The sequence below is a fragment of the Hyperoodon ampullatus genome, assembly GCF_949752795.1.
Source record: "Hyperoodon ampullatus genome assembly, chromosome: X".
Taxonomy (NCBI): Eukaryota; Metazoa; Chordata; class Mammalia; order Artiodactyla; family Ziphiidae; genus Hyperoodon; species Hyperoodon ampullatus.
The window spans coordinates 59,104,071-59,174,677 of NC_136913.1; the positions used below are offsets into that span (position 1 = coordinate 59,104,071).

The 70,607-nt window shown below is 47.5% G+C and overlaps 5 protein-coding genes across 5 annotated transcripts; all 5 read left to right on the forward strand.

Moving 5' to 3' along the window:
- Positions 1 to 690: 690 nt before the first annotated feature.
- On the forward strand, positions 691 to 1,563 carry LOC307069667 (OTU domain-containing protein 6A-like; the record flags this gene model as incomplete). The annotated part of the gene is made up of 1 exon (XM_079728020.1): positions 691 to 1,563. The coding sequence occupies one exon, from the start codon at positions 691 to 693 to the stop codon at positions 1,561 to 1,563; it is 873 nt and encodes a 290-aa protein (XP_079584146.1).
- Positions 1,564 to 17,453: 15,890 nt separating this feature from the next.
- Positions 17,454 to 18,326, forward strand: LOC307069668 (OTU domain-containing protein 6A-like; the record flags this gene model as incomplete). The annotated part of the gene is made up of 1 exon (XM_079728021.1): positions 17,454 to 18,326. The coding sequence occupies one exon, from the start codon at positions 17,454 to 17,456 to the stop codon at positions 18,324 to 18,326; it is 873 nt and encodes a 290-aa protein (XP_079584147.1).
- Positions 18,327 to 34,471: 16,145 nt separating this feature from the next.
- On the forward strand, positions 34,472 to 35,344 carry LOC307069669 (OTU domain-containing protein 6A-like; the record flags this gene model as incomplete). Its single annotated transcript, XM_079728022.1, has 1 exon — positions 34,472 to 35,344. The coding sequence occupies one exon, from the start codon at positions 34,472 to 34,474 to the stop codon at positions 35,342 to 35,344; it is 873 nt and encodes a 290-aa protein (XP_079584148.1).
- Positions 35,345 to 51,844: 16,500 nt separating this feature from the next.
- LOC307069670 (OTU domain-containing protein 6A-like) lies at positions 51,845 to 52,717 on the forward strand (the record flags this gene model as incomplete). The annotated part of the gene is made up of 1 exon (XM_079728023.1): positions 51,845 to 52,717. The coding sequence occupies one exon, from the start codon at positions 51,845 to 51,847 to the stop codon at positions 52,715 to 52,717; it is 873 nt and encodes a 290-aa protein (XP_079584149.1).
- A 16,504-nt stretch (positions 52,718 to 69,221) lies between these two features.
- Positions 69,222 to 70,094, forward strand: LOC307069671 (OTU domain-containing protein 6A-like; the record flags this gene model as incomplete). The annotated part of the gene is made up of 1 exon (XM_079728024.1): positions 69,222 to 70,094. The coding sequence occupies one exon, from the start codon at positions 69,222 to 69,224 to the stop codon at positions 70,092 to 70,094; it is 873 nt and encodes a 290-aa protein (XP_079584150.1).
- Positions 70,095 to 70,607: the final 513 nt, after the last annotated feature.

Below are 70,607 nucleotides of genomic sequence, written 5' to 3' on the forward strand. Positions count from 1 at the left end.
GTCTGCTCAGCTGTAGTGAACTTTAAGGTTGTTGCTTTCTCACACTGAGATGGGACAGGGTGGATTTGAGGCCTAAACTGAAAGGATTCTGTGTTCCCAGGAACATAAGGAAATATCTTGTTCTGATACACAAAATTAAGGGTTCATCAGTCAAGGCAACTAAAGAACTGGAGAGAGCCACATTGCCTTCTGAACACTGGGAGCAATGGGAAGTCCGGTGTCAGAGCACATTCATCTGGTGTAACAGTATTTGTCATGTGATTCTCAAGCACGACCAGTGTCTGCACTGTGTTCAGGCTAGGAAGTGAAGTACGCAGTTCAGAGCCCACGAAAATCTCCACAAGCTCAGTTGCTGCACATAATGCACAAAGGCGGGATTTTACATCCGGGACAGGAACCCGGCTAAAACCGGAAGCACCCCTTGCTACGGGGTCTAATGGGGGCATATGTAGTGTCTCCCAACAGCCAATCCTAGTGCCAGGAGTGTTTAGGAGGCGTAGCCGTGGAGAGACAGTGGCCAATGGCAGAGAGGGCCGTTAATAGAGTGAGGGCAACCGCGGGTGAGGGGAAGAGAGTACAGCCGCCACGGGAGGCTGAGGAGCTCTAGCCAGTTGGGTGGTTAGACTGTTGACGCGAACTGTAGCGGTACTTCAGCCACCAAACTTCGATTCTCGCCTGCCCTTAAACATCATGGGAGATTCACAGAGTGAGCATCAGCGGATGTTACGACGCCACAAGCGCGAGAAGGCAGAGCTGCAGGCCCACATTCAGGGCATGAAGAGCTCGGTCCCCAAGAGCGACGAGAAGAGAAGAAAGCAGTTGCTCCTCGATGTGGCCCGCCTCGAGGCCGAGATGGAGCAGAAGCACCAGCAGGAGCTGCAGAAGTTCCAGGAGAGTTTCCCTGATAACAGCAACCTCGATTCAGTCACTGAAGATCTGGGCAAGCTGGATCTCGAGGACAAGCCTCCTCACCTCTCGAGGGCACGGAGAAGGCGCGAAAGAAAGGTGGCCCTCGAGAGAGAAAGGCAGGAGAGGATGGCCAAGGCTGAGATGGAGCATCTGGCCAGCTACCGCCATGACGAGGAAATGAAGCTCGACGCCATCCTGTGGGCCAGGAATCTGGAGATGAAGGATATCCCGGCCGACGGCCACTGCATGTACCGCGCCATCCAAGACCAGCTGGTGTTCTCCGTGACCGTGGAGAGCCTGCGGAGGCGCACCGCCGAGTACATGCGGAAGCATGTCGAGGACTTCCTGCCCTTCTGCAGCGACCCCGAAACCGGCGACGCCTGCAGCCGCGACGACTTCTTGAGCTACTGCGACAACATCGTGTTCAGCGCGTCGTGTGGAGGCCAGCTCGAGCTGAGGGCCCTGTCGCACGTCCTGCAGACCCCCATCGAGGTGATCCAGGCCAACTCGCCCGCCGTCGTCTTCGGAGAGGAGTACACCAAGAAGCCGCTCACCCTGGTCTACAGGAGCTACTCCATCTGTGGGGAGCACTACAACTCGGTGAAGCCGCTCGACGCCGGCTCCGTCAGGTGCCCGGCCTCCTGTCTCTTGTAGGCCCGCTGCCGCCATCGCCGTGGCGGCTGCCGTTGGAGCCGAAGCTGCCGCCGCCGCGTCTCCTCAGCAGGCTCCGCTTTTTTCCTTCGGTTTTCTCAGGGTTTTGTTGATTCATTTTACTCAGAGTTCACCCCCTCTCTCCACCCCCGCCCCCCCTTCTTCCTCCCTCGCTCTTCTATCCTCGACCGTCCCTGGGTTGCTTCTTTCACGGGGTTAGGGGGACCGGAGGCCGGTGACGAGGAAGACATCTGCACCGTCCCACCCTGTTGGAGTGACTTTGCCAAGTTCCCACCTTTCTTGCTCCGCGGCATGTGGGGTGGGGTCTTCCCCGACCGGGGCTCGAACCCGTGTCCCCAGGATTCTTAACCACTGAGCCACCAGGGAAGCCCTAGTATTTTGTTTTGTTTTTTCATAAAACCTTGTATGGTTGCAAATTAAGTACAGTTGTTTAGATGTTTTCTGAATTCTAAATAATGTTTGTTATCTTTAGAAGTTAAATGTAAGCGTTAAATGTAGAAAGTAGATTTACCTAAACTGATAGGCTAGATAAGGCTTGCTCTAAGATGTGAAAGATCTCAATTGAATTTCCTTTATTAAATATAAGAAAGGACATGACTTTATTCAAGTAGTTGATTCATTTCATTATATCTGCAATTGATGTGAAGTAAGAAGAGACAAACTGATAGGTAGTTTAACTTACTGTGAGGGGTGACATCAACTAGCAAGTTTCCTTTATTCTCAGACATAAAAGGGTATAACTTTGTTGAAGCACTCGGTCCACTTTGTTCTATCTACAACTGGTATGAGTGTGAAAGATCTGAACTTAGTCGTTTTCCTTAATTCTTAGAGATAAAAAGTATTTAAAGAGAGATTTTAAAAAGTATTAAAGTAGTTGATTCATTTTGTTATATCTGCAACTGCTATGAAGCACAAAAAATGAGGAATATACTTTTGTTGATATTTGAGACTTGTTGATATCTTGAATTTGCCAAAAAAAAGTAAAAGTGAAATGATTTGCAGTAAACAATTAAAAAAAATTTAACCTTTAGGTCCTGTATTTCAGTGAGATTACTTAAATTCATTTTAAAATTCTTTGTACACACCAAATGTTCTAAACTATAACATACGAAGGGGAAAAGGCAAACAGTAGTTTGTTTAAAGAATAAAAGCAGTTTAAAAAAATACCTGGTTTTCTATTTTTGTATAGCTGACTGAGTTCATATAGAGTTTGTATCCCAGGATCGACTTCAGCAAAGGAATCCTGGAGGGTTAGGGAGCAGGAGTGAAGGGGGAGGACAGAGTGACAGATGAGGCTTTTGGAAGGAGGAATGGGCCTGCAGTCCTGATGGTGGTCTGGAGTGGAATATCTCCCAGGGAAGGATATAGGGAGGAACAAAATAGTTGAAGCTATCCTGAGTTGATGTTTCACTCAGTGAAAACATCATGAAATGGCTCCACTTAAGGATGTTCTCATTGCTATGCATGACAAAGTATTTGCACTTTCAGAAACTTGCCAGTCCAGGGCTAGTTGCAGGAGGGAAAGAAGTGCCACTGTTTTTTTCTTTTTTTTTTTTTTTGAAGGCAGGGTGTGTGTTGGGGGGAATCTCTTTTCAAAATACAAATATAGAAATCCTGCCAGATAGTTCACTGTGTAAATGTGTGCATCAGATACATTTTCAGATAGCCAGCTGGCTGAGAAGAGGAAGTCCCTGAGAAAACTAGGTATTTGGCCGCATTGTGAGAAGAGCGCCTTTTATAGGGATGAGAATGCTGGCTGGGGATGGAAGGATAGGCCAGGAAGGGAGGCATAATCTATAGAAGGGGGCCTGGCTGGGAAAAAGGGTGAAAACTGGGGAAGGGGTCAGTCTAGGAGGATGAATGGGCCGTGGCAGGGGAAAGGGGACGAGGCAGAAGAAGGGGAGACGGCTAGGTGAGGACACCTGTGTGGACTGGGGCACAGGGTGAAGAAGGAGGCCAGGCTAGGAAGGGGATAATGGAGTGGGGGCTGCTTAGGGAAGGAGGACTCGGCTGGTCAAGGGAAAGAGGCTTAGTTGAGTTAGGAGGCAAAGGATGAGAGAGGAATCCTTGAGTGTTAAAGGGTAAAAGCCCTGGGGAATGGCACCTGACCAGGGAAAGAGATCTGGCTGGGAAAGTAGGCTTAAACTGGGGAAGAGGGTGAGGCTGGGGAAGGGGCCTGGATGTGGGAAGGGGCCTGTCTTGGAAAAGGAGCACAGACTTGATAGGGTGGCACAAGCTGAGGATGGGAGACTGGCTGGGCTGGGGGAGATTGGGGGGAGAAAATATCCTGGCAGGGAAAGGTGGCCTGCCTGGGGAGGGGCTCTGGCAGGGGAATGGGGCCTGGAAAGGAAGCTGGTGGCGTGAGAGGTTCGAATGCTGAGACCGACATAGGATGGGCATGGGATAATCGGTGGGTTGATGGACCTGGCTGGAAGAGGGGGACTAGCAGGTGGAGACGACCTGCTAGGGCAGGGATCCTGCCTGGGAAGGAAGGCGTGTGTCCTGGCTGAGGGAGGGCACATGGTTGAGGAAAGGGACCTAGCTGGGGGCACAGGCTAGGGATGGGGAGAAGGTCTGGCTGAGGAGGGGTAATAAGCTAGGGAAGGGGTTTGGTTGAGGAAGGGGTATACCGGTTGAGGAAAGGTACCTTACTGGGAAGGAAGCCCGCCTAGGAAAATGAGCTTAGACTGGGGGAGAGGCTGTTAGGTCCCTGGGTGAAGAGAGCCTGGCTGTGGGGAGGAGTCTGGCTGGGAAAGACTTCCCAGCTGGAGGCATGTGTGTGTGAAGGGGTCCAGGCAGGGAAATGTCACATGGTTGGGGAGGGGACTTTACTGGTGTTGGAGAGCTGAGAGAGGAGGATGCTTGGCCAGGGAAGGAGGTCTTTTTTTTTTTTTCTGGGGGTGGAAGAAGAGTGTTTGTTCTGGGTCCACCCACCGAGCCAATTAGTGTGCTGGGGGTGCGAAGCGGATGTAAAGGGTGGGCTGAGACAGTCCCGGGGACGGCCTAGGCCTCCACGGCCCGCCCGTAGATAACGCGGATGTGGCGGATGATGTCGTGGATGGCTTCTGACGTGGTGCCCTGGCCCCCGATGTCTGGGGTGCGCATATTTTCATTGCCCATGGATGTCAAGACGGCCTTGCAGATGGAGGTGGCGTAGGAGTGGAGCTTGAGGTGGTCCAACATCATGCGACTTGGCACTGGCTATGAAAGGCCAGTGAAGGGGGAACTCCTTGGAAAAGTGGTCCAGCTGAAAAGGGAAAAGGCTGGGCACAAGCACCTGGCTATGAGAAGGAGGCCCTTTCTGGAGAAGGGGTCCCGTGAGGGCAAGGGGACAAAGGGTTGAAAAGGGGCTTTGCCTGGGGAAGGGTAGCCTGGCTAAGGAGGCTGTCAACAGGGTCTCAGGTCGGGGAACAGGCCCTGGCTGGTTGAGGGGCCTGCGAGCAGAAGGGTCCTGCATGGGGAATAACACAGGCTGGGGTTGAGGCCTGCCTGGGGAGGGGAGGCTGGCAGCATAGGACGGTAAAGAGGCTGGGCTGTGGCCCAGGGTGGGAAAACTTCCAGGCAAGTGGCTAGAGGCTGGAGAGAGGGACACAGGCTGGTAAGATGGCTGGTTTAGAAAGGGGGCCAATCCAAAGAAGGAGGCATAGGCTGAGGAAGAGGCTCTGGCTGGGGAAAGGGGCCTGGCCGGGCAAGGGGACATAGGCTGGGGAAGGAAAAGCAAGTTGGGTCAGGGAGCCTGGGCACGGGCTGGCGGGGGTGGGTGGGTAAGAAGCTGGGGCAGGGGCCGAGGCAGGGGCCTGGGTAGGGTTACTGCAAAAGAGGAGACTGGCTGGGAACGTGACTCCGCTGGGGTGAGGGTCTAGGTGGGTATAGGGGAAGCCTGCCTAGGAGGGGAAGGGAACCAGGCTGGGGAAGTAGCCTTGGCCACGGAAGGGGGCATAGGTAGCTGGGGAGGCAGGTCTAAACGGACAAAGAGAGCCCGGCTGAGAAGAGGGCCTGGCTGGCTTGGAAGCACAGGCAGGTTAAGGGCTTCTGATGGGGGATGGGCTTATCTGCTGGGGCAGGGTGCATAATGTGGGGAAATGGGACTACCTGGGGAAGGGGGCCTGGTTCCAAGGGGGTATAGACTGAGGAGCAGGGTTAGGGAAGTGAGGAAGAGGGAATAGGCTGGTGACAAGGACCAGGGGCCTGCTTGGTATAGGGTATGAATTGGTATAAGGTGAAAAAGGGATTCCTGGCTTTTGCATGGGGAAGGGCTAGGGAGTGGCACCTGGCTAGGGGAGGAGGCACTCGCTAGGGAAGTTATCTGCACATAAAGTTGGGAGGCGCTGGATGCAGAGGGGCCACTGTTGTGAAGGCAGGGTGCACTGGCCAAGGAAGGGGGCATGGCCGCGGAAGAGGGCATAGGTTGGTGAAGAGGGCACTGCCTGGATAATGTGGGCCTTGCTGGGAGTGGGGGGAGGGCCTGGTGCTGCCCACGGAATTCTGCCCAGCAGAAGGCAGCAAACAAACCAGCAGAGTCCCATTTTACAGGCTTCTTTCTCCCTAAATACAAGAGAAATCACTATTCTGTCTAGGGAACCCTTAAGATCTCACTGGGCCTGTCCCAACTTCCTCCACTGGGTTTGCCTTCAGCTGGAAGGATGGGGAAGAGTAAACCCAGGCCAGATTCCAACCAGGCCCAGAGCACAAGCCAAGAAGGGGCCTTCGCTGTGGGATCTGGCAGGACATGAGGGATTTGCAGTCTGTTCCATTTTGTAACAGTGACCACAGTCACTGAGGACAGTTGACTGTTCTGGGCAATTGTGTGTGCAAAAGCCATGGGGTACTGTTCCCAAAGGGGTTCAATTCCAGAAGCAACTTTCATTCATTTACTTACCATTCTTCATTTACTCCTCATGATCATGCACTTTTGCCTTAGCAGCCAAAGACAAGGACACCTATCTGGATTTGAAGCCCCGCTCATATACCCACTTCCTAGCTTTGTGACTTGGATTAAGTCATCTAATCTTTCTGGGCTTCAGTTTCCTCATCAGTAACATGGGACAGTTAATGCCCGTCTTAGAGGTATCTCTTGGGATGTTAGGTACATTAAATGAAAATATGTATAAAATGTGCAATAAATGTATCATTACCTAGGGGCCTAAGACTATAACACTATCAGCTGTGGCAGCAACCACCCCTTCATTCTGTCTACAGTAATTTTGGAGCCACTTGGCCTCTTCCCACAGGTCCTACAGTGGAAGCCAAAACTTCTTGGTCTGCAGCGTGAAAGCAAATCCCACTGGGGCTTAGCAGAGTGTCCTCTTGGGGACGGGGGGCCTGTGTGTGGGGACTCCTCAGGCCAGTCAGTATCTTCCTTCCTTCCACCCTTTTTCTACACACACACATAGACATGCGTATTTTAAAAAAACCAAACTGGTATCATTCTATTTGAACTACTTTTTTTTTTTAACTTAACAATACATTATAAGCATTTCCTTCTCTCCTTAGTCTTCAATACGATGATTTTAATGCCTGCATTCTAGCCTGTGAATGTGCCACAATTTATTTGTCCTATTCTATTGCTGGACATTTAGATTGCTTTCAATTTCTCACTGCTACAAATATGCGACTGTAATATCCTTGTAGCTGAGTCTTTGTCTATATTTCTGATTATTCCCCTTTGATAAGATTTCTAGAAGTGATCTAGGTCCAAAGGAGAGGCTTTTAATGCATACTGGTAAATTGCCCTCCAGAAAGAGTGAGCCAATGTACACTCTCAGGGTGTGAGAGTGTTATTTTCCCATATAGTTGCAAACACTGAAAATTATCATCTTTGCTCATTTGTTAGGTGAAAAATGCTGTATTAGTTGACCCTTTGTTGATTACTAGTAAGGTAGAATATTCCTCTAAGTATTTGTTAGCATGTCTATTTCATTCATGCTGGAACAAATAATTCTTAATTTATTGCCTGTTCCTGACATTTGCTTAATTTTTTATGGGTAAGTTTGTCTTCTTCTTACGGATTTGTAATAGGTCCTTCCACTTTTCATTCAGATATTTTTTAAAACTAGTTTTTCCCATACATTATTAGGCTCTCAGTGTTGTTTCTGACTTTTTGCGTGTGCTCAAGGTTAAAATTGTAATGGAGTCTATCTATCGATGTTTTTCTTTATGGTTTCTGTCTTGGTATCTTGCTTAGAAAGGGCTTCCCCATCCCGAGGTTGCATCAATATTCGTATATACTTTCAAGTTTTTTATGCTTTCTCTTTATATTTAACACTATTTAACATATCCACCTGGAGATTACTTGGGTGGAAGACAAGGACATAAACTGATTTTCTCCAATTATGGTAATTAACCAGTTAGCCGAACACCACTTACTGAATAATCCACCATTTCACCACTGATTTCAAGTGCCACCTTCCACATATATGACATTCTTATGAGAGGGTAAATCTCGTTTCAGCCAGTCCCACAGAATAACTGCATACCAGTGACCTCCATGTGAAACTGCCAGCTGTCCATTCATCCATTCACTCCATATTTACTGAAGAGAATGGTGATAAACAATAGAGGTAGAGAGATAAAGATCCAGTCCCAGCGCTCACCATCTAGTAGAGATGGCAGATCGGAAAATAGACAGAAATAAACAGAAGGCAGCATGACCAGTGCTGTGATGAAAGGAAGCACAGAGGAAGGACACTTCATCAGACCTGGGGTGGCAGGAGGCTTAGGAGGAGTTTGCAGAGAACACAGCCACAGCAAAGGCAGGAGTGAAAGAACAGGGTGTCGGGACTTCCCTGGTGGCCCAGAGGTTGGGACTTTGCCTTCCAATGCAGAGGCTGAGGGTTCGATCCCTGGTCGGGAAGCTGGGATCCCACGTGCCTTGAGGCCAACAAACCAAAACACAAAACGGAAGCAGTGTTGTAACAAATTCAATAAAGACTTTAAAAAAAAATGGTCCACATTTAAAAAAAAAAAAAAGAACATGGTGTGTCCGTGTTCAGTGGAGCTGGAGGATAGAGGTGACAGGTGAGGGAGCTGTGGGAAAGAGGCTGCAGAGGGAGGCTGGCATGGTCTCCCAGCTTTAGTAACCATCGGTTTTACTCATAATATTACAAATTAAATAAATACACATTGAATGAGATACCATTTTTCATCAGTCAGATTAGCAAAGAAGTCAAGTTTGATAATATGCTGTGTTGATGGGAGAATGCAGAAACAGGCATTCTCAAACATACTGTTTCCCTTGTACATGACTAAAGAATATATTTTAAATGATACTATGGGTTGCTTTTGAGGAGGGGAACCAAGTTGCTGGGGGAAAAGGATGGGACGGAGCTTTGCACTGTGTAATCTCTTAAACGGCTGATATTTTGAACTATATGAGTTAATAAATAAATCTAAGCCTAACTAACTCACTAAATAAAACGCACATAGCTTTTGAACTGGCAGTCTATATCCAGGGATCTATACTACAGGTATACGTATTATACGGCAGTATATTTCAAGGCTATTCATTAGAGTGTTGTTTGTGCAAGTAAAACTCTAGATACAACCTAAATATCCTCAGTGAGGACTAGCTGAGTAAATTTTGCATCATCCATATGAATTGTTTCCTCTAGGGAGAGGGAAAGAAATGGGTGGGTGGGAGGAGGAAGGTGTTGAGCTTTTTCCTTTTAAACTATGTCCTTCGATAGAGTTGGATTTTTTTATTGCAAGGCTATATGTCACCTCATTCTCTCTCCTGCCAGCCCCTGGCAACCAACATTCTACTCTCTGTCTCTCAATTTGACTACCCTATGTACCTCATATAAGTGGAATCATACAATATTTGTCCTTTTGTGACTGGCTTATTTCACATAGCATAATGTCTTCAAGCTTCATCCACGTTGTAGCAGGTGTCAGAATTTCCTTTTTAAAGCTGAATAATAGTCCGTCGTGTGTATATACCACATTTTGTTTATCCATTATATCATTGAATTTTTAAGTAGAAAGTTGTATCTATGTATCATCTAAAAACTAGAAAAAATGATTTCAAAACACTATTTCCTTTCTTCCTCTTCCTCTGGGATAATTTAAATATCATAGGAATTATCTGCTCCTTGAAAGTTGGAAATAGTCCATTCACTTGTGAAACTGCGCCTGGGCCTTTTTTTGAAGTGAGACTCTTTGCCAGTCAGGTAGAGTCCTCGGAAGAAAAGCTATGCTGTGTAAAACAACCATAATTTATCTAAAATAGATAGGGACAAAAATTAGACAACAAAGTCAGGAGGTAAAGAGTAAATGTGAAATTTTTCTTATCTCTCAGAGGGTGAATCAAAGATACCATTTCAGTTTTGAAGTTGAAAAATTGAGAATTGTAGGCTTAAGCGTGGGGCTTACCGTCATAAAAATAACCACCAGTAGAACTAAAAGCGAATTGCCTATGCTCCCATTTAGAAGATTAAAAAAAAAAGAATAAAGGAAAGAGAAAACCTAGCCCTTGGAGCAACAGACAGTAAACAAAGGAAAGAGAAATAGTGAACTGGCCTTTTGTCATGGGGTCGCGGAGGGCGAGGGAGGAGCCAGGTAGCTTGTGCCTTTTTTTCCTGGCGTCTTCATTTTTACTTTGGTTTAAATTATTTTGCATGTCGAGATACCAAGGTTGTGCTCTGCGTCTGTGGCCTGTTCCTACTTGGAAAAAGAAGACATCTTCTTATCTCATTTTGATTCTGTTTTATTTCGGTGGGTATCTCCTAGGGGGATTATGCATATGCTCATTTACTCAGCCATCAAGTCCCAACTTGACTTTGAATAGGAAAAATGTGCCCCTTAAATATGTTTACTGCTCCTGAATTAATCTTGCCAAAACACTTTGTTAACCATTGACCTAGATGATCTCTGTAGGCCCTTCCAGCTCCCTCTGTGCCTGTTTTGGTTTCTCTGTCTCTCTATCTCTCTGTCTCTGTCTCTGTCCCTCTCCTTCACACACACACACACACACACACACACACACACACACACACACACACAGAAATCTAGGACCTGTCTCTGAACATTGTGTATGACCCCACAACACTACATGGCAGAAACAATAGGGAAGCAGTCTTGGTTTGGCGTAAGAAAGAAATGTTTTGATAATCAGAGCTATTCAAAGATATGAAAAACCATCTCACAAGGTGGCGAGTTCTCTGTTATTGGAGATGTGTAAGCCCAGGCTGGATAGCCACCACCTCAGAGGTTTTCAGGCCATTCAAGCGTCTAATGGGGATTTAGAAGAAATTTGAAAACAAAAGAGGTTTCTTTTACTTAGAGGTGGGGAGTGAGGCAGAAGAGAACCACAGAAGCCCCTGGGCATGGGGAAGGCCTGGGCTGGGAGCTGGGGGAGCACTAAAGGAGATTTGCCAGGCCTCTTTTACTCAGTTGAGTCCTCTTTCTAGAACCACAGAAATGTTCATCCCTCCCCCAGGGATGGCCCTGATGAGTCTTGAGTTTGGAAACAGAAGAGTATTGTGGAGCTGCAGGAATAGCCTAAGGTGGAGACACCACAACTGCAATGTTGACTCCAGCCCTTGTTCCGAAGTGCAAAACTACCGGTTGAGCGGGCTTGCAGAGTTGCCCAAGGGACCTGTTCTAATGAATAGCCTAGAAACACTGGAATACATTCTCAAGTGTGTAAATAGTGCTTCTGACATATCTGAGGGGGCTTGAAAACAGTTTAAGTATCCTAATCAGTTCAACCAAATACACTGAGTATCTCTACTAGCAGGCACTGCTGGCTGGGCAGGGGCCCAGGAAGGCCAGGGTAGGGGCCCCAAAATAATTAAGACTGAGTTTGTGCTCTCCATGGCAGCCTCACGGCCTCGGAGATGAGAAGCACACAAATCCAAGTGACTGCCAACCCAAGGCCCACCCTTAAGTGCTGTGGTCCAGTTAAGAAGATGAGGAAGTGAAGTGGGAATGCTCTGGGCCAGCTTGGAGTAGGGAGGAAGAGGGAACGGGAAGCTCGGAAAGTTCATCTCAGATTTAGGGGGGAAGCCCTCAAGGGAAGAGCGTCCCAGGCTGTGAGGACCCCAGGAGGCAAACACCAGAGGTGGCAGTGGGCGAGACACGAGTAAAGAAGGGTTGTTCGCATCTCCAGCGTCTGTTTCCCTCCATTACCACAAAAGCCTCCAATGTCCTTTTTGGGGGTGCGAACCCCTGTCACCCTCTTGGGGTGACAGCGGTTCACCTCCAGGACCCTCCCCTTTCAGGTCTGCCAATCAAAGCACCGATTCTTCCGGGCCACAGTGATTGGCTCAAGGTGAATCTATGGCTTGGGCCCGCCCAATCAGAGTGAAGCCCATGAGCACACGCGCTCTGTTGCTCCTTTGAACCTGTGAGAAACAAAATCCGGAGCCCCTGCCGTCTTGCATCTGTGGCAGCTGGCGGGGGAGGGAGTGCAGTGACCAGGGTGGCCGAGGTGAAGCCACCAAGGTTCATCACCAAATTGAGTCACCTCCTAGGAAGAGGCTAATAATAAGGCTTTCCTGGAATTGGAGGTGAGTTCAAAGTTCTTGGAAAATCACGTCAGAATTTTGTTTGAAACAAAAGCGGAAGGAAATGGGCAGCGGCAGCGGTGTTTTCCCATGTCCACGAAGCCGCTTTATCTGGGCTTCTCAGCTACCTTGAAACCAAGTACGGGCTACTCGGGGTATTCTAGCCCCTTGGGAGAGGCTTCTCTAAGGAGTAAGTGAGAACTCGGGGGCCTGTGGCAGTCTGATGTGAATGAGTGTTTGTCCATTCCTAGGAATGCAAGCATCCCTGAGGGGTCCTGGGAGTAACCGGGTTCTGATCCCAGTCATGAGTTTCTGATCATGAGCTGCCTTCCCGTAGGGCCCAGATTCAGTGACCAGCCACATCGGAGAAGAGAGACTATTTCTGCCACTTGCTCCATCCTTTGTGGAAAAAAATCTTCCGTACTCAGGAGTTAGACTGTTACCCTAGAGGCAATAGAATCCGTTAAAAGTTTGTTTTTCAGAAGGAATGAGACATCAGAGCTATGCTTTAGACATAAGGAATCTTAGGGGAAAGAATGGATTGCAAGGAGAGAGATTGGAGGCAAGAAGCTGATTTGAGAGGCTGTCTTTTCATCCACGACAGACGTCGCTGACCTGGCCTGGGGCTGTGGCAGCAGGGAGGGAACACGGGACCAAAGTGATGGACACTGGGAGTAGAATTAACATTTGTTTTATGAGGAGGGTAAAGACAAAGACAGGATCAGGGGTGATTCCCTGGTTTGTGGCTGGAGTAACTCAGGAAAAGGTCCACTGAGATAGGCCCTTAAAAATCCCTTCAATTACCAATCAAGTAGAGTGTCCCCAGTTTCACGTATACAACCTTTGTACACTAAAGCTTTTTGTACCTCTGAGCCAAACTGAAAGGAGCATGTGAGTGAGCACAGACTATCTTAGAAAGGATACACAAGAAACTCCAAGGAGACCAACTCAGCAGCTGAGAATAGGGTGTGAATGCACTGATTATTCAAAATAGAAATAGAGTTTAAAATTTTAAGTATATAATCAAATTTTAAGAATAAAAGCAGTACGGGATTTCCCGGGTGGTCCAGTGGTCAGGGCTCCACGCTTTCACTGCCAAGGGCCCGAGTTCAATCCCTGGTCAGGGAACTAAGATCCCACAAGCCGCATGGCACAGCCAAATAAATAAATAAATAAATAAATAAAAGCAGCAGCAAGACAAGTGTGTGTCACCCATCAGTACTGTCACCAAGCTGAGAATTTTTCAGTTGATAATAATAAGACAGGAGCTTCAGCAGGACAATGCAGGGAGGGCTCTACATCCTTCCTCCTGTAGTTCTCTAGTAGGTAACTATTTGACCACAGTTCACAGCCTGTCTCTTTGTCATACACACATCCCACTGCTTTCAAGGAAAGCAAATAATCCTCAGAGACAGTAAAGTCTAAATTCCACATCTTTTGGTTAAAATGGTAAATTGTATTTATTTTACTATAATAAGAATCATATTATGTATACATATGTATACATATCCATTTATACAGTAATATACATACAGATATACATACATACATATATAAGTGAAACACTAAAAAGCTACAAGCCAAATGTCAGCAGTGAATTGTGAAGTCTGAATTGTGAGATTATGAGATTTTTACTTTCTTTTTTGTTTTTGGCTTTGTAGGGTCTTTGTTGCTGCACGAGGCTTTCTCTAATTGCCCTGAGCGGGGGCTACTCTTTGTTGCAGTGTGCGGGCTTCTCGTTGCGGTGGCTTCTCTTGTTGTGGAGCACGGGCTCTAGGCGCGCGAGCTTCAGTAGTTGTGGCACACGGGCTTAGTTGCTCCATGGCATGTGGGATCTTCCTGGACCAGGGCTTGAACCTGTGTCCACTGCATTGGCAGGTGGATTCTTAACCAGTGCACCACCAGGGAAGCCTGAACACATTACATTTTCAGGGAAAAATAAGTGTGTTTCTTTAAATCCACTTGAGTTTGCTTGAACAGGCTCTTTGCTTTGGCCAAGGAGGAGGCAGGCCCTAGGGGCAGATGCACGTGTGTTCTACCGCAGGAATTTCTCCTCTCCAGGCCTGCCCTCCACCTTTACAAGGCGATTTCAGGCTTGCAGAGCTCATGAAGAGTCTCTCGCTCACACATGGGCATTGTCGGAGGGCATGTACAAGGTCTCTTTGAATCTCATAGATGAATTTACAACCGTTTCATGAGGGATTCCTCCCGATGGCCCCAGAAACTATGTTGGGACTGTTCTGCCTGACTTTCAGCCAAGAGTCATGTCAAAGCTGCGTGTGGCAGCAGCACAGTGCGGTGGGAAAAGTGACACAGACGAGTGAGCCGTGGAATTCTGCAGTGTGACCATCAGCCCAACACTCCCCCTCTCTGGCCCTTCCTTCCTTCATTGCTAAGATGAGGGGATCATTAATTCCACATTTTAAAAGCAGTATAATTTTTTTCTGAAATCGGACCCACAAAGGATTTTGAGTTTTGCATCATTTGCAAAGCAGTTTCTGTTTCTTTCTTCTGCTTCTACTGATGCAGAGACCTGAGGCCCACTACAATGCCTTGTCTAAAAGCAGAACCACTAAACCTTGGTGACACAAAGAAATTGCCGCAGAAACTTTGAAATTTAAGAACTTTCTGTTTTGCTTTGTTGTTTGTTGTTTTAATTTTTTACTTTGAGCCAGGTCAAATTTTTAGCCTTGATGTACTTCCCTCACTGATCTTTGAAGAGAGAAGGGAGGTCCCCAGAGGCCAAGGTGGGGAGGGCGATAGGCAGACAGGATGGCAGGGAGCACCGCTTAGAGTTCTGTTAAAGAACAAAATTCACCTGAGTGAATTTGAAGATCAATTGGCTTTATTCAGCAATTCACAAATCGGACAGCATCCCATCTAGCAAGCAGAGAGCAGCTCCAAGGAACTGTACAAAATGGAAGGTTTTGAAAGGCAGAGAAGGGGTGGGACAAAGAAGTCATCAACAAAATAAGGGGTTATTTCAGACAAAGGTCACCTTCCTTTTGGGGAAGGCAGGGGTCTATGTGGCAGACTACCTCACTAGTGCTGGCCAGGAAATTCCAGACTGACTGGTTAAAGTCACTTTCATGGGATGGGCTAAAACTGCAATTTGGTTACGTATTAAGTCTTGGTTTACTGATGTGGGGCATAGCACACGTGACTTCATTTTGGGCCTGTTGTTTCTTTGTTTAACAGTTCTATTTGAGTAGAATAGGCATGGCAAGAATAAACACAAAATGTTAACAGAGGGCTTCCCCGGTGGCGCAGTGGTTGAGAGTCTGCCTGCCGATGCAGGGGACACGGGTTCGTGCCCCGGTCCGAGAAGATCCCACATGCCGCGGAGCGGCTGGGCCCGCGAGCCATGGCCGCTGAGCCTGCGCGTCCGGAGCCTGTGCTCCGCAACGGGAGAGGCCACAGCGGTGAGAGGCCCGTGTACCGCAAAAAAAAAAAAAAAAAATGTTAACAGGGGTTTTCTCCCAGGAGAATTATGGAATTTAATTTCTCCAGATTATTGACAGTGAGCATATATTACAGTTTTATTTTATATTGTATTTCAATAAAAATCAATCAGTGTAAAGATTCCTAGATACTGTGAGACTCATTAAAATCATTTTGTAGTATTTTTTTCTGCAAACAAAAGGCCTTTTTTAATTAAGAAAAACATCATTTAAAATTGCAAATGCTTTTCTCTTTTTAATGAAAAAACAATTAGCCATGACTTTTTTCCAGTGAATAAAAATTTCCCAAACAGGCTTGCTCTAAGCGTTAAATTTTTAAAATTTCAGTATTGTAGTGCTACCTCCATACACAAGAGCTAGCCTGATTAAAAGTTAAAATCTTTCTTGAAACAGAGAAAATCATTATAATGAATAATGCAAGTTAAAAAATTTTTAATTCAGTGTTTTCCTCAAAGTAGCTTCATATTTTAAGTACTCATTAGAAAAACGAAGCTGCAAAGTAATTTGTAAAATGAGACCACTACACATCTATCAGAATGACTAAAAATAAAAAATTATGACACCACCAAATGCTGGTGAGGATGCAGAGAAACCTGATTCCGCATACACTGCTGGTGAGAACGCACAATGGTACAACCACTCTGGAAAATAGCTTCTTCACAAACTAAACATACACTTATAATATGACCCAGAAATTGCACTCCTGGGCATTTTTTTCCCAGAGAAATGAAGCCTTGTGCTCACACAAAAAACCTGTATATGGATGTTTATAGCAGGGGTTGTAACAACCCCAAACTGGAAACAGCCCGGATGTCCTTCAACAGGTGAATGGTTAAGTGAACTACAGTACATCCATATCATGGAATCCTAGTTAGCAATAAAAACGACTGAAGTTTTGATATATGTAAAAACTTGGACCAATGTCCACTTTCCTCATTTGTAACAGGGAGGAGGTTGTCTCAAGAGCCTTCCTGTTTGGGAATTCAAGATACAGATGAGCAGAGTGGGGCAGGATGAGAGCATGTTTGAAAGAGCTTAGGGATTTTATTTTACTTTATTTTATTTTATTTTTTAGAACTTTTAGAGATTCAAAATAATCAGAAGGAAGTGGCTTGATGAAGGCTAACTGTCATGCCTCATGGGAGCCCATTTTGGAAGCTGGGAACCCAGGAGAAGGGGAGTTTAGGGTAGGTGCATTCTGTTGGCACAAGACGAAGTCTGCTCAACTGTAGTGAACTTTAAGGTTGTTGCTTTCTCACACTGAGATGGGACAGGGTGGATTTGAGGCCTAAACTGAAAGGATTCTGTGTTCCCAGGAACATAAGGAAATATCTTGTTCTGATACACAAAATTAAGGGTTCATCAGTCAAGGCAACTAAAGAACTGGAGAGAGCCACATTGCCTCCTGAACACTGGGAGCAATGGGAAGTCCGGTGTCAGAGCACATTCATCTGGTGTAACAGTATTTGTCACGTGATTCTCAAGCACGACCAGTGTCTGCACTGTGTTCAGGCTAGGAAGTGAAGTACGCAGTTCAGAGCCCACGAAAATCTCCACAAGCTCAGTTGCTGCACATAATGCACAAAGGCGGGATTTTACATCCGGGACAGGAACCCCGCTAAAACCGGAAGCACCCCTTGCTACGAGGTCTGATGGGGGCATATGTAGTGTCTCCCAACAGCCAATCCTAGTGCCAGGAGTGTTTAGGAGGCGTAGCCGTGGAGAGACAGTGGCCAATGGCAGAGAGGGCCGTTAATAGAGTGAGGGCAACCGCGGGTGAGGGGAAGAGAGTACAGCCGCCACGGGAGGCTGAGGAGCTCTAGCCAGTTGGGTGGTCAGACTGTTGACGCGAACTGTAGCGGTACTTCAGCCACCAAACTTCGATTCTCGCCTGCCCTTAAACATCATGGGAGATTCACAGAGTGAGCATCAGCGGATGTTACGACGCCACAAGCGCGAGAAGGCAGAGCTGCAGGCCCACATTCAGGGCATGAAGAGCTCGGTCCCCAAGAGCGACGAGAAGAGAAGAAAGCAGTTGCTCCTCGATGTGACCCGCCTCGAGGCCGAGATGGAGCAGAAGCACCAGCAGGAGCTGCAGAAGTTCCAGGAGAGTTTCCCTGATAACAGCAACGTCGATTCAGTCACTGAAGATCTGGGCAAGCTGGATCTCGAGGACAAGCCTCCTCACCTCTCGAGGGCACGGAGAAGGCGCGAAAGAAAGGTGGCCCTTGAGAGAGAAAGGCAGGAGAGGATGGCCAAGGCTGAGATGAAGCATCGGTCCAGCTTCCGCCATGACGAGGAAATGAAGCTCGACGCCATCCTGTGGGCCAGGAATCTGGAGGTGAAGGATATCCCGGCCGACGGCCACTGCATGTACCGCGCCATCCAAGACCAGCTGGTGTCCTCCGTGACCGTGGAGAGCCTGCGGAGGCGCACCGTCGAGTACATGCGGAAGCATGTCGAGGACTTCCTGCCCTTATGCAGCGACCCCGAAACCGGCGACGCCTGCAGCCGCGACGACTTCTTGAGCTACTGCGACGACATCGTGTCCAGCGTGTCGTGTGGAGGCCAGCTCGAGCTGAGGGCCCTGTCGCACGTCCTGCAGACCCCCATCGAGGTGATCCAGGCCAACTCGCCCGCCGTCGTCTTCGGAGAGGAGTACACCAAGAAGCCGCTCACCCTGGTCTACAGGAGCTACTCCATGTGCGGGGAGCACTACAACTCGGTGAAGCCGCTCGACGCCGGCTCCGTCAGGTGCCCGGCCTGCCGTCTCTTGTAGGCCCGCTGCCGCCATCGCCGTGGCGGCTGCCGTTGGAGCCGAAGCTGCCGCCGCCGCGTCTCCTCAGCAGGCTCCGCTTTTTTCCTTCGGTTTTCTCAGGGTTTTGTTGATTCATTTTACTCAGAGTTCACCCCCCTCTCCACCCCCGCCCCCCCTTCTTCCTCCCTCGCTCTTCTATCCTCCTCGACCGTCCCTGGGTTGCTTCTTTCACGGGGTTAGGGGGACCGGAGGCCGGTGACCAGGAAGACATCTGCACCGTCCCACCCTGTTGGAGTGACTTTGCCAAGTTCCCACCTTTCTTGCTCCGCGGCATGTGGGGTGGGGTCTTCCCCGACCGGGGCTCGAACCCGTGTCCCCAGGATTCTTAACCACTGAGCCACCAGGGAAGCCCTAGTATTTTGTTTTGTTTTTTCATAAAACCTTGTATGGTTGCAAATTAAGTACAGTTGTTTAGATGTTTTCTGAATTCTAAATAATGTTTGTTAACTTTAGAAGTTAAATGTAAGCGTTAAATGTAGAAAGTAGATTTACCTAAACTGATAGGCTAGATAAGGCTTGCTCTAAGATGTGAAAGATCTCAATTGAATTTCCTTTATTAAATATAAGAAAGGACATGACTTTATTCAAGTAGTTGATTCATTTCATTATATCTGCAATTGATGTGAAGTAAGAAGAGACAAACTGATAGGTAGTTTAACTTACTGTGAGGGGTGACATCAACTAGTAAGTTTCCTTTATTCTCAGACGTAAAAGGGTATAACTTTGTTGAAGCACTTGGTCCACTTTGTTCTATCTACAACTGGTATGAGTGTGAAAGATCTGAACTTAGTCGTTTTCCTTAATTCTTAGAGATAAAAAGTATTTAAAGAGAGATTTTAAAAAGTATTAAAGTAGTTGATTCATTTTGTTATATCTGCAACTGCTATGAAGCACAAAAAAAATGAGCAATATACTTTTGCTGATATTTGAGACTTTTTGATATCTTGAATTTGCCAAAAAAATGTAAAAGTGAAATGATTTGCAGTAAACAATTAAAAAAAATTTAACCTTTAGGTCCTGTATTTCAGTGAGATTACTTAAATTCATTTAAAAATTCTTTGTACCCACCAAATGTTCTAAACTAAAACATACGAAGGGGAAAAGGCAAACAGTAGTTTGTTTAAAGAATAAAAGCAGTTTAAAAAAATACCTGGTTTTCTATTTTTGTATAGCTGACTGAGTTCATATAGAGTTTGTATCCCAGGATCGACTTCAGCAAAGGAATCCTGGAGGGTTAGGGAGCAGGAGTGAATGGGGAGGACAGAGTGACAGATGAGGCTTTTGGAAGGAGGAATGGGCCTGCAGTCCTGATGGTGGTCTGGAGTGGAATATCTCCCAGGGAAGGATATAGGGAGGAACAAAATAGTTGAAGCTATCCTGAGTTGATGTTTCACTCAGTGAAAACATCATGAAATGGCTCCAGTTAAGGATGTTCTCATTGCTATGCATGACAAAGTATTTGCACTTTCAAAAACTTGCCAGTGCAGGGCTAGTTGCAGGAGGGAAAGAAGTGCCACTGTTTTTTTCTTTTTTTTTTTTTTGAAGGCAGGGTGTGTGTTGGGGGGAATCTCTTTTAAATATACAAATATAGAAATCCTGCCAGACAGCTCACTGTGTAAATGTGTGCATCAGATACATTTTCAGATAGCCAGCTGGCTGAGAAGAGGAAGTCCCTGAGAAAACTAGGTATTTGGCCGCATTGTGAGAAGAGCGCCTTTTATAGGGATGAGAATGCTGGCTGGGGAAGGAAGAATAGGCCAGGAAGGGAGGCATAATCTATAGAAGGGGGCCTGGCTGGGAAAAAGGGTGAAAACTGGGGAAGGGGTCAGTCTAGGAGGATGAATGGGCCGTGGCAGGGGAAAGGGGACCAGGCAGAAGAAGGGGAGACGGCTAGGTAAGGACAGCTGTGTGGACTGGGGCACAGGGTGAAGAAGGAGGCCAGGCTAGGAAGGGGATAATGGAGTGGGGGCTGCTTAGGGAAGGAGGACTCGGCTGGTCAAGGGAAAGAGGCTTAGTTGAGTTAGGAGGCAAAGGATGAGAGAGGAATCCTTGAGTGTTAAAGGGGAAAAGTCCTGGGGAATGGCACCTGACCAGGGAAAGAGATCTGGCTGGGAAAGTAGGCTTAAACTGGGGAAGAGGGTGAGGCTGGGGAAGGGGCCTGGATGTGGGAAGGGGCCTGTCTTGGAAAAGGAGCACAGACTTGATAGGGTGGCACAAGCTGAGGATGGGAGACTGGCTGGGCTGGGGGAGATTGGGGGGAGAAAATATCCTGGCAGGGAAAGGTGGCCTGCCTGGGGAGGGGCTCTGGCAGGGGAATGGGGCCTGGGAAGGAGGCACAGGCAAGGAAAGGAAGCTGGTGGCGGGAGAGGTTCGAATGCTGAGACCGACATAGGCTGGGCATGGGATAATCGGTGGGTTGATGGACCTGGCTGGAAGAGGGGGATTAGCAAGTGGGGAGGGCCTGCTAGGGCAGGGATCCTGCCTGGGAAGGAAGGCGTGTGTCCTGGCTGAGGGAGGGCACATGGTTGAGGAAAGGGACCTAGCAGGGTGAACAGGCTAGGGATGGGGAAAACGTCTGGCTGAGGAGGGGGAATAAGCTAGGGAAGCGGTTTGGTTGAGGAAGGGGTATACCGGTTGAGGAAAGGTACCTTACTGGGAAGGAGGCCCGCATAGGGAAATGAACTTAGACTGGGGGAGAGGCTGTTAGGTCCCTGGGTGAAGAGAGCCTGGCTGTGGGGAGGAGTCTGGCTGGGAAAGACTTCCCAGCTGGGGGCATGTGTGTGTGTGAAGGGGTCCCGGCAGGGAAATGTCACATGGTTGGGGAGGGGACTTTACTGGTGTTGGAGAGCTGAGAGAGGAGGATGCTTGGCCAGGGAAGGAGGCCTTTTTTTTTTTTTTCTGGGGGTGGCAGAAGAGTGTTTGTTCTGGGTCCACCCACCGAGCCAATTAGGGTGCTGGGGGCGCGAAGCGGATGTAAAGGGTGGGCCGAGACAGTCCCGGGGACGGCCTAGGCCTCCACGGCCCGGCCGTTGATGATGCGGATGTGGCAGATGATGTCGTGGATGGCTTCTGACGTGGTGCCCTGGCCCCCGATGTCTGGGGTGTGCATATTTTCATTGTCCATGGATGCCAAGATGGCCTTGCAGATGGAGGTGGCGTGGGAGTGGAGCTTGAGGTGGTCGAGCATCATGCGACTTGGCACTGGCTATGAAAGGCCAGTGAAGGGGGAACTCCTTGGCAAAGTGGTCCAGCTGAAAAGGGAAAAGGCTGGGCACAAGCACCTGGCTATGAGAAGGAGGCCCTTTCTGGAGAAGGGGTCCCGTGAGGGCAAGGGGACAAAGGGTTGAAAAGGGGCTTTGCCTGGGGAAGGGTAGCCTGGCTAAGGAGGCTGTCAACAGGGTCTCAGGTCGGGGAACAGGCCCTGGCTGGGTGAGGGGCCTGCGAGCAGAAGGGTCCTGCATGGGGAATAACACAGGCTGGGGTTGAGGCCTGCCTGGGGAGGGGAGGCTGGCAGCATAGGACGGTAAAGAGGCTGGGCTGTGGCCCAGGGTGGGAAAACTTCCAGGCAAGTGGCTAGAGGCTGGAGAGTTGGACACAGGCTGGTAAGATGGCTGGTTTAGAAAGGGGGCCAATCCAAAGAAGGAGGCATAGGCTGAGGAAGAGGCTCTGGCTGGGGAAAGGGGCCTGGCCGGGCAAGGGGACATAGGCTGGGGAAGGAAAAGCAAGTTGGGTCAGGGAGCCTGGGCACGGGCTGGCGGGGGTGGGTGGGTAAGAAGCTGGGGCAGGGGCCGAGGCAGGGGCCTGGGTAGGGTTACTGCAAAAGAGGAGACTGGCTGGGAACGTGACTCCGCTGGGGTGAGGGTCTAGGTGGGTATAGGGGAAGCCTGCCTAGGAGGGGAAGGGAACCAGGCTGGGGAAGTAGCCTTGGCCACGGAAGGGGGCATAGGTAGCTGGGGAGGCAGGTCTAAACGGACAAAGAGAGCCCGGCTGAGAAGAGGGCCTGGCTGGCTTGGAAGCACAGGCAGGTTAAGGGCTTCTGATGGGGGATGGGCTTATCTGCTGGGGCAGGGTGCATAATGTGGGGAAATGGGACTACCTGGGGAAGGGGGCCTGGTTCCAAGGGGGTATAGACTGAGGAGCAGGGTTAGGGAAGTGAGGAAGAGGGAATAGGCTGGTGACAAGGACCAGGGGCCTGCTTGGTATAGGGTATGAATTGGTATAAGGTGAAAAAGGGATTCCTGGCTTTTGCATGGGGAAGGGCTAGGGAGTGGCACCTGGCTAGGGGAGGAGGCACTCGCTAGGGAAGTTATCTGCACATAAAGTTGGGAGGCGCTGGATGCAGAGGGGCCACTGTTGTGAAGGCAGGGTGCACTGGCCAAGGAAGGGGGCATGGCCGCGGAAGAGGGCATAGGTTGGTGAAGAGGGCACTGCCTGGATAATGTGGGCCTTGCTGGGAGTGGGGGGAGGGCCTGGTGCTGCCCACGGAATTCTGCCCAGCAGAAGGCAGCAAACAAACCAGCAGAGTCCCATTTTACAGGCTTCTTTCTCCCTAAATACAAGAGAAATCACTATTCTGTCTAGGGAACCCTTAAGATCTCACTGGGCCTGTCCCAACTTCCTCCACTGGGTTTGCCTTCAGCTGGAAGGATGGGGAAGAGTAAACCCAGGCCAGATTCCAACCAGGCCCAGAGCACAAGCCAAGAAGGGGCCTTCGCTGTGGGATCTGGCAGGACATGAGGGATTTGCAGTCTGTTCCATTTTGTAACAGTGACCACAGTCACTGAGGACAGTTGACTGTTCTGGGCAATTGTGTGTGCAAAAGCCATGGGGTACTGTTCCCAAAGGGGTTCAATTCCAGAAGCAACTTTCATTCATTTACTTACCATTCTTCATTTACTCCTCATGATCATGCACTTTTGCCTTAGCAGCCAAAGACAAGGACACCTATCTGGATTTGAAGCCCCGCTCATATACCCACTTCCTAGCTTTGTGACTTGGATTAAGTCATCTAATCTTTCTGGGCTTCAGTTACCTCATCAGTAACATGGGACAGTTAATGCCCGTCTTAGAGGTATCTCTTGGGATGTTAGGTACATTAAATGAAAATATGTATAAAATGTGCAATAAATGTATCATTACCTAGGGGCCTAAGACTATAACACTATCAGCTGTGGCAGCAACCACCCCTTCATTCTGTCTACAGTAATTTTGGAGCCACTTGGCCTCTTCCCACAGGTCCTACAGTGGAAGCCAAAACTTCTTGGTCTGCAGCGTGAAAGCAAATCCCACTGGGGCTTAGCAGAGTGTCCTCTTGGGGACGGGGGGCCTGTGTGCGGGGACTCCTCAGGCCAGTCAGTATCTTCCTTCCTTCCACCCTTTTTCTACACACACACATAGACATGCGTATTTTAAAAAAACCAAACTGGTATCATTCTATTTGAACTACTTTTTTTTTTAACTTAACAATACATTATAAGCATTTCCTTCTCTCCTTAGTCTTCAATACGATGATTTTAATGCCTGCATTCTAGCCTGTGAATGTGCCACAATTTATTTGTCCTATTCTATTGCTGGACATTTAGATTGCTTTCAATTTCTCACTGCTACAAATATGCGACTGTAATATCCTTGTAGCTGAGTCTTTGTCTATATTTCTGATTATTCCCCTTTGATAAGATTTCTAGAAGTGATCTAGGTCCAAAGGAGAGGCTTTTAATGCATACTGGTAAATTGCCCTCCAGAAAGAGTGAGCCAATGTACACTCTCAGGGTGTGAGAGTGTTATTTTCCCATATAGTTGCAAACACTGAAAATTATCATCTTTGCTCATTTGTTAGGTGAAAAATGCTGTATTAGTCGACCCTTTGTTGATTACTAGTAAGGTAGAATATTCCTCTAAGTATTTGTTAGCATGTCTATTTCATTCATGCTGGAACAAATAATTCTTAATTTATTGCCTGTTCCTGACATTTGCTTAATTTTTTATGGGTAAGTTTGTCTTCTTCTTACGGATTTTTAATAGGTCCTTCCACTTTTCATTCGGATATTTTTTAAAACTAGTTTTTCCCATACATTATTAGGCTCTCAGTGTTGTTTCTGACTTTTTGCGTGTGCTCAAGTTTAAAATTGTAAGGGAGTCTATCTATCGATCTTTTTCTTTATGGTTTCTGTCTTGGTATCTTGCTTAGAAAGGGCTTCCCCATCCCGAGGTTGGATCAATATTCGTATATACTTTCAAGTTTTTTATGCTTTCTCTTTATATTTAACACTATTTAACATATCCACCTGGAAATTACTTGGGTGGAAGACAAGGACATAAACTGATTTTCTCCAATTATGGTAATTAACCAGTTAGCCGAACACCACTTACTGAATAATCCACCATTTCACCACTGATTTCAAGTGCCACCTTCCACATATATGACATTCTTATGAGAGGGTAAATCTCGTTTCAGCCAGTCCCACAGAATAACTGCATTCCAGTGACCTCCATGTGAAACTGCCAGCTGTCCATTCATCCACTCACTCCATATTTACTGAAGAGAATGGTGATAAACAGTAGAGGTAGAGGTAGAGAGATAAAGATCCAGTCCCAGCGCTCACCATCTAGTAGAGATGGCAGATCGGAAAATAGACAGAAATAAACAGAAGGCAGCATGACCAGTGCTGTGATGAAAGGAAGCACAGAGGAAGGACACTTCATCAGACCTGGGGTGGCAGGGAGGCTTAGGAGGAGCTTGCAGAGGACACAGCCAGAGCAAAGGCAGGAGTGAAAGAACAGGGTGTCGGGACTTCCCTGGTGGCCCAGAGGTTGGGACTTTGCCTTCCAATGCAGGGGGTGAGGGTTCGATCCCTGGTCGGGAAGCTGGGATCCCACGTGCCTTGAGGCCAACAAACCAAAACACAAAACGGAAGCAGTGTTGTAACAAATTCAATAAAGACTTTAAAAAAAAAAAATGGTCCACATTTAAAAAAAAAAAAAATCTTAAAAAAAAAAAAAAAGGGCTTCCCTGGTGGCGCAGTGGTTGAGAGTCCGCCTGCCGATGCAGGGGACACGGGTTCGTGCCCCGGTCCGGGAAGATCCCACATGCCGCGGAGCGGCTAGGCCCGTGAGCCATGGCTGCTGGGCCTGCGCGTCCAGAGCCTGTGCTCCACAACGGGAGAGGCCACAGCAGTGAGAAGCCCACGTAATGCCAAAAAAAAAAAAAAAAAAAAAAAAAAAAAAAAAAAAAAAAAAAGAACATGGTGTGTCCGTGTTCAGTGGAGCTGGAGGATAGAGGTGACAGGTGAGGGAGCTGTGGGAAAGAGGCTGCAGAGGGAGGCTGGCATGGTCTCCCAGCTTTAGTAACCATCGGTTTTACTCATAATATTACAAATTAAATAAATACACATTGAATGAGATACCATTTTTCATCAGTCAGATTAGCAAAGAAGTCAAGTTTGATAATATGCTGTGTTGATGGGAGAATGCAGAAACAGGCATTCTCAAACATACTGTTTCCCTTGTACATGACTAAAGAATATATTTTAAATGATACTACGGGTTGCTTTTGAGGAGGGGAACCAAGTTGCTGGGGGAAAAGGATGGGACGGAGCTTTGCACTGTGTAATCTCTTAAACGGCTGATATTTTGAACTATATGAGTTAATAAATAAATCTAAGCCTAACTAACTCACTAAATAAAACGCACATAGCTTTTGAACTGGCAGTCTATATCCAGGGATCTATACTACAGGTATACGTATTATACGGCAGTATATTTCAAGGCTATTCATTAGAGTGTTGTTTGTGCAAGTAAAACTCCAGATACAACCTAAATATCCTCAGTGAGGACTAGCTGAGTAAATTTTGCATCATCCATATGAATTGTTTCCTCTAGGGAGAGGGAAAGAAATGGGTGGGTGGGAGGAGGAAGGTGTTGAGCTTTTTCCTTTTAAACTATGTCCTTCGATAGAGTTGGATTTTTTTATTGCAAGGCTATATATCACCTCATTCTCTCTCCTGCCAGCCCCTGGCAACCAACATTCTACTCTCTGTCTCTCAATTTGACTACCCTATGTACCTCATATAAGTGGAATCATACAATATTTGTCCTTTTGTGACTGGCTTATTTCACATAGCATAATGTCTTCAAGCTTCATCCACGTTGTAGCAGGTGTCAGAATTTCCTTTTTAAAGCTGAATAATAGTCCATCGTGTGTATATACCACATTTTGTTTATCCATTATATCATTGAATTTTTAAGTAGAAAGTTGTATCTATGTATCATCTAAAAACTAGAAAAAATGATTTCAAAACACTATTTCCTTTCTTCCTCTTCCTCTGGGATAATTTAAATATCATAGGAATTATCTGCTCCTTGAAAGTTGGAAATAGTCCATTCACTTGTGAAACTGCGCCTGGGCCTTTTTTTGAAGTGAGACTCTTTGCCAGTCAGGTAGAGTCCTCGGAAGAAAAGCTATGCTGTGTAAAACAACCATAATTTATCTAAAATAGATAGGGACAAAAATTAGACAACAAAGTCAGGAGGTAAAGAGTAAATGTGAAATTTTTCTTATCTCTCAGAGGGTGAATCAAAGATACCATTTCAGTTTTGAAGTTGAAAAATTGAGAATTGTAGGCTTAAGCGTGGGGCTTACCGTCATAAAAATAACCACCAGTAGAACTAAAAGCGAATTGCCTATGCTCCCATTTAGAAGATTAAAAAAAAAAGAATAAAGGAAAGAGAAAACCTAGCCCTTGGAGCAACAGACAGAAAACAAAGGAAAGAGAAATAGTGAACTGGCCTTTTGTCATGGGGTCGCGGAGGGCGAGGGAGGAGCCAGGTAGCTTGTGCCTTTTTTTCCTGGCGTCTTCATTTTTACTTTGGTTTAAATTATTTTGCATATGGAGATACCAAGGTTGTGCTCTGCGTCTGTGGCCTGTTCCTACTTGGAAAAAGAAGACATCTTCTTATCTCATTTTGATTCTGTTTTATTTCGGTGGGTATCTCCTAGGGGGATTATGCATATGCTCATTAACTCAGCCATCAAGTCCCAACTTGACTTTGAATAGGAAAAATGTGCCCCTTAAATATGTTTACTGCTCCTGAATTAATCTTGCCAAAACACTTTGTTAACCATTGACCTAGATGATCTCTGTAGGCCCTTCCAGCTCCCTCTGTGCCTGTTTTGGTTTCTCTGTCTCTCTATCTCTCTGTCTCTGTCTCTGTCGCTCTCCTTCACACACACACACACACACACACACACACACACACACAAATCCAGGACCTGTCTCTGAACATTGTGTATGACCCCACAACATTACATGGCAGAAACAATAGGGAAGCAGTCTTGGTTTGGCGTAAGAAAGAAATGTTTTGATAATCAGAGCTATTCAAAGATATGAAAAACCATCTCACAAGGTGGCGAGTTGTCTGTAATTGGAGATGTGTAAGCCCAGGCTGGATAGCCACCACCTCAGAGGTTTTCAGGCCATTCAAGCGTCTAATGGGGATTTAGAAGAAATTTGAAAACAAAAGAGGTTTCTTTTACTTAGAGGTGGGGAGTGAGGCAGAAGAGAACCACAGAAGCCCCTGGGCATGGGGAAGGCCTGGGCTGGGAGCTGGGGGAGCACTAAAGGAGATTTGCCAGGCCTCTTTTACTCAGTTGAGTCCTCTTTCTAGAACCACAGAAATGTTCATCCCTCCCCCAGGGATGGCCCTGATGAGTCTTGAGTTTGGAAACAGAAGAGTATTGTGGAGCTGCAGGAATAGCCTAAGGTGGAGACACCACAACTGCAATGTTGACTCCAGCCCTTGTTCCGAAGTGCAAAACTACCGGTTGAGCGGGCTTGCAGAGTTGCCCAAGGGACCTGTTCTAATGAATAGCCTAGAAACACTGGAATACATTCTCAAGTGTGTAAATAGTGCTTCTGACATATCTGAGGGGGCTTGAAAACAGTTTAAGTATCCTAATCAGTTCAACCAAATACACTGAGTATCTCTACTAGCAGGCACTGCTGGCTGGGCAGGGGCCCAGGAAGGCCAGGGTAGGGGCCCCAAAATAATTAAGACTGAGTTTGTGCTCTCCATGGCAGCCTCACGGCCTCGGAGATGAGAAGCACACAAATCCAAGTGACTGCCAACCCAAGGCCCACCCTTAAGTGCTGTGGTCCAGTTAAGAAGATGAGGAAGTGAAGTGGGAATGCTCTGGGCCAGCTTGGAGTAGGGAGGAAGAGGGAACGGGAAGCTCGGAAAGTTCATCTCAGATTTAGGGGGGAAGCCCTCAAGGGAAGAGCGTCCCAGGCTGTGAGGACCCCAGGAGGCAAACACCAGAGGTGGCAGTGGGCGAGACACGAGTAAAGAAGGGTTGTTCGCATCTCCAGCGTCTGTTTCCCTCCATTACCACAAAAGCCTCCAATGTCCTTTTTGGGGGGTGCGAACCCCTGTCACCCTCTTGGGGTGACAGCGGTTCACCTCCAGGACCCTCCCCTTTCAGGTCTGCCAATCAAAGCACCGATTCTTCCGGGCCACAGTGATTGGCTCAAGGTGAATCTATGGCTTGGGCCCGCCCAATCAGAGTGAAGCCCATGAGCACACGCGCTCTGTTGCTCCTTTGAACCTGTGAGAAACAAAATCCGGAGCCCCTGCCATCTTGCATCTGTGGGAGCTGGCAGGGGAGGGAGTGCAGTGACCAGGGTGGCCGAGGTGAAGCCACCAAGGTTCATCACCAAATTGAGTCACCTCCTAGGAAGAGGCTAATAATAAGGCGTTCCTGGAATTGGAGGTGAGTTCAAAGTTCTTGGAAAATCACGCCAGAATTTTGTTTGAAACAAAAGCGGAAGGAAATGGGCAGCGGCAGCGGTGTTTTCCCATGTCCACGAAGCCGCTTTATCTGGGCTTCTCAGCTACCTTGAAACCAAGAACGGGCTACTCGGGGTATTCTAGCCCCTGGGGAGTGGGCTCTCTAAGGAGTAAGTGAGAACTCGGGGGCCTGTGGCAGTCTGATGTGAATGAGTGTTTGTCCATTCCCAGGAATGCAAGCATCCCTGAGGGGTCCTGGGAGTAACCGGGTTCTGATCCCAGTCATGAGTTTCTGATCATGAGCTGCCTTCCCGTAGGGCCCAGATTCAGTGACCAGCCACATCGGAGAAGAGAGACTATTTCTGCCACTTGCTCCATCCTTTGTGGAAAAAAGTCTTCTGTACTCAGGAGTTAGAATGTTACCCTAGAGGCAATAGAATCCGTTAAAAGTTTGTTTTTCAGAAGGAATGAGACATCAGAGCTATGCTTTAGACATAAGGAATCTTAGGGGAAAGAATGGATTGCAAGGAGAGAGATTGGAGGCAAGAAGCTGATTTGAGAGGCTGTCTTTTCATCCATGACAGACGACGCTGACCTGGCCTGGGGCTGTGGCAGCAGGGAGAGAACAGGGGACCAAAGTGATGGACACTGGGAGTAGAATTAACATTTGTTTTATGTGGAGGGTAAAGACAAAGACAGGATCAGGGGTGCTTCCCTGGTTTGTGGCTGGAGTAACTCCTAAGGTCCACTGAGATAGGCCCTTAAAAATCCCTTCAATTACCAATCAAGTAGAGTGTCCCCAGTTTCACGTATACAACCTTTGTACACTAAAGCTTTTTGTACCTCTGAGCCAAACTGAAAGGAGCATGTGAGTGAGCACAGACTGTCTTAGAAAGGATACACAAGAAACTCCAAGGAGACCAACTCAGCAGCTGAGAATAGGGTGTGAATGCACTGATTATTCAAAATAGAAATAGAGTTTAAAATTTTAAGTATATAATCAAATTTTAAGAATAAAAGCAGTACGGGATTTCCCGGGTGGTCCAGTGGTCAGGGCTCCACGCTTTCACTGCCAAGGGCCCGAGTTCAATCCCTGGTCAGGGAACTAAGATCCCACAAGCCGCATGGCACAGCCAAATAAATAAATAAAAGCAGTAGCAAGACAAGAGTGTGTCACCCATCAGTACTGTCACCAAGCTGAGAATTTTTCAGTTGATAATAATAAGACAAGAGCTTCAGCAGGACAATGCAGGGAGGGCTCTACATCCTTCCTCCTGTAGTTCTCTAGTAGGTAACTATTTGACCACAGTTCACAGCCTGTCTCTTTGTCATACACACATCCCACTGCTTTCAAGGAAAGCAAATAATCCTCAGAGACAGTAAAGTCTAAATTCCACATCTTTTGGTTAAAATGGTAAATTGTATTTATTTTACTATAATAAGAATCATATTATATATGCATATGTATACATATCCATTTATACAGTTATATACATACAGATACATGCAAATATAAATGAAACACTAAAAAGCTACAAGCCAAATGTCAGCAGTGAATTGTGAAGTCTGAATTGTGAGATTATGAGATTTTTACTTTCTTTTTTTTGTTTTTGGCTTTGTAGGGTCTTTGTTGCTGCACGAGGCTTTCTCTAATTGCCCTGAGCGGGGGCTACTCTTTGTTGCAGTGTGCGGGCTTCTCATTGCGGTGGCTTCTCTTGTTGTGGAGCACGGGCTCTAGGCGCGCGAGCTTCAGTAGTTGTGGCACATGGGCTTAGTTGCTCCGTGGCATGTGGGATCTTCCTGGACCAGGGCTTGAACCTGTGTCCACTGCATTGGCAGGTGGATTCTTAACCAGTGCACCACCAGGGAAGCCTGAACACATTACATTTTCAGGGAAAAATAAGTGTGTTTCTTTAAATCCACTTGAGTTTGCTTGAACAGGCTCTTTGCTTTGGCCAAGGAGGAGGCAGGCCCTAGGGGCAGATGCACGTGTGTTCTACCGCAGGAATTTCTCCTCTCCAGGCCTGCCCTCCACCTTTACAAGGCGATTTCAGGCTTGCAGAGCTCATGAAGAGTCTCTCGCTCACACATGGGCATTGTCGGAGGGCATGTACAAGGTCTCTTTGAATCTCATAGATGAATTTACAACCGTTTCATGAGGGATTGCTCCCGATGGCCCCAGAAACTATGTTGGGACTGTTCTGCCTGACTTTCAGCCAAGAGTCATGTCAAAGCTGCGTGTGGCAGCAGCACAGTGCGGTGGGAAAAGTGACACAGACGAGTGAGCCGTGGAATTCTGCAGTGTGACCATCAGCCCAACACTCCCCCTCTCTGGCCCTTCCTTCCTTCATTGCTAAGATGAGGGGATCATTAATTCCACATTTTAAAAGCAGTATAATTTTTTTCTGAAATCGGACCCACAATGGATTTTGAGTTTTGCATCATTTGCAAAGCAGTTTCTGTTTCTTTCTTCTGCTTCTACTGATGCAGAGACCTGAGGCCCACTACAATGCCTTGTCTAAAAGCAGAACCACTAAACCTTGGTGACACAAAGAAATTGCCGCAGAAACTTTGAAATTTAAGAACTTTCTGTTTTGCTTTGTTGTTTGTTGTTTTAATTTTTTACTTTGAGCCAGGTCAAATTTTTAGCCTTGATGTACTTCCCTCACTGATCTTTGAAGAGAGAAGGGAGGTCCCCAGAGGCCAAGGTGGGGAGGGCGATAGGCAGACAGGATGGCAGGGAGCACCGCTTAGAGTTCTGTTAAAGAACAAAATTCACCTGAGTGAATTTGAAGATCAATTGGCTGTATTCAGCAATTCACAAATCGGACAGCATCCCATCTAGCAAGCAGAGAGCAGCTCCAAGGAACTGTACAAAATGGAAGGTTTTGAAAGGCAGAGAAGGGGTGGGACAAAGAAGTCATCAACAAAATAAGGGGTTATTTCAGACAAAGGTCACCTTCCTTTTGGGGAAGGCAGGGGTCTATGTGGCAGACTACCTCACTAGTGCTGGCCAGGAAATTCCAGACTGACTGGTTAAAGTCACTTTCATGGGATGGGCTAAAACTGCAATTTGGTTACGTATTAAGTCTTGGTTTACTGATGTGGGGCATAGCACACGTGACTTCATTTTGGGCCTGTTGTTTCTTTGTTTAACAGTTCTATTTGAGTAGAATAGGCATGGCAAGAATAAACACAAAATGTTAACAGAGGGCTTCCCCGGTGGCGCAGTGGTTGAGAGTCTGCCTGCCGATGCAGGGGACACGGGTTCGTGCCCCGGTCCGAGAAGATCCCACATGCCGCGGAGCGGCTGGGCCCGCGAGCCATGGCCGCTGAGCCTGCGCGTCCGGAGCCTGTGCTCCGCAACGGGAGAGGCCACAGCGGTGAGAGGCCCGTGTACCGCAAAAAAAAAAAAAAAAAAATGTTAACAGGGGTTTTCTCCCAGGAGAATTATGGAATTTAATTTCTCCAGATTATTGACAGTGAGCATATATTACAGTTTTATTTTATATTGTATTTCAATAAAAATCAATCAGTGTAAAGATTCCTAGATACTGTGAGACTCATTAAAATCATTTTGTAGTATTTTTTTCTGCAAACAAAAGACCTTTTTTAATTAAGAAAAACATCATTTAAATTTGCAAATGCTTTTCTCTTTTTAATGAAAAAACAATTAGCCATGACTTTTTTCCAGTGAATAAAAATTTCCCAAACAGGCTTGCTCTAAGCGTTAAACTTTTAAAATTTCAGTATTGTAGTGCTACCTCCATACACAAGAGCTAGCCTGATTAAAAGTTAAAATCTTTCTTGAAACAGAGAAAATCATTATAATGAATAATGCAAGTTAAAAAATTTTTAATTCAGTGTTTTCCTCAAAGTAGCTTCATATTTTAAGTACTCATTAGAAAAACGAAGCTGCAAAGTAATTTGTAAAATGAGACCACTACACATCTATCAGAATGACTAAAAATAAAAAATTATGACACCACCAAATGCTGGTGAGGATGCAGAGAAACCTGATTCCGCATACACTGCTGGTGAGAACGCACAATGGTACAACCACTCTGGAAAATAGCTTCTTCACAAACTAAACATACACTTATAATATGACCCAGAAATTGCACTCCTGGGCATTTTTTTCCCAGAGAAATGAAGCCTTGTGCTCACACAAAAAACCTGTATATGGATGTTTATAGCAGGGGTTGTAACAACCCCAAACTGGAAACAGCCCGGATGTCCTTCAACAGGTGAATGGTTAAGTGAACTACAGTACAACCATATCATGGAATCCTAGTTAGCAATAAAAACGACTGAAGTTTTGATATATGTAAAAACTTGGACCAATGTCCACTTTCCTCATTTGTAACAGGGAGGAGGTTGTCTCAAGAGCCTTCCTGTTTGGGAATTCAAGATACAGATGAGCAGAGTGGGGCAGGATGAGAGCATGTTTGAAAGAGCTTAGGGATTTTATTTTACTTTATTTTATTTTTTAGAACTTTTAGAGATTCAAAATAATCAGAAGGAAGTGGCTTGATGAAGGCCAACTGTCATGCCTCATGGGAGCCCATTTTGGAAGCTGGGAACCCAGGAGAAGGGGAGTTTAGGGTAGGTGCATTCTGTTGGCACAAGACGAAGTCTGCTCAGCTGTAGTGAACTTTAAGGTTGTTGCTTTCTCACACTGAGATGGGACAGGGTGGATTTGAGGCCTAAACTGAAAGGATTCTGTGTTCCCAGGAACATAAGGAAATATCTTGTTCTGATACACAAAATTAAGGGTTCATCAGTCAAGGCAACTAAAGAACTGGAGAGAGCCACATTGCCTTCTGAACACTGGGAGCAATGGGAAGTCCGGTGTCAGAGCACATTCATCTGGTGTAACAGTATTTGTCATGTGATTCTCAAGCACGACCAGTGTCTGCACTGTGTTCAGGCTAGGAAGTGAAGTACGCAGTTCAGAGCCCACGAAAATCTCCACAAGCTCAGTTGCTGCACATAATGCACAAAGGCGGGATTTTACATCCGGGACAGGAACCCGGCTAAAACCGGAAGCACCCCTTGCTACGGGGTCTAATGGGGGCATATGTAGTGTCTCCCAACAGCCAATCCTAGTGCCAGGAGTGTTTAGGAGGCGTAGCCGTGGAGAGACAGTGGCCAATGGCAGAGAGGGCCGTTAATAGAGTGAGGGCAACCGCGGGTGAGGGGAAGAGAGTACAGCCGCCACGGGAGGCTGAGGAGCTCTAGCCAGTTGGGTGGTTAGACTGTTGACGCGAACTGTAGCGGTACTTCAGCCACCAAACTTCGATTCTCGCCTGCCCTTAAACATCATGGGAGATTCACAGAGTGAGCATCAGCGGATGTTACGACGCCACAAGCGCGAGAAGGCAGAGCTGCAGGCCCACATTCAGGGCATGAAGAGCTCGGTCCCCAAGAGCGACGAGAAGAGAAGAAAGCAGTTGCTCCTCGATGTGGCCCGCCTCGAGGCCGAGATGGAGCAGAAGCACCAGCAGGAGCTGCAGAAGTTCCAGGAGAGTTTCCCTGATAACAGCAACCTCGATTCAGTCACTGAAGATCTGGGCAAGCTGGATCTCGAGGACAAGCCTCCTCACCTCTCGAGGGCACGGAGAAGGCGCGAAAGAAAGGTGGCCCTCGAGAGAGAAAGGCAGGAGAGGATGGCCAAGGCTGAGATGGAGCATCTGGCCAGCTACCGCCATGACGAGGAAATGAAGCTCGACGCCATCCTGTGGGCCAGGAATCTGGAGATGAAGGATATCCCGGCCGACGGCCACTGCATGTACCGCGCCATCCAAGACCAGCTGGTGTTCTCCGTGACCGTGGAGAGCCTGCGGAGGCGCACCGCCGAGTACATGCGGAAGCATGTCGAGGACTTCCTGCCCTTCTGCAGCGACCCCGAAACCGGCGACGCCTGCAGCCGCGACGACTTCTTGAGCTACTGCGACAACATCGTGTTCAGCGCGTCGTGTGGAGGCCAGCTCGAGCTGAGGGCCCTGTCGCACGTCCTGCAGACCCCCATCGAGGTGATCCAGGCCAACTCGCCCGCCGTCGTCTTCGGAGAGGAGTACACCAAGAAGCCGCTCACCCTGGTCTACAGGAGCTACTCCATCTGTGGGGAGCACTACAACTCGGTGAAGCCGCTCGACGCCGGCTCCGTCAGGTGCCCGGCCTCCTGTCTCTTGTAGGCCCGCTGCCGCCATCGCCGTGGCGGCTGCCGTTGGAGCCGAAGCTGCCGCCGCCGCGTCTCCTCAGCAGGCTCCGCTTTTTTCCTTCGGTTTTCTCAGGGTTTTGTTGATTCATTTTACTCAGAGTTCACCCCCTCTCTCCACCCCCGCCCCCCCTTCTTCCTCCCTCGCTCTTCTATCCTCGACCGTCCCTGGGTTGCTTCTTTCACGGGGTTAGGGGGACCGGAGGCCGGTGACGAGGAAGACATCTGCACCGTCCCACCCTGTTGGAGTGACTTTGCCAAGTTCCCACCTTTCTTGCTCCGCGGCATGTGGGGTGGGGTCTTCCCCGACCGGGGCTCGAACCCGTGTCCCCAGGATTCTTAACCACTGAGCCACCAGGGAAGCCCTAGTATTTTGTTTTGTTTTTTCATAAAACCTTGTATGGTTGCAAATTAAGTACAGTTGTTTAGATGTTTTCTGAATTCTAAATAATGTTTGTTATCTTTAGAAGTTAAATGTAAGCGTTAAATGTAGAAAGTAGATTTACCTAAACTGATAGGCTAGATAAGGCTTGCTCTAAGATGTGAAAGATCTCAATTGAATTTCCTTTATTAAATATAAGAAAGGACATGACTTTATTCAAGTAGTTGATTCATTTCATTATATCTGCAATTGATGTGAAGTAAGAAGAGACAAACTGATAGGTAGTTTAACTTACTGTGAGGGGTGACATCAACTAGCAAGTTTCCTTTATTCTCAGACATAAAAGGGTATAACTTTGTTGAAGCACTCGGTCCACTTTGTTCTATCTACAACTGGTATGAGTGTGAAAGATCTGAACTTAGTCGTTTTCCTTAATTCTTAGAGATAAAAAGTATTTAAAGAGAGATTTTAAAAAGTATTAAAGTAGTTGATTCATTTTGTTATATCTGCAACTGCTATGAAGCACAAAAAATGAGGAATATACTTTTGTTGATATTTGAGACTTGTTGATATCTTGAATTTGCCAAAAAAAAGTAAAAGTGAAATGATTTGCAGTAAACAATTAAAAAAAATTTAACCTTTAGGTCCTGTATTTCAGTGAGATTACTTAAATTCATTTTAAAATTCTTTGTACACACCAAATGTTCTAAACTATAACATACGAAGGGGAAAAGGCAAACAGTAGTTTGTTTAAAGAATAAAAGCAGTTTAAAAAAATACCTGGTTTTCTATTTTTGTATAGCTGACTGAGTTCATATAGAGTTTGTATCCCAGGATCGACTTCAGCAAAGGAATCCTGGAGGGTTAGGGAGCAGGAGTGAAGGGGGAGGACAGAGTGACAGATGAGGCTTTTGGAAGGAGGAATGGGCCTGCAGTCCTGATGGTGGTCTGGAGTGGAATATCTCCCAGGGAAGGATATAGGGAGGAACAAAATAGTTGAAGCTATCCTGAGTTGATGTTTCACTCAGTGAAAACATCATGAAATGGCTCCACTTAAGGATGTTCTCATTGCTATGCATGACAAAGTATTTGCACTTTCAGAAACTTGCCAGTCCAGGGCTAGTTGCAGGAGGGAAAGAAGTGCCACTGTTTTTTTCTTTTTTTTTTTTTTTGAAGGCAGGGTGTGTGTTGGGGGGAATCTCTTTTCAAAATACAAATATAGAAATCCTGCCAGATAGTTCACTGTGTAAATGTGTGCATCAGATACATTTTCAGATAGCCAGCTGGCTGAGAAGAGGAAGTCCCTGAGAAAACTAGGTATTTGGCCGCATTGTGAGAAGAGCGCCTTTTATAGGGATGAGAATGCTGGCTGGGGATGGAAGGATAGGCCAGGAAGGGAGGCATAATCTATAGAAGGGGGCCTGGCTGGGAAAAAGGGTGAAAACTGGGGAAGGGGTCAGTCTAGGAGGATGAATGGGCCGTGGCAGGGGAAAGGGGACGAGGCAGAAGAAGGGGAGACGGCTAGGTGAGGACACCTGTGTGGACTGGGGCACAGGGTGAAGAAGGAGGCCAGGCTAGGAAGGGGATAATGGAGTGGGGGCTGCTTAGGGAAGGAGGACTCGGCTGGTCAAGGGAAAGAGGCTTAGTTGAGTTAGGAGGCAAAGGATGAGAGAGGAATCCTTGAGTGTTAAAGGGTAAAAGCCCTGGGGAATGGCACCTGACCAGGGAAAGAGATCTGGCTGGGAAAGTAGGCTTAAGCTGGGGAAGAGGGTGAGGCTGGGGAAGGGGCCTGGATGTGGGAAGGGGCCTGTCTTGGAAAAGGAGCACAGACTTGATAGGGTGGCACAAGCTGAGGATGGGAGACTGGCTGGGCTGGGGGAGATTGGGGGGAGAAAATATCCTGGCAGGGAAAGGTGGCCTGCCTGGGGAGGGGCTCTGGCAGGGGAATGGGGCCTGGAAAGGAAGCTGGTGGCGTGAGAGGTTCGAATGCTGAGACCGACATAGGATGGGCATGGGATAATCGGTGGGTTGATGGACCTGGCTGGAAGAGGGGGACTAGCAGGTGGAGACGACCTGCTAGGGCAGGGATCCTGCCTGGGAAGGAAGGCGTGTGTCCTGGCTGAGGGAGGGCACATGGTTGAGGAAAGGGACCTAGCTGGGGGCACAGGCTAGGGATGGGGAGAAGGTCTGGCTGAGGAGGGGTAATAAGCTAGGGAAGGGGTTTGGTTGAGGAAGGGGTATACCGGTTGAGGAAAGGTACCTTACTGGGAAGGAAGCCCGCCTAGGAAAATGAGCTTAGACTGGGGGAGAGGCTGTTAGGTCCCTGGGTGAAGAGAGCCTGGCTGTGGGGAGGAGTCTGGCTGGGAAAGACTTCCCAGCTGGAGGCATGTGTGTGTGAAGGGGTCCAGGCAGGGAAATGTCACATGGTTGGGGAGGGGACTTTACTGGTGTTGGAGAGCTGAGAGAGGAGGATGCTTGGCCAGGGAAGGAGGTCTTTTTTTTTTTTTCTGGGGGTGGAAGAAGAGTGTTTGTTCTGGGTCCACCCACCGAGCCAATTAGTGTGCTGGGGGTGCGAAGCGGATGTAAAGGGTGGGCTGAGACAGTCCCGGGGACGGCCTAGGCCTCCACGGCCCGCCCGTAGATAACGCGGATGTGGCGGATGATGTCGTGGATGGCTTCTGACGTGGTGCCCTGGCCCCCGATGTCTGGGGTGCGCATATTTTCATTGCCCATGGATGTCAAGACGGCCTTGCAGATGGAGGTGGCGTAGGAGTGGAGCTTGAGGTGGTCCAACATCATGCGACTTGGCACTGGCTATGAAAGGCCAGTGAAGGGGGAACTCCTTGGAAAAGTGGTCCAGCTGAAAAGGGAAAAGGCTGGGCACAAGCACCTGGCTATGAGAAGGAGGCCCTTTCTGGAGAAGGGGTCCCGTGAGGGCAAGGGGACAAAGGGTTGAAAAGGGGCTTTGCCTGGGGAAGGGTAGCCTGGCTAAGGAGGCTGTCAACAGGGTCTCAGGTCGGGGAACAGGCCCTGGCTGGTTGAGGGGCCTGCGAGCAGAAGGGTCCTGCATGGGGAATAACACAGGCTGGGGTTGAGGCCTGCCTGGGGAGGGGAGGCTGGCAGCATAGGACGGTAAAGAGGCTGGGCTGTGGCCCAGGGTGGGAAAACTTCCAGGCAAGTGGCTAGAGGCTGGAGAGAGGGACACAGGCTGGTAAGATGGCTGGTTTAGAAAGGGGGCCAATCCAAAGAAGGAGGCATAGGCTGAGGAAGAGGCTCTGGCTGGGGAAAGGGGCCTGGCCGGGCAAGGGGACATAGGCTGGGGAAGGAAAAGCAAGTTGGGTCAGGGAGCCTGGGCACGGGCTGGCGGGGGTGGGTGGGTAAGAAGCTGGGGCAGGGGCCGAGGCAGGGGCCTGGGTAGGGTTACTGCAAAAGAGGAGACTGGCTGGGAACGTGACTCCGCTGGGGTGAGGGTCTAGGTGGGTATAGGGGAAGCCTGCCTAGGAGGGGAAGGGAACCAGGCTGGGGAAGTAGCCTTGGCCACGGAAGGGGGCATAGGTAGCTGGGGAGGCAGGTCTAAACGGACAAAGAGAGCCCGGCTGAGAAGAGGGCCTGGCTGGCTTGGAAGCACAGGCAGGTTAAGGGCTTCTGATGGGGGATGGGCTTATCTGCTGGGGCAGGGTGCATAATGTGGGGAAATGGGACTACCTGGGGAAGGGGGCCTGGTTCCAAGGGGGTATAGACTGAGGAGCAGGGTTAGGGAAGTGAGGAAGAGGGAATAGGCTGGTGACAAGGACCAGGGGCCTGCTTGGTATAGGGTATGAATTGGTATAAGGTGAAAAAGGGATTCCTGGCTTTTGCATGGGGAAGGGCTAGGGAGTGGCACCTGGCTAGGGGAGGAGGCACTCGCTAGGGAAGTTATCTGCACATAAAGTTGGGAGGCGCTGGATGCAGAGGGGCCACTGTTGTGAAGGCAGGGTGCACTGGCCAAGGAAGGGGGCATGGCCGCGGAAGAGGGCATAGGTTGGTGAAGAGGGCACTGCCTGGATAATGTGGGCCTTGCTGGGAGTGGGGGGAGGGCCTGGTGCTGCCCACGGAATTCTGCCCAGCAGAAGGCAGCAAACAAACCAGCAGAGTCCCATTTTACAGGCTTCTTTCTCCCTAAATACAAGAGAAATCACTATTCTGTCTAGGGAACCCTTAAGATCTCACTGGGCCTGTCCCAACTTCCTCCACTGGGTTTGCCTTCAGCTGGAAGGATGGGGAAGAGTAAACCCAGGCCAGATTCCAACCAGGCCCAGAGCACAAGCCAAGAAGGGGCCTTCGCTGTGGGATCTGGCAGGACATGAGGGATTTGCAGTCTGTTCCATTTTGTAACAGTGACCACAGTCACTGAGGACAGTTGACTGTTCTGGGCAATTGTGTGTGCAAAAGCCATGGGGTACTGTTCCCAAAGGGGTTCAATTCCAGAAGCAACTTTCATTCATTTACTTACCATTCTTCATTTACTCCTCATGATCATGCACTTTTGCCTTAGCAGCCAAAGACAAGGACACCTATCTGGATTTGAAGCCCCGCTCATATACCCACTTCCTAGCTTTGTGACTTGGATTAAGTCATCTAATCTTTCTGGGCTTCAGTTTCCTCATCAGTAACATGGGACAGTTAATGCCCGTCTTAGAGGTATCTCTTGGGATGTTAGGTACATTAAATGAAAATATGTATAAAATGTGCAATAAATGTATCATTACCTAGGGGCCTAAGACTATAACACTATCAGCTGTGGCAGCAACCACCCCTTCATTCTGTCTACAGTAATTTTGGAGCCACTTGGCCTCTTCCCACAGGTCCTACAGTGGAAGCCAAAACTTCTTGGTCTGCAGCGTGAAAGCAAATCCCACTGGGGCTTAGCAGAGTGTCCTCTTGGGGACGGGGGGCCTGTGTGTGGGGACTCCTCAGGCCAGTCAGTATCTTCCTTCCTTCCACCCTTTTTCTACACACACACATAGACATGCGTATTTTAAAAAAACCAAACTGGTATCATTCTATTTGAACTACTTTTTTTTTTTAACTTAACAATACATTATAAGCATTTCCTTCTCTCCTTAGTCTTCAATACGATGATTTTAATGCCTGCATTCTAGCCTGTGAATGTGCCACAATTTATTTGTCCTATTCTATTGCTGGACATTTAGATTGCTTTCAATTTCTCACTGCTACAAATATGCGACTGTAATATCCTTGTAGCTGAGTCTTTGTCTATATTTCTGATTATTCCCCTTTGATAAGATTTCTAGAAGTGATCTAGGTCCAAAGGAGAGGCTTTTAATGCATACTGGTAAATTGCCCTCCAGAAAGAGTGAGCCAATGTACACTCTCAGGGTGTGAGAGTGTTATTTTCCCATATAGTTGCAAACACTGAAAATTATCATCTTTGCTCATTTGTTAGGTGAAAAATGCTGTATTAGTTGACCCTTTGTTGATTACTAGTAAGGTAGAATATTCCTCTAAGTATTTGTTAGCATGTCTATTTCATTCATGCTGGAACAAATAATTCTTAATTTATTGCCTGTTCCTGACATTTGCTTAATTTTTTATGGGTAAGTTTGTCTTCTTCTTACGGATTTGTAATAGGTCCTTCCACTTTTCATTCAGATATTTTTTAAAACTAGTTTTTCCCATACATTATTAGGCTCTCAGTGTTGTTTCTGACTTTTTGCGTGTGCTCAAGGTTAAAATTGTAATGGAGTCTATCTATCGATGTTTTTCTTTATGGTTTCTGTCTTGGTATCTTGCTTAGAAAGGGCTTCCCCATCCCGAGGTTGCATCAATATTCGTATATACTTTCAAGTTTTTTATGCTTTCTCTTTATATTTAACACTATTTAACATATCCACCTGGAGATTACTTGGGTGGAAGACAAGGACATAAACTGATTTTCTCCAATTATGGTAATTAACCAGTTAGCCGAACACCACTTACTGAATAATCCACCATTTCACCACTGATTTCAAGTGCCACCTTCCACATATATGACATTCTTATGAGAGGGTAAATCTCGTTTCAGCCAGTCCCACAGAATAACTGCATACCAGTGACCTCCATGTGAAACTGCCAGCTGTCCATTCATCCATTCACTCCATATTTACTGAAGAGAATGGTGATAAACAATAGAGGTAGAGAGATAAAGATCCAGTCCCAGCGCTCACCATCTAGTAGAGATGGCAGATCGGAAAATAGACAGAAATAAACAGAAGGCAGCATGACCAGTGCTGTGATGAAAGGAAGCACAGAGGAAGGACACTTCATCAGACCTGGGGTGGCAGGAGGCTTAGGAGGAGTTTGCAGAGAACACAGCCACAGCAAAGGCAGGAGTGAAAGAACAGGGTGTCGGGACTTCCCTGGTGGCCCAGAGGTTGGGACTTTGCCTTCCAATGCAGAGGCTGAGGGTTCGATCCCTGGTCGGGAAGCTGGGATCCCACGTGCCTTGAGGCCAACAAACCAAAACACAAAACGGAAGCAGTGTTGTAACAAATTCAATAAAGACTTTAAAAAAAAATGGTCCACATTTAAAAAAAAAAAAAAGAACATGGTGTGTCCGTGTTCAGTGGAGCTGGAGGATAGAGGTGACAGGTGAGGGAGCTGTGGGAAAGAGGCTGCAGAGGGAGGCTGGCATGGTCTCCCAGCTTTAGTAACCATCGGTTTTACTCATAATATTACAAATTAAATAAATACACATTGAATGAGATACCATTTTTCATCAGTCAGATTAGCAAAGAAGTCAAGTTTGATAATATGCTGTGTTGATGGGAGAATGCAGAAACAGGCATTCTCAAACATACTGTTTCCCTTGTACATGACTAAAGAATATATTTTAAATGATACTATGGGTTGCTTTTGAGGAGGGGAACCAAGTTGCTGGGGGAAAAGGATGGGACGGAGCTTTGCACTGTGTAATCTCTTAAACGGCTGATATTTTGAACTATATGAGTTAATAAATAAATCTAAGCCTAACTAACTCACTAAATAAAACGCACATAGCTTTTGAACTGGCAGTCTATATCCAGGGATCTATACTACAGGTATACGTATTATACGGCAGTATATTTCAAGGCTATTCATTAGAGTGTTGTTTGTGCAAGTAAAACTCTAGATACAACCTAAATATCCTCAGTGAGGACTAGCTGAGTAAATTTTGCATCATCCATATGAATTGTTTCCTCTAGGGAGAGGGAAAGAAATGGGTGGGTGGGAGGAGGAAGGTGTTGAGCTTTTTCCTTTTAAACTATGTCCTTCGATAGAGTTGGATTTTTTTATTGCAAGGCTATATGTCACCTCATTCTCTCTCCTGCCAGCCCCTGGCAACCAACATTCTACTCTCTGTCTCTCAATTTGACTACCCTATGTACCTCATATAAGTGGAATCATACAATATTTGTCCTTTTGTGACTGGCTTATTTCACATAGCATAATGTCTTCAAGCTTCATCCACGTTGTAGCAGGTGTCAGAATTTCCTTTTTAAAGCTGAATAATAGTCCGTCGTGTGTATATACCACATTTTGTTTATCCATTATATCATTGAATTTTTAAGTAGAAAGTTGTATCTATGTATCATCTAAAAACTAGAAAAAATGATTTCAAAACACTATTTCCTTTCTTCCTCTTCCTCTGGGATAATTTAAATATCATAGGAATTATCTGCTCCTTGAAAGTTGGAAATAGTCCATTCACTTGTGAAACTGCGCCTGGGCCTTTTTTTGAAGTGAGACTCTTTGCCAGTCAGGTAGAGTCCTCGGAAGAAAAGCTATGCTGTGTAAAACAACCATAATTTATCTAAAATAGATAGGGACAAAAATTAGACAACAAAGTCAGGAGGTAAAGAGTAAATGTGAAATTTTTCTTATCTCTCAGAGGGTGAATCAAAGATACCATTTCAGTTTTGAAGTTGAAAAATTGAGAATTGTAGGCTTAAGCGTGGGGCTTACCGTCATAAAAATAACCACCAGTAGAACTAAAAGCGAATTGCCTATGCTCCCATTTAGAAGATTAAAAAAAAAAGAATAAAGGAAAGAGAAAACCTAGCCCTTGGAGCAACAGACAGTAAACAAAGGAAAGAGAAATAGTGAACTGGCCTTTTGTCATGGGGTCGCGGAGGGCGAGGGAGGAGCCAGGTAGCTTGTGCCTTTTTTTCCTGGCGTCTTCATTTTTACTTTGGTTTAAATTATTTTGCATGTCGAGATACCAAGGTTGTGCTCTGCGTCTGTGGCCTGTTCCTACTTGGAAAAAGAAGACATCTTCTTATCTCATTTTGATTCTGTTTTATTTCGGTGGGTATCTCCTAGGGGGATTATGCATATGCTCATTTACTCAGCCATCAAGTCCCAACTTGACTTTGAATAGGAAAAATGTGCCCCTTAAATATGTTTACTGCTCCTGAATTAATCTTGCCAAAACACTTTGTTAACCATTGACCTAGATGATCTCTGTAGGCCCTTCCAGCTCCCTCTGTGCCTGTTTTGGTTTCTCTGTCTCTCTATCTCTCTGTCTCTGTCTCTGTCCCTCTCCTTCACACACACACACACACACACACACACACACACACACACACAGAAATCTAGGACCTGTCTCTGAACATTGTGTATGACCCCACAACACTACATGGCAGAAACAATAGGGAAGCAGTCTTGGTTTGGCGTAAGAAAGAAATGTTTTGATAATCAGAGCTATTCAAAGATATGAAAAACCATCTCACAAGGTGGCGAGTTCTCTGTTATTGGAGATGTGTAAGCCCAGGCTGGATAGCCACCACCTCAGAGGTTTTCAGGCCATTCAAGCGTCTAATGGGGATTTAGAAGAAATTTGAAAACAAAAGAGGTTTCTTTTACTTAGAGGTGGGGAGTGAGGCAGAAGAGAACCACAGAAGCCCCTGGGCATGGGGAAGGCCTGGGCTGGGAGCTGGGGGAGCACTAAAGGAGATTTGCCAGGCCTCTTTTACTCAGTTGAGTCCTCTTTCTAGAACCACAGAAATGTTCATCCCTCCCCCAGGGATGGCCCTGATGAGTCTTGAGTTTGGAAACAGAAGAGTATTGTGGAGCTGCAGGAATAGCCTAAGGTGGAGACACCACAACTGCAATGTTGACTCCAGCCCTTGTTCCGAAGTGCAAAACTACCGGTTGAGCGGGCTTGCAGAGTTGCCCAAGGGACCTGTTCTAATGAATAGCCTAGAAACACTGGAATACATTCTCAAGTGTGTAAATAGTGCTTCTGACATATCTGAGGGGGCTTGAAAACAGTTTAAGTATCCTAATCAGTTCAACCAAATACACTGAGTATCTCTACTAGCAGGCACTGCTGGCTGGGCAGGGGCCCAGGAAGGCCAGGGTAGGGGCCCCAAAATAATTAAGACTGAGTTTGTGCTCTCCATGGCAGCCTCACGGCCTCGGAGATGAGAAGCACACAAATCCAAGTGACTGCCAACCCAAGGCCCACCCTTAAGTGCTGTGGTCCAGTTAAGAAGATGAGGAAGTGAAGTGGGAATGCTCTGGGCCAGCTTGGAGTAGGGAGGAAGAGGGAACGGGAAGCTCGGAAAGTTCATCTCAGATTTAGGGGGGAAGCCCTCAAGGGAAGAGCGTCCCAGGCTGTGAGGACCCCAGGAGGCAAACACCAGAGGTGGCAGTGGGCGAGACACGAGTAAAGAAGGGTTGTTCGGGCTTCCCTGGTGGCGCAGTGGTTGAGAGTCTGCCTGGGTGCGCGCCCGCCCGCCCGCTCAAGTGGCCGGGCGGGGGGTCGGCCCGCGCTCCGGGTGGCTTTGCCACGGTCGCTAGTCGCGACTCTGTAGGCGGAAGCGTGGAGACGAGCCTGAGCGTCAGGCTCCCCACACACAACCGCGTGACCCGGGGACTTTCCCCAGGGTGTGCAAAAGCACAGGCACCCCCTCAGTCAGGAGATGGGGGCGGGGAAGGATGCTCCCGCGTGTTCGCGGGAAGAGGGGTGAGGGCGCGGGGCCAGGGAAGCTGAGCCACGGGGGCCTGGGAGGGGAGGCCGCCTGGGCGGGGTGGGGCATGGCGGGGGAAGTGACTCAAGGCCAGAGGCGGACAGGCCCACGGAAAGCAAGGGTGGGGGAGGCGCGGGGAATGGGCGATCCTGAATCGAGAGTCTGCCTGCCGATGCAGGGGACACGGGTTCGTGCCCCGGTCTGGGAGGATCCCACATGCCGCGGAGCGGCTGGGCCTGTGGGCCATGGCCGCTGGGCCTGCGCGTCCGGAGCCTGTGCTCCGCAATGGGAGGGGCCACGGCAGTGAGAGGCCCGCGTACCACAAAAAAAAAAAAAAAAAAAAAAAAAAAGAAGGGTTGTTCGCATCTCCAGCGTCTGTTTCCCTCCATTACCACAAAAGCCTCCAATCTCCTTTTTGGGGGTGCGAACCCCTGTCACCCTCTTGGGGTGACAGCGGTTCACCTCCAGGACCCTCCCCTTTCAGGTCTGCCAATCAAAGCACCGATTCTTCCGGGCCACAGTGATTGGCTCAAGGTGAATCTATGGCTTGGGCCCGCCCAATCAGAGTGAAGCCCATGAGCACACGCGCTCTGTTGCTCCTTTGAACCTGTGAGAAACAAAATCCGGAGCCCCTGCCATCTTGCATCTGTGGGAGCTGGCAGGGGAGGGACTGCAGTGACCAGGGTGGCCGAGGTGAATCCACCAAGGTTCATCACCAAATTGAGTCACCTCCTAGGAAGAGGCTAATAATAAGGCTTTCCTGGAATTGGAGGTGAGTTCAAAGTTCTTGGAAAATCACGTCAGAATTTTGTTTGAAACAAAAGCGGAAGGAAATGGGCAGCGGCAGCGGTGTTTTCCCATGTCCACGAAGCCGCTTTATCTGGGCTTCTCAGCTACCTTGAAACCAAGAACGGGCTACTCGGGGTATTCTAGCCCCTGGGGAGTGGGCTCTCTAAGGAGTAAGTGAGAACTCGGGGGCCTGTGGCAGTCTGATGTGAATGAGTGTTTGTCCATTCCCAGGAATGCAAGCATCCCTGAGGGGTCCTGGGAGTAACCGGGTTCTGATCCCAGTCATGAGTTTCTGATCATGAGCTGCCTTCCCGTAGGGCCCAGATTCAGTGACCAGCCACATCGGAGAAGAGAGACTATTTCTGCCACTTGCTCCATCCTTTGTGGAAAAAAGTCTTCTGTACTCTAGAGGCAATAGAATCCGTTAAAAGTTTGTTTTTCAGAAGGAATGAGACATCAGAGCTATGCTTTAGACATAAGGAATCTTAGGGGAAAGAATGGATTGCAAGGAGAGAGATTGGAGGCAAGAAGCTGATTTGAGAGGCTGTCTTTTCATCCATGACAGACGAGGCTGACCTGGCCTGGGGCTGTGGCAGCAGGGAGAGAACAGGGGACCAAAGTGATGGACACTGGGAGTAGAATTAACATTTGTTTTATGAGGAGGGTAAAGACAAAGACAGGATCAGGGGTGATTCCCTGGTTTGTGGCTGGAGTAACTCAGGAAAAGGTCCACTGAGATAGGCCCTTAAAAATCCCTTCAATTACCAATCAAGTAGAGTGTCCCCAGTTTCACGTATACAACCTTTGTACACTAAAGCTTTTTGTACCTCTGAGCCAAACTGAAAGGAGCATGTGAGTGAGTACAGACTGTCTTAGAAAGGATACACAAGAAACTCAAGGAGTCCAAATCAGCAGCTGAGAATAGGGTGTGAATGCACTGATTATTCAAAATATAAATAGAGTTTAAAATTTTAAGTATATAATCAAATTTTAGGAATAAAAGCAGTACGGGATTTCCTGGGTGGTCCAGTGGTCAGGACTCCACGCTTTCACTGCCAAGGGTCGAGTTCAATCCCTCGTCAGGGAACTAAGATCCCACAAGCCACATGGCACAGCCAAATAAATAAATTAAAAAAAGCAGTAGCAAGACAAGAGTGTGTCACCCATCAGTAGTCACCAAGCTCAGATTTTTTCAGTTGATAATAATAAGACAGGAGCTTCAGCAGGACAATGCAGGGAGGGCTCTACATCCTTCCTCCTGTAGTTCTCTAGTAGGTAACTATTTGACCACAGTTCACAGCCTGTCTCTTTGTCATACACACATCCCACTGCTTTCAAGGAAAGCAAATAATCCTCAGAGACAGTAAAGTCTAAATTCCACATCTTTTGGTTAAAATGGTAAATTGTATTTATTTTACTATAATAAGAATCATATTATGTATACATATGTATACATATACATTTATACAGTAATATACATACAGATATACATACATACATATATAAATGAAACACTAAAAAGCTACAAGCCAAATGTCAGCAGTGAATTGTGAAGTCTGAATTGTGAGATTATGAGATTTTTACTTTCTTTTATTTGTTTTTGGCTTTGTAGGGTCTTTGTTGCTGCACGAGGCTTTCTCTAATTGCCCTGAGCGGGGGCTACTCTTTGTTGCAGTGTGCGGGCTTCTCATTGCGGTGGCTTCTCTTGTTGTGGAGCACGGGCTCTAGGCGCGCGAGCTTCAGTAGTTGTGGCACATGGGCTTAGTTGCTCCGTGGCATGTGGGATCTTCCTGGACCAGGGCTTGAACCTGTGTCCACTGCATTGGCAGGTGGATTCTTAACCAGTGCACCACCAGGGAAGCCTGAACACATTACATTTTCAGGGAAAAATAAGTGTGTTTCTTTAAATCCACTTGAGTTTGCTTGAACAGGCTCTTTGCTTTGGCCAAGGAGGAGGCAGGCCCTAGGGGCAGATGCACGTGTGTTCTACCGCAGGAATTTCTCCTCTCCAGGCCTGCCCTCCACCTTTACAAGGCGATTTCAGGCTTGCAGAGCTCATGAAGAGTCTCTCGCTCACACATGGGCATTGTCGGAGGGCATGTACAAGGTCTCTTTGAATCTCATAGATGAATTTACAACCGTTTCATGAGGGATTGCTCCCGATGGCCCCAGAAACTATGTTGGGACTGTTCTGCCTGACTTTCAGCCAAGAGTCATGTCAAAGCTGCGTGTGGCAGCAGCACAGTGCGGTGGGAAAAGTGACACAGACGAGTGAGCCGTGGAATTCTGCAGTGTGACCATCAGCCCAACACTCCCCCTCTCTGGCCCTTCCTTCCTTCATTGCTAAGATGAGGGGATCATTAATTCCACATTTTAAAAGCAGTATAATTTTTTTCTGAAATCGGACCCACAATGGATTTTGAGTTTTGCATCATTTGCAAAGCAGTTTCTGTTTCTTTCTTCTGCTTCTACTGATGCAGAGACCTGAGGCCCACTACAATGCCTTGTCTAAAAGCAGAACCACTAAACCTTGGTGACACAAAGAAATTGCCGCAGAAACTTTGAAATTTAAGAACTTTCTGTTTTGCTTTGTTGTTTGTTGTTTTAATTTTTTACTTTGAGCCAGGTCAAATTTTTAGCCTTGATGTACTTCCCTCACTGATCTTTGAAGAGAGAAGGGAGGTCCCCAGAGGCCAAGGTGGGGAGGGCGATAGGCAGACAGGATGGCAGGGAGCACCGCTTAGAGTTCTGTTAAAGAACAAAATTCACCTGAGTGAATTTGAAGATCAATTGGCTGTATTCAGCAATTCACAAATCGGACAGCATCCCATCTAGCAAGCAGAGAGCAGCTCCAAGGAACTGTACAAAATGGAAGGTTTTGAAAGGCAGAGAAGGGGTGGGACAAAGAAGTCATCAACAAAATAAGGGGTTATTTCAGACAAAGGTCACCTTCCTTTTGGGGAAGGCAGGGGTCTATGTGGCAGACTACCTCACTAGTGCTGGCCAGGAAATTCCAGACTGACTGGTTAAAGTCACTTTCATGGGATGGGCTAAAACTGCAATTTGGTTACGTATTAAGTCTTGGTTTACTGATGTGGGGCATAGCACACGTGACTTCATTTTGGGCCTGTTGTTTCTTTGTTTAACAGTTCTATTTGAGTAGAATAGGCATGGCAAGAATAAACACAAAATGTTAACAGAGGGCTTCCCCGGTGGCGCAGTGGTTGAGAGTCTGCCTGCCGATGCAGGGGACACGGGTTCGTGCCCCGGTCCGAGAAGATCCCACATGCCGCGGAGCGGCTGGGCCCGCGAGCCATGGCCGCTGAGCCTGCGCGTCCGGAGCCTGTGCTCCGCAACGGGAGAGGCCACAGCGGTGAGAGGCCCGTGTACCGCAAAAAAAAAAAAAAAAAAATGTTAACAGGGGTTTTCTCCCAGGAGAATTATGGAATTTAATTTCTCCAGATTATTGACAGTGAGCATATATTACAGTTTTATTTTATATTGTATTTCAATAAAAATCAATCAGTGTAAAGATTCCTAGATACTGTGAGACTCATTAAAATCATTTTGTAGTATTTTTTTCTGCAAACAAAAGACCTTTTTTAATTAAGAAAAACATCATTTAAATTTGCAAATGCTTTTCTCTTTTTAATGAAAAAACAATTAGCCATGACTTTTTTCCAGTGAATAAAAATTTCCCAAACAGGCTTGCTCTAAGCGTTAAACTTTTAAAATTTCAGTATTGTAGTGCTACCTCCATACACAAGAGCTAGCCTGATTAAAAGTTAAAATCTTTCTTGAAACAGAGAAAATCATTATAATGAATAATGCAAGTTAAAAAATTTTTAATTCAGTGTTTTCCTCAAAGTAGCTTCATATTTTAAGTACTCATTAGAAAAACGAAGCTGCAAAGTAATTTGTAAAATGAGACCACTACACATCTATCAGAATGACTAAAAATAAAAAATTATGACACCACCAAATGCTGGTGAGGATGCAGAGAAACCTGATTCCGCATACACTGCTGGTGAGAACGCACAATGGTACAACCACTCTGGAAAATAGCTTCTTCACAAACTAAACATACACTTATAATATGACCCAGAAATTGCACTCCTGGGCATTTTTTTCCCAGAGAAATGAAGCCTTGTGCTCACACAAAAAACCTGTATATGGATGTTTATAGCAGGGGTTGTAACAACCCCAAACTGGAAACAGCCCGGATGTCCTTCAACAGGTGAATGGTTAAGTGAACTACAGTACAACCATATCATGGAATCCTAGTTAGCAATAAAAACGACTGAAGTTTTGATATATGTAAAAACTTGGACCAATGTCCACTTTCCTCATTTGTAACAGGGAGGAGGTTGTCTCAAGAGCCTTCCTGTTTGGGAATTCAAGATACAGATGAGCAGAGTGGGGCAGGATGAGAGCATGTTTGAAAGAGCTTAGGGATTTTATTTTACTTTATTTTATTTTTTAGAACTTTTAGAGATTCAAAATAATCAGAAGGAAGTGGCTTGATGAAGGCCAACTGTCATGCCTCATGGGAGCCCATTTTGGAAGCTGGGAACCCAGGAGAAGGGGAGTTTAGGGTAGGTGCATTCTGTTGGCACAAGACGAAGTCTGCTCAGCTGTAGTGAACTTTAAGGTTGTTGCTTTCTCACACTGAGATGGGACAGGGTGGATTTGAGGCCTAAACTGAAAGGATTCTGTGTTCCCAGGAACATAAGGAAATATCTTGTTCTGATACACAAAATTAAGGGTTCATCAGTCAAGGCAACTAAAGAACTGGAGAGAGCCACATTGCCTTCTGAACACTGGGAGCAATGGGAAGTCCGGTGTCAGAGCACATTCATCTGGTGTAACAGTATTTGTCATGTGATTCTCAAGCACGACCAGTGTCTGCACTGTGTTCAGGCTAGGAAGTGAAGTACGCAGTTCAGAGCCCACGAAAATCTCCACAAGCTCAGTTGCTGCACATAATGCACAAAGGCGGGATTTTACATCCGGGACAGGAACCCGGCTAAAACCGGAAGCACCCCTTGCTACGGGGTCTAATGGGGGCATATGTAGTGTCTCCCAACAGCCAATCCTAGTGCCAGGAGTGTTTAGGAGGCGTAGCCGTGGAGAGACAGTGGCCAATGGCAGAGAGGGCCGTTAATAGAGTGAGGGCAACCGCGGGTGAGGGGAAGAGAGTACAGCCGCCACGGGAGGCTGAGGAGCTCTAGCCAGTTGGGTGGTTAGACTGTTGACGCGAACTGTAGCGGTACTTCAGCCACCAAACTTCGATTCTCGCCTGCCCTTAAACATCATGGGAGATTCACAGAGTGAGCATCAGCGGATGTTACGACGCCACAAGCGCGAGAAGGCAGAGCTGCAGGCCCACATTCAGGGCATGAAGAGCTCGGTCCCCAAGAGCGACGAGAAGAGAAGAAAGCAGTTGCTCCTCGATGTGGCCCGCCTCGAGGCCGAGATGGAGCAGAAGCACCAGCAGGAGCTGCAGAAGTTCCAGGAGAGTTTCCCTGATAACAGCAACCTCGATTCAGTCACTGAAGATCTGGGCAAGCTGGATCTCGAGGACAAGCCTCCTCACCTCTCGAGGGCACGGAGAAGGCGCGAAAGAAAGGTGGCCCTCGAGAGAGAAAGGCAGGAGAGGATGGCCAAGGCTGAGATGGAGCATCTGGCCAGCTACCGCCATGACGAGGAAATGAAGCTCGACGCCATCCTGTGGGCCAGGAATCTGGAGATGAAGGATATCCCGGCCGACGGCCACTGCATGTACCGCGCCATCCAAGACCAGCTGGTGTTCTCCGTGACCGTGGAGAGCCTGCGGAGGCGCACCGCCGAGTACATGCGGAAGCATGTCGAGGACTTCCTGCCCTTCTGCAGCGACCCCGAAACCGGCGACGCCTGCAGCCGCGACGACTTCTTGAGCTACTGCGACAACATCGTGTTCAGCGCGTCGTGTGGAGGCCAGCTCGAGCTGAGGGCCCTGTCGCACGTCCTGCAGACCCCCATCGAGGTGATCCAGGCCAACTCGCCCGCCGTCGTCTTCGGAGAGGAGTACACCAAGAAGCCGCTCACCCTGGTCTACAGGAGCTACTCCATCTGTGGGGAGCACTACAACTCGGTGAAGCCGCTCGACGCCGGCTCCGTCAGGTGCCCGGCCTCCTGTCTCTTGTAGGCCCGCTGCCGCCATCGCCGTGGCGGCTGCCGTTGGAGCCGAAGCTGCCGCCGCCGCGTCTCCTCAGCAGGCTCCGCTTTTTTCCTTCGGTTTTCTCAGGGTTTTGTTGATTCATTTTACTCAGAGTTCACCCCCTCTCTCCACCCCCGCCCCCCCTTCTTCCTCCCTCGCTCTTCTATCCTCGACCGTCCCTGGGTTGCTTCTTTCACGGGGTTAGGGGGACCGGAGGCCGGTGACGAGGAAGACATCTGCACCGTCCCACCCTGTTGGAGTGACTTTGCCAAGTTCCCACCTTTCTTGCTCCGCGGCATGTGGGGTGGGGTCTTCCCCGACCGGGGCTCGAACCCGTGTCCCCAGGATTCTTAACCACTGAGCCACCAGGGAAGCCCTAGTATTTTGTTTTGTTTTTTCATAAAACCTTGTATGGTTGCAAATTAAGTACAGTTGTTTAGATGTTTTCTGAATTCTAAATAATGTTTGTTATCTTTAGAAGTTAAATGTAAGCGTTAAATGTAGAAAGTAGATTTACCTAAACTGATAGGCTAGATAAGGCTTGCTCTAAGATGTGAAAGATCTCAATTGAATTTCCTTTATTAAATATAAGAAAGGACATGACTTTATTCAAGTAGTTGATTCATTTCATTATATCTGCAATTGATGTGAAGTAAGAAGAGACAAACTGATAGGTAGTTTAACTTACTGTGAGGGGTGACATCAACTAGCAAGTTTCCTTTATTCTCAGACATAAAAGGGTATAACTTTGTTGAAGCACTCGGTCCACTTTGTTCTATCTACAACTGGTATGAGTGTGAAAGATCTGAACTTAGTCGTTTTCCTTAATTCTTAGAGATAAAAAGTATTTAAAGAGAGATTTTAAAAAGTATTAAAGTAGTTGATTCATTTTGTTATATCTGCAACTGCTATGAAGCACAAAAAATGAGGAATATACTTTTGTTGATATTTGAGACTTGTTGATATCTTGAATTTGCCAAAAAAAAGTAAAAGTGAAATGATTTGCAGTAAACAATTAAAAAAAATTTAACCTTTAGGTCCTGTATTTCAGTGAGATTACTTAAATTCATTTTAAAATTCTTTGTACACACCAAATGTTCTAAACTATAACATACGAAGGGGAAAAGGCAAACAGTAGTTTGTTTAAAGAATAAAAGCAGTTTAAAAAAATACCTGGTTTTCTATTTTTGTATAGCTGACTGAGTTCATATAGAGTTTGTATCCCAGGATCGACTTCAGCAAAGGAATCCTGGAGGGTTAGGGAGCAGGAGTGAAGGGGGAGGACAGAGTGACAGATGAGGCTTTTGGAAGGAGGAATGGGCCTGCAGTCCTGATGGTGGTCTGGAGTGGAATATCTCCCAGGGAAGGATATAGGGAGGAACAAAATAGTTGAAGCTATCCTGAGTTGATGTTTCACTCAGTGAAAACATCATGAAATGGCTCCACTTAAGGATGTTCTCATTGCTATGCATGACAAAGTATTTGCACTTTCAGAAACTTGCCAGTCCAGGGCTAGTTGCAGGAGGGAAAGAAGTGCCACTGTTTTTTTCTTTTTTTTTTTTTTTGAAGGCAGGGTGTGTGTTGGGGGGAATCTCTTTTCAAAATACAAATATAGAAATCCTGCCAGATAGTTCACTGTGTAAATGTGTGCATCAGATACATTTTCAGATAGCCAGCTGGCTGAGAAGAGGAAGTCCCTGAGAAAACTAGGTATTTGGCCGCATTGTGAGAAGAGCGCCTTTTATAGGGATGAGAATGCTGGCTGGGGATGGAAGGATAGGCCAGGAAGGGAGGCATAATCTATAGAAGGGGGCCTGGCTGGGAAAAAGGGTGAAAACTGGGGAAGGGGTCAGTCTAGGAGGATGAATGGGCCGTGGCAGGGGAAAGGGGACGAGGCAGAAGAAGGGGAGACGGCTAGGTGAGGACACCTGTGTGGACTGGGGCACAGGGTGAAGAAGGAGGCCAGGCTAGGAAGGGGATAATGGAGTGGGGGCTGCTTAGGGAAGGAGGACTCGGCTGGTCAAGGGAAAGAGGCTTAGTTGAGTTAGGAGGCAAAGGATGAGAGAGGAATCCTTGAGTGTTAAAGGGTAAAAGCCCTGGGGAATGGCACCTGACCAGGGAAAGAGATCTGGCTGGGAAAGTAGGCTTAAGCTGGGGAAGAGGGTGAGGCTGGGGAAGGGGCCTGGATGTGGGAAGGGGCCTGTCTTGGAAAAGGAGCACAGACTTGATAGGGTGGCACAAGCTGAGGATGGGAGACTGGCTGGGCTGGGGGAGATTGGGGGGAGAAAATATCCTGGCAGGGAAAGGTGGCCTGCCTGGGGAGGGGCTCTGGCAGGGGAATGGGGCCTGGAAAGGAAGCTGGTGGCGTGAGAGGTTCGAATGCTGAGACCGACATAGGATGGGCATGGGATAATCGGTGGGTTGATGGACCTGGCTGGAAGAGGGGGACTAGCAGGTGGAGACGACCTGCTAGGGCAGGGATCCTGCCTGGGAAGGAAGGCGTGTGTCCTGGCTGAGGGAGGGCACATGGTTGAGGAAAGGGACCTAGCTGGGGGCACAGGCTAGGGATGGGGAGAAGGTCTGGCTGAGGAGGGGTAATAAGCTAGGGAAGGGGTTTGGTTGAGGAAGGGGTATACCGGTTGAGGAAAGGTACCTTACTGGGAAGGAAGCCCGCCTAGGAAAATGAGCTTAGACTGGGGGAGAGGCTGTTAGGTCCCTGGGTGAAGAGAGCCTGGCTGTGGGGAGGAGTCTGGCTGGGAAAGACTTCCCAGCTGGAGGCATGTGTGTGTGAAGGGGTCCAGGCAGGGAAATGTCACATGGTTGGGGAGGGGACTTTACTGGTGTTGGAGAGCTGAGAGAGGAGGATGCTTGGCCAGGGAAGGAGGTCTTTTTTTTTTTTTCTGGGGGTGGAAGAAGAGTGTTTGTTCTGGGTCCACCCACCGAGCCAATTAGTGTGCTGGGGGTGCGAAGCGGATGTAAAGGGTGGGCTGAGACAGTCCCGGGGACGGCCTAGGCCTCCACGGCCCGCCCGTAGATAACGCGGATGTGGCGGATGATGTCGTGGATGGCTTCTGACGTGGTGCCCTGGCCCCCGATGTCTGGGGTGCGCATATTTTCATTGCCCATGGATGTCAAGACGGCCTTGCAGATGGAGGTGGCGTAGGAGTGGAGCTTGAGGTGGTCCAACATCATGCGACTTGGCACTGGCTATGAAAGGCCAGTGAAGGGGGAACTCCTTGGAAAAGTGGTCCAGCTGAAAAGGGAAAAGGCTGGGCACAAGCACCTGGCTATGAGAAGGAGGCCCTTTCTGGAGAAGGGGTCCCGTGAGGGCAAGGGGACAAAGGGTTGAAAAGGGGCTTTGCCTGGGGAAGGGTAGCCTGGCTAAGGAGGCTGTCAACAGGGTCTCAGGTCGGGGAACAGGCCCTGGCTGGTTGAGGGGCCTGCGAGCAGAAGGGTCCTGCATGGGGAATAACACAGGCTGGGGTTGAGGCCTGCCTGGGGAGGGGAGGCTGGCAGCATAGGACGGTAAAGAGGCTGGGCTGTGGCCCAGGGTGGGAAAACTTCCAGGCAAGTGGCTAGAGGCTGGAGAGAGGGACACAGGCTGGTAAGATGGCTGGTTTAGAAAGGGGGCCAATCCAAAGAAGGAGGCATAGGCTGAGGAAGAGGCTCTGGCTGGGGAAAGGGGCCTGGCCGGGCAAGGGGACATAGGCTGGGGAAGGAAAAGCAAGTTGGGTCAGGGAGCCTGGGCACGGGCTGGCGGGGGTGGGTGGGTAAGAAGCTGGGGCAGGGGCCGAGGCAGGGGCCTGGGTAGGGTTACTGCAAAAGAGGAGACTGGCTGGGAACGTGACTCCGCTGGGGTGAGGGTCTAGGTGGGTATAGGGGAAGCCTGCCTAGGAGGGGAAGGGAACCAGGCTGGGGAAGTAGCCTTGGCCACGGAAGGGGGCATAGGTAGCTGGGGAGGCAGGTCTAAACGGACAAAGAGAGCCCGGCTGAGAAGAGGGCCTGGCTGGCTTGGAAGCACAGGCAGGTTAAGGGCTTCTGATGGGGGATGGGCTTATCTGCTGGGGCAGGGTGCATAATGTGGGGAAATGGGACTACCTGGGGAAGGGGGCCTGGTTCCAAGGGGGTATAGACTGAGGAGCAGGGTTAGGGAAGTGAGGAAGAGGGAATAGGCTGGTGACAAGGACCAGGGGCCTGCTTGGTATAGGGTATGAATTGGTATAAGGTGAAAAAGGGATTCCTGGCTTTTGCATGGGGAAGGGCTAGGGAGTGGCACCTGGCTAGGGGAGGAGGCACTCGCTAGGGAAGTTATCTGCACATAAAGTTGGGAGGCGCTGGATGCAGAGGGGCCACTGTTGTGAAGGCAGGGTGCACTGGCCAAGGAAGGGGGCATGGCCGCGGAAGAGGGCATAGGTTGGTGAAGAGGGCACTGCCTGGATAATGTGGGCCTTGCTGGGAGTGGGGGGAGGGCCTGGTGCTGCCCACGGAATTCTGCCCAGCAGAAGGCAGCAAACAAACCAGCAGAGTCCCATTTTACAGGCTTCTTTCTCCCTAAATACAAGAGAAATCACTATTCTGTCTAGGGAACCCTTAAGATCTCACTGGGCCTGTCCCAACTTCCTCCACTGGGTTTGCCTTCAGCTGGAAGGATGGGGAAGAGTAAACCCAGGCCAGATTCCAACCAGGCCCAGAGCACAAGCCAAGAAGGGGCCTTCGCTGTGGGATCTGGCAGGACATGAGGGATTTGCAGTCTGTTCCATTTTGTAACAGTGACCACAGTCACTGAGGACAGTTGACTGTTCTGGGCAATTGTGTGTGCAAAAGCCATGGGGTACTGTTCCCAAAGGGGTTCAATTCCAGAAGCAACTTTCATTCATTTACTTACCATTCTTCATTTACTCCTCATGATCATGCACTTTTGCCTTAGCAGCCAAAGACAAGGACACCTATCTGGATTTGAAGCCCCGCTCATATACCCACTTCCTAGCTTTGTGACTTGGATTAAGTCATCTAATCTTTCTGGGCTTCAGTTTCCTCATCAGTAACATGGGACAGTTAATGCCCGTCTTAGAGGTATCTCTTGGGATGTTAGGTACATTAAATGAAAATATGTATAAAATGTGCAATAAATGTATCATTACCTAGGGGCCTAAGACTATAACACTATCAGCTGTGGCAGCAACCACCCCTTCATTCTGTCTACAGTAATTTTGGAGCCACTTGGCCTCTTCCCACAGGTCCTACAGTGGAAGCCAAAACTTCTTGGTCTGCAGCGTGAAAGCAAATCCCACTGGGGCTTAGCAGAGTGTCCTCTTGGGGACGGGGGGCCTGTGTGCGGGGACTCCTCAGGCCAGTCAGTATCTTCCTTCCTTCCACCCTTTTTCTACACACACACATAGACATGCGTATTTTAAAAAAACCAAACTGGTATCATTCTATTTGAACTACTTTTTTTTTTTAACTTAACAATACATTATAAGCATTTCCTTCTCTCCTTAGTCTTCAATACGATGATTTTAATGCCTGCATTCTAGCCTGTGAATGTGCCACAATTTATTTGTCCTATTCTATTGCTGGACATTTAGATTGCTTTCAATTTCTCACTGCTACAAATATGCGACTGTAATATCCTTGTAGCTGAGTCTTTGTCTATATTTCTGATTATTCCCCTTTGATAAGATTTCTAGAAGTGATCTAGGTCCAAAGGAGAGGCTTTTAATGCATACTGGTAAATTGCCCTCCAGAAAGAGTGAGCCAATGTACACTCTCAGGGTGTGAGAGTGTTATTTTCCCATATAGTTGCAAACACTGAAAATTATCATCTTTGCTCATTTGTTAGGTGAAAAATGCTGTATTAGTTGACCCTTTGTTGATTACTAGTAAGGTAGAATATTCCTCTAAGTATTTGTTAGCATGTCTATTTCATTCATGCTGGAACAAATAATTCTTAATTTATTGCCTGTTCCTGACATTTGCTTAATTTTTTATGGGTAAGTTTGTCTTCTTCTTACGGATTTGTAATAGGTCCTTCCACTTTTCATTCAGATATTTTTTAAAACTAGTTTTTCCCATACATTATTAGGCTCTCAGTGTTGTTTCTGACTTTTTGCGTGTGCTCAAGGTTAAAATTGTAATGGAGTCTATCTATCGATGTTTTTCTTTATGGTTTCTGTCTTGGTATCTTGCTTAGAAAGGGCTTCCCCATCCCGAGGTTGCATCAATATTCGTATATACTTTCAAGTTTTTTATGCTTTCTCTTTATATTTAACACTATTTAACATATCCACCTGGAGATTACTTGGGTGGAAGACAAGGACATAAACTGATTTTCTCCAATTATGGTAATTAACCAGTTAGCCGAACACCACTTACTGAATAATCCACCATTTCACCACTGATTTCAAGTGCCACCTTCCACATATATGACATTCTTATGAGAGGGTAAATCTCGTTTCAGCCAGTCCCACAGAATAACTGCATACCAGTGACCTCCATGTGAAACTGCCAGCTGTCCATTCATCCATTCACTCCATATTTACTGAAGAGAATGGTGATAAACAATAGAGGTAGAGAGATAAAGATCCAGTCCCAGCGCTCACCATCTAGTAGAGATGGCAGATCGGAAAATAGACAGAAATAAACAGAAGGCAGCATGACCAGTGCTGTGATGAAAGGAAGCACAGAGGAAGGACACTTCATCAGACCTGGGGTGGCAGGAGGCTTAGGAGGAGCTTGCAGAGGACACAGCCACAGCAAAGGCAGGAGTGAAAGAACAGGGTGTCGGGACTTCCCTGGTGGCCCAGAGGTTGGGACTTTGCCTTCCAATGCAGAGGCTGAGGGTTCGATCCCTGGTCGGGAAGCTGGGATCCCACGTGCCTTGAGGCCAACAAACCAAAACACAAAACGGAAGCAGTGTTGTAACAAATTCAATAAAGACTTTAAAAAAAAATGGTCCACATTTAAAAAAAAAAAAAAGAACATGGTGTGTCCGTGTTCAGTGGAGCTGGAGGATAGAGGTGACAGGTGAGGGAGCTGTGGGAAAGAGGCTGCAGAGGGAGGCTGGCATGGTCTCCCAGCTTTAGTAACCATCGGTTTTACTCATAATATTACAAATTAAATAAATACACATTGAATGAGATACCATTTTTCATCAGTCAGATTAGCAAAGAAGTCAAGTTTGATAATATGCTGTGTTGATGGGAGAATGCAGAAACAGGCATTCTCAAACATACTGTTTCCCTTGTACATGACTAAAGAATATATTTTAAATGATACTATGGGTTGCTTTTGAGGAGGGGAACCAAGTTGCTGGGGGAAAAGGATGGGACGGAGCTTTGCACTGTGTAATCTCTTAAACGGCTGATATTTTGAACTATATGAGTTAATAAATAAATCTAAGCCTAACTAACTCACTAAATAAAACGCACATAGCTTTTGAACTGGCAGTCTATATCCAGGGATCTATACTACAGGTATACGTATTATACGGCAGTATATTTCAAGGCTATTCATTAGAGTGTTGTTTGTGCAAGTAAAACTCTAGATACAACCTAAATATCCTCAGTGAGGACTAGCTGAGTAAATTTTGCATCATCCATATGAATTGTTTCCTCTAGGGAGAGGGAAAGAAATGGGTGGGTGGGAGGAGGAAGGTGTTGAGCTTTTTCCTTTTAAACTATGTCCTTCGATAGAGTTGGATTTTTTTATTGCAAGGCTATATGTCACCTCATTCTCTCTCCTGCCAGCCCCTGGCAACCAACATTCTACTCTCTGTCTCTCAATTTGACTACCCTATGTACCTCATATAAGTGGAATCATACAATATTTGTCCTTTTGTGACTGGCTTATTTCACATAGCATAATGTCTTCAAGCTTCATCCACGTTGTAGCAGGTGTCAGAATTTCCTTTTTAAAGCTGAATAATAGTCCGTCGTGTGTATATACCACATTTTGTTTATCCATTATATCATTGAATTTTTAAGTAGAAAGTTGTATCTATGTATCATCTAAAAACTAGAAAAAATGATTTCAAAACACTATTTCCTTTCTTCCTCTTCCTCTGGGATAATTTAAATATCATAGGAATTATCTGCTCCTTGAAAGTTGGAAATAGTCCATTCACTTGTGAAACTGCGCCTGGGCCTTTTTTTGAAGTGAGACTCTTTGCCAGTCAGGTAGAGTCCTCGGAAGAAAAGCTATGCTGTGTAAAACAACCATAATTTATCTAAAATAGATAGGGACAAAAATTAGACAACAAAGTCAGGAGGTAAAGAGTAAATGTGAAATTTTTCTTATCTCTCAGAGGGTGAATCAAAGATACCATTTCAGTTTTGAAGTTGAAAAATTGAGAATTGTAGGCTTAAGCGTGGGGCTTACCGTCATAAAAATAACCACCAGTAGAACTAAAAGCGAATTGCCTATGCTCCCATTTAGAAGATTAAAAAAAAAAGAATAAAGGAAAGAGAAAACCTAGCCCTTGGAGCAACAGACAGTAAACAAAGGAAAGAGAAATAGTGAACTGGCCTTTTGTCATGGGGTCGCGGAGGGCGAGGGAGGAGCCAGGTAGCTTGTGCCTTTTTTTCCTGGCGTCTTCATTTTTACTTTGGTTTAAATTATTTTGCATGTCGAGATACCAAGGTTGTGCTCTGCGTCTGTGGCCTGTTCCTACTTGGAAAAAGAAGACATCTTCTTATCTCATTTTGATTCTGTTTTATTTCGGTGGGTATCTCCTAGGGGGATTATGCATATGCTCATTTACTCAGCCATCAAGTCCCAACTTGACTTTGAATAGGAAAAATGTGCCCCTTAAATATGTTTACTGCTCCTGAATTAATCTTGCCAAAACACTTTGTTAACCATTGACCTAGATGATCTCTGTAGGCCCTTCCAGCTCCCTCTGTGCCTGTTTTGGTTTCTCTGTCTCTCTATCTCTCTGTCTCTGTCTCTGTCCCTCTCCTTCACACGCACACACACACACACACACACACACACACACACACACACAGAAATCTAGGACCTGTCTCTGAACATTGTGTATGACCCCACAACACTACATGGCAGAAACAATAGGGAAGCAGTCTTGGTTTGGCGTAAGAAAGAAATGTTTTGATAATCAGAGCTATTCAAAGATATGAAAAACCATCTCACAAGGTGGCGAGTTCTCTGTTATTGGAGATGTGTAAGCCCAGGCTGGATAGCCACCACCTCAGAGGTTTTCAGGCCATTCAAGCGTCTAATGGGGATTTAGAAGAAATTTGAAAACAAAAGAGGTTTCTTTTACTTAGAGGTGGGGAGTGAGGCAGAAGAGAACCACAGAAGCCCCTGGGCATGGGGAAGGCCTGGGCTGGGAGCTGGGGGAGCACTAAAGGAGATTTGCCAGGCCTCTTTTACTCAGTTGAGTCCTCTTTCTAGAACCACAGAAATGTTCATCCCTCCCCCAGGGATGGCCCTGATGAGTCTTGAGTTTGGAAACAGAAGAGTATTGTGGAGCTGCAGGAATAGCCTAAGGTGGAGACACCACAACTGCAATGTTGACTCCAGCCCTTGTTCCGAAGTGCAAAACTACCGGTTGAGCGGGCTTGCAGAGTTGCCCAAGGGACCTGTTCTAATGAATAGCCTAGAAACACTGGAATACATTCTCAAGTGTGTAAATAGTGCTTCTGACATATCTGAGGGGGCTTGAAAACAGTTTAAGTATCCTAATCAGTTCAACCAAATACACTGAGTATCTCTACTAGCAGGCACTGCTGGCTGGGCAGGGGCCCAGGAAGGCCAGGGTAGGGGCCCCAAAATAATTAAGACTGAGTTTGTGCTCTCCATGGCAGCCTCACGGCCTCGGAGATGAGAAGCACACAAATCCAAGTGACTGCCAACCCAAGGCCCACCCTTAAGTGCTGTGGTCCAGTTAAGAAGATGAGGAAGTGAAGTGGGAATGCTCTGGGCCAGCTTGGAGTAGGGAGGAAGAGGGAACGGGAAGCTCGGAAAGTTCATCTCAGATTTAGGGGGGAAGCCCTCAAGGGAAGAGCGTCCCAGGCTGTGAGGACCCCAGGAGGCAAACACCAGAGGTGGCAGTGGGCGAGACACGAGTAAAGAAGGGTTGTTCGGGCTTCCCTGGTGGCGCAGTGGTTGAGAGTCTGCCTGGGTGCGCGCCCGCCCGCCCGCTCAAGTGGCCGGGCGGGGGGTCGGCCCGCGCTCCGGGTGGCTTTGCCACGGTCGCTAGTCGCGACTCTGTAGGCGGAAGCGTGGAGACGAGCCTGAGCGTCAGGCTCCCCACACACAACCGCGTGACCCGGGGACTTTCCCCAGGGTGTGCAAAAGCACAGGCACCCCCTCAGTCAGGAGATGGGGGCGGGGAAGGATGCTCCCGCGTGTTCGCGGGAAGAGGGGTGAGGGCGCGGGGCCAGGGAAGCTGAGCCACGGGGGCCTGGGAGGGGAGGCCGCCTGGGCGGGGTGGGGCATGGCGGGGGAAGTGACTCAAGGCCAGAGGCGGACAGGCCCACGGAAAGCAAGGGTGGGGGAGGCGCGGGGAATGGGCGATCCTGAATCGAGAGTCTGCCTGCCGATGCAGGGGACACGGGTTCGTGCCCCGGTCTGGGAGGATCCCACATGCCGCGGAGCGGCTGGGCCTGTGGGCCATGGCCGCTGGGCCTGCGCGTCCGGAGCCTGTGCTCCGCAATGGGAGGGGCCACGGCAGTGAGAGGCCCGCGTACCACAAAAAAAAAAAAAAAAAAAAAAAAAAAGAAGGGTTGTTCGCATCTCCAGCGTCTGTTTCCCTCCATTACCACAAAAGCCTCCAATCTCCTTTTTGGGGGTGCGAACCCCTGTCACCCTCTTGGGGTGACAGCGGTTCACCTCCAGGACCCTCCCCTTTCAGGTCTGCCAATCAAAGCACCGATTCTTCCGGGCCACAGTGATTGGCTCAAGGTGAATCTATGGCTTGGGCCCGCCCAATCAGAGTGAAGCCCATGAGCACACGCGCTCTGTTGCTCCTTTGAACCTGTGAGAAACAAAATCCGGAGCCCCTGCCATCTTGCATCTGTGGGAGCTGGCAGGGGAGGGAGTGCAGTGACCAGGGTGGCCGAGGTGAATCCACCAAGGTTCATCACCAAATTGAGTCACCTCCTAGGAAGAGGCTAATAATAAGGCTTTCCTGGAATTGGAGGTGAGTTCAAAGTTCTTGGAAAATCACGTCAGAATTTTGTTTGAAACAAAAGCGGAAGGAAATGGGCAGCGGCAGCGGTGTTTTCCCATGTCCACGAAGCCGCTTTATCTGGGCTTCTCAGCTACCTTGAAACCAAGAACGGGCTACTCGGGGTATTCTAGCCCCTGGGGAGTGGGCTCTCTAAGGAGTAAGTGAGAACTCGGGGGCCTGTGGCAGTCTGATGTGAATGAGTGTTTGTCCATTCCCAGGAATGCAAGCATCCCTGAGGGGTCCTGGGAGTAACCGGGTTCTGATCCCAGTCATGAGTTTGTGATCATGAGCTGCCTTCCCGTAGGGCCCAGATTCAGTGACCAGCCACATCGGAGAAGAGAGACTATTTCTGCCACTTGCTCCATCCTTTGTGGAAAAAAGTCTTCTGTACTCTAGAGGCAATAGAATCCGTTAAAAGTTTGTTTTTCAGAAGGAATGAGACATCAGAGCTATGCTTTAGACATAAGGAATCTTAGGGGAAAGAATGGATTGCAAGGAGAGAGATTGGAGGCAAGAAGCTGATTTGAGAGGCTGTCTTTTCATCCATGACAGACGAGGCTGACCTGGCCTGGGGCTGTGGCAGCAGGGAGAGAACAGGGGACCAAAGTGATGGACACTGGGAGTAGAATTAACATTTGTTTTATGAGGAGGGTAAAGACAAAGACAGGATCAGGGGTGATTCCCTGGTTTGTGGCTGGAGTAACTCAGGAAAAGGTCCACTGAGATAGGCCCTTAAAAATCCCTTCAATTACCAATCAAGTAGAGTGTCCCCAGTTTCACGTATACAACCTTTGTACACTAAAGCTTTTTGTACCTCTGAGCCAAACTGAAAGGAGCATGTGAGTGAGTACAGACTGTCTTAGAAAGGATACACAAGAAACTCAAGGAGTCCAAATCAGCAGCTGAGAATAGGGTGTGAATGCACTGATTATTCAAAATATAAATAGAGTTTAAAATTTTAAGTATATAATCAAATTTTAGGAATAAAAGCAGTACGGGATTTCCTGGGTGGTCCAGTGGTCAGGACTCCACGCTTTCACTGCCAAGGGTCGAGTTCAATCCCTCGTCAGGGAACTAAGATCCCACAAGCCACATGGCACAGCCAAATAAATAAATTAAAAAAAGCAGTAGCAAGACAAGAGTGTGTCACCCATCAGTAGTCACCAAGCTCAGATTTTTTCAGTTGATAATAATAAGACAGGAGCTTCAGCAGGACAATGCAGGGAGGGCTCTACATCCTTCCTCCTGTAGTTCTCTAGTAGGTAACTATTTGACCACAGTTCACAGCCTGTCTCTTTGTCATACACACATCCCACTGCTTTCAAGGAAAGCAAATAATCCTCAGAGACAGTAAAGTCTAAATTCCACATCTTTTGGTTAAAATGGTAAATTGTATTTATTTTACTATAATAAGAATCATATTATGTATACATATGTATACATATACATTTATACAGTAATATACATACAGATATACATACATACATATATAAATGAAACACTAAAAAGCTACAAGCCAAATGTCAGCAGTGAATTGTGAAGTCTGAATTGTGAGATTATGAGATTTTTACTTTCTTTTATTTGTTTTTGGCTTTGTAGGGTCTTTGTTGCTGCACGAGGCTTTCTCTAATTGCCCTGAGCGGGGGCTACTCTTTGTTGCAGTGTGCGGGCTTCTCATTGCGGTGGCTTCTCTTGTTGTGGAGCACGGGCTCTAGGCGCGCGAGCTTCAGTAGTTGTGGCACATGGGCTTAGTTGCTCCGTGGCATGTGGGATCTTCCTGGACCAGGGCTTGAACCTGTGTCCACTGCATTGGCAGGTGGATTCTTAACCAGTGCACCACCAGGGAAGCCTGAACACATTACATTTTCAGGGAAAAATAAGTGTGTTTCTTTAAATCCACTTGAGTTTGCTTGAACAGGCTCTTTGCTTTGGCCAAGGAGGAGGCAGGCCCTAGGGGCAGATGCACGTGTGTTCTACCGCAGGAATTTCTCCTCTCCAGGCCTGCCCTCCACCTTTACAAGGCGATTTCAGGCTTGCAGAGCTCATGAAGAGTCTCTCGCTCACACATGGGCATTGTCGGAGGGCATGTACAAGGTCTCTTTGAATCTCATAGATGAATTTACAACCGTTTCATGAGGGATTCCTCCCGATGGCCCCAGAAACTATGTTGGGACTGTTCTGCCTGACTTTCAGCCAAGAGTCATGTCAAAGCTGCGTGTGGCAGCAGCACAGTGCGGTGGGAAAAGTGACACAGACGAGTGAGCCGTGGAATTCTGCAGTGTGACCATCAGCCCAACACTCCCCCTCTCTGGCCCTTCCTTCCTTCATTGCTAAGATGAGGGGATCATTAATTCCACATTTTAAAAGCAGTATAATTTTTTTCTGAAATCGGACCCACAATGGATTTTGAGTTTTGCATCATTTGCAAAGCAGTTTCTGTTTCTTTCTTCTGCTTCTACTGATGCAGAGACCTGAGGCCCACTACAATGCCTTGTCTAAAAGCAGAACCACTAAACCTTGGTGACACAAAGAAATTGCCGCAGAAACTTTGAAATTTAAGAACTTTCTGTTTTGCTTTGTTGTTTGTTGTTTTAATTTTTTACTTTGAGCCAGGTCAAATTTTTAGCCTTGATGTACTTCCCTCACTGATCTTTGAAGAGAGAAGGGAGGTCCCCAGAGGCCAAGGTGGGGAGGGCGATAGGCAGACAGGATGGCAGGGAGCACCGCTTAGAGTTCTGTTAAAGAACAAAATTCACCTGAGTGAATTTGAAGATCAATTGGCTGTATTCAGCAATTCACAAATCGGACAGCATCCCATCTAGCAAGCAGAGAGCAGCTCCAAGGAACTGTACAAAATGGAAGGTTTTGAAAGGCAGAGAAGGGGTGGGACAAAGAAGTCATCAACAAAATAAGGGGTTATTTCAGACAAAGGTCACCTTCCTTTTGGGGAAGGCAGGGGTCTATGTGGCAGACTACCTCACTAGTGCTGGCCAGGAAATTCCAGACTGACTGGTTAAAGTCACTTTCATGGGATGGGCTAAAACTGCAATTTGGTTACGTATTAAGTCTTGGTTTACTGATGTGGGGCATAGCACACGTGACTTCATTTTGGGCCTGTTGTTTCTTTGTTTAACAGTTCTATTTGAGTAGAATAGGCATGGCAAGAATAAACACAAAATGTTAACAGAGGGCTTCCCCGGTGGCGCAGTGGTTGAGAGTCTGCCTGCCGATGCAGGGGACACGGGTTCGTGCCCCGGTCCGAGAAGATCCCACATGCCGCGGAGCGGCTGGGCCCGCGAGCCATGGCCGCTGAGCCTGCGCGTCCGGAGCCTGTGCTCCGCAACGGGAGAGGCCACAGCGGTGAGAGGCCCGTGTACCGCAAAAAAAAAAAAAAAAAAATGTTAACAGGGGTTTTCTCCCAGGAGAATTATGGAATTTAATTTCTCCAGATTATTGACAGTGAGCATATATTACAGTTTTATTTTATATTGTATTTCAATAAAAATCAATCAGTGTAAAGATTCCTAGATACTGTGAGACTCATTAAAATCATTTTGTAGTATTTTTTTCTGCAAACAAAAGACCTTTTTTAATTAAGAAAAACATCATTTAAATTTGCAAATGCTTTTCTCTTTTTAATGAAAAAACAATTAGCCATGACTTTTTTCCAGTGAATAAAAATTTCCCAAACAGGCTTGCTCTAAGCGTTAAACTTTTAAAATTTCAGTATTGTAGTGCTACCTCCATACACAAGAGCTAGCCTGATTAAAAGTTAAAATCTTTCTTGAAACAGAGAAAATCATTATAATGAATAATGCAAGTTAAAAAATTTTTAATTCAGTGTTTTCCTCAAAGTAGCTTCATATTTTAAGTACTCATTAGAAAAACGAAGCTGCAAAGTAATTTGTAAAATGAGACCACTACACATCTATCAGAATGACTAAAAATAAAAAATTATGACACCACCAAATGCTGGTGAGGATGCAGAGAAACCTGATTCCGCATACACTGCTGGTGAGAACGCACAATGGTACAACCACTCTGGAAAATAGCTTCTTCACAAACTAAACATACACTTATAATATGACCCAGAAATTGCACTCCTGGGCATTTTTTTCCCAGAGAAATGAAGCCTTGTGCTCACACAAAAAACCTGTATATGGATGTTTATAGCAGGGGTTGTAACAACCCCAAACTGGAAACAGCCCGGATGTCCTTCAACAGGTGAATGGTTAAGTGAACTACAGTACAACCATATCATGGAATCCTAGTTAGCAATAAAAACGACTGAAGTTTTGATATATGTAAAAACTTGGACCAATGTCCACTTTCCTCATTTGTAACAGGGAGGAGGTTGTCTCAAGAGCCTTCCTGTTTGGGAATTCAAGATACAGATGAGCAGAGTGGGGCAGGATGAGAGCATGTTTGAAAGAGCTTAGGGATTTTATTTTACTTTATTTTATTTTTTAGAACTTTTAGAGATTCAAAATAATCAGAAGGAAGTGGCTTGATGAAGGCCAACTGTCATGCCTCATGGGAGCCCATTTTGGAAGCTGGGAACCCAGGAGAAGGGGAGTTTAGGGTAGGTGCATTCTGTTGGCACAAGACGAAGTCTGCTCAGCTGTAGTGAACTTTAAGGTTGTTGCTTTCTCACACTGAGATGGGACAGGGTGGATTTGAGGCCTAAACTGAAAGGATTCTGTGTTCCCAGGAACATAAGGAAATATCTTGTTCTGATACACAAAATTAAGGGTTCATCAGTCAAGGCAACTAAAGAACTGGAGAGAGCCACATTGCCTTCTGAACACTGGGAGCAATGGGAAGTCCGGTGTCAGAGCACATTCATCTGGTGTAACAGTATTTGTCATGTGATTCTCAAGCACGACCAGTGTCTGCACTGTGTTCAGGCTAGGAAGTGAAGTACGCAGTTCAGAGCCCACGAAAATCTCCACAAGCTCAGTTGCTGCACATAATGCACAAAGGCGGGATTTTACATCCGGGACAGGAACCCGGCTAAAACCGGAAGCACCCCTTGCTACGGGGTCTAATGGGGGCATATGTAGTGTCTCCCAACAGCCAATCCTAGTGCCAGGAGTGTTTAGGAGGCGTAGCCGTGGAGAGACAGTGGCCAATGGCAGAGAGGGCCGTTAATAGAGTGAGGGCAACCGCGGGTGAGGGGAAGAGAGTACAGCCGCCACGGGAGGCTGAGGAGCTCTAGCCAGTTGGGTGGTTAGACTGTTGACGCGAACTGTAGCGGTACTTCAGCCACCAAACTTCGATTCTCGCCTGCCCTTAAACATCATGGGAGATTCACAGAGTGAGCATCAGCGGATGTTACGACGCCACAAGCGCGAGAAGGCAGAGCTGCAGGCCCACATTCAGGGCATGAAGAGCTCGGTCCCCAAGAGCGACGAGAAGAGAAGAAAGCAGTTGCTCCTCGATGTGGCCCGCCTCGAGGCCGAGATGGAGCAGAAGCACCAGCAGGAGCTGCAGAAGTTCCAGGAGAGTTTCCCTGATAACAGCAACCTCGATTCAGTCACTGAAGATCTGGGCAAGCTGGATCTCGAGGACAAGCCTCCTCACCTCTCGAGGGCACGGAGAAGGCGCGAAAGAAAGGTGGCCCTCGAGAGAGAAAGGCAGGAGAGGATGGCCAAGGCTGAGATGGAGCATCTGGCCAGCTACCGCCATGACGAGGAAATGAAGCTCGACGCCATCCTGTGGGCCAGGAATCTGGAGATGAAGGATATCCCGGCCGACGGCCACTGCATGTACCGCGCCATCCAAGACCAGCTGGTGTTCTCCGTGACCGTGGAGAGCCTGCGGAGGCGCACCGCCGAGTACATGCGGAAGCATGTCGAGGACTTCCTGCCCTTCTGCAGCGACCCCGAAACCGGCGACGCCTGCAGCCGCGACGACTTCTTGAGCTACTGCGACAACATCGTGTTCAGCGCGTCGTGTGGAGGCCAGCTCGAGCTGAGGGCCCTGTCGCACGTCCTGCAGACCCCCATCGAGGTGATCCAGGCCAACTCGCCCGCCGTCGTCTTCGGAGAGGAGTACACCAAGAAGCCGCTCACCCTGGTCTACAGGAGCTACTCCATCTGTGGGGAGCACTACAACTCGGTGAAGCCGCTCGACGCCGGCTCCGTCAGGTGCCCGGCCTCCTGTCTCTTGTAGGCCCGCTGCCGCCATCGCCGTGGCGGCTGCCGTTGGAGCTGAAGCTGCCGCCGCCGCGTCTCCTCAGCAGGCTCCGCTTTTTTCCTTCGGTTTTCTCAGGGTTTTGTTGATTCATTTTACTCAGAGTTCACCCCCTCTCTCCACCCCCGCCCCCCCTTCTTCCTCCCTCGCTCTTCTATCCTCGACCGTCCCTGGGTTGCTTCTTTCACGGGGTTAGGGGGACCGGAGGCCGGTGACGAGGAAGACATCTGCACCGTCCCACCCTGTTGGAGTGACTTTGCCAAGTTCCCACCTTTCTTGCTCCGCGGCATGTGGGGTGGGGTCTTCCCCGACCGGGGCTCGAACCCGTGTCCCCAGGATTCTTAACCACTGAGCCACCAGGGAAGCCCTAGTATTTTGTTTTGTTTTTTCATAAAACCTTGTATGGTTGCAAATTAAGTACAGTTGTTTAGATGTTTTCTGAATTCTAAATAATGTTTGTTATCTTTAGAAGTTAAATGTAAGCGTTAAATG